This window comes from Coregonus lavaretus, assembly GCF_964263955.1.
Source record: "Coregonus lavaretus genome assembly, chromosome: 24".
Classification (NCBI taxonomy): Eukaryota; Metazoa; Chordata; class Actinopteri; order Salmoniformes; family Salmonidae; genus Coregonus; species Coregonus lavaretus.
This window is the reverse complement of record NC_140011.1, coordinates 11,710,690-11,781,449: the sequence shown is the minus strand read 5'-3', so window position 1 is coordinate 11,781,449 and position 70,760 is coordinate 11,710,690. Positions and strand designations below refer to the sequence as shown.

At 44.1% G+C, this 70,760-nt stretch overlaps 1 protein-coding gene across 1 annotated transcript; it reads left to right on the top strand.

The window, feature by feature from the left end:
* Window positions 1–10,324: 10,324 nt before the first annotated feature.
* LOC311099717 (tubulin polyglutamylase TTLL11-like) lies at window positions 10,325–56,247 on the top strand. Its single transcript, XM_084140455.1, has 10 exons — window positions 10,325–10,974; window positions 20,070–20,169; window positions 22,057–22,190; window positions 30,369–30,659; window positions 30,966–31,250; window positions 31,558–31,653; window positions 31,732–31,844; window positions 50,967–51,194; window positions 51,427–51,533; window positions 54,293–56,247. Exons 1-10 carry the CDS (start codon window positions 10,405–10,407, stop codon window positions 54,661–54,663), a joined length of 2,295 nt encoding a protein of 764 aa, XP_083996581.1. The 5' UTR covers window positions 10,325–10,404; the 3' UTR covers window positions 54,664–56,247.
* Window positions 56,248–70,760: the final 14,513 nt, after the last annotated feature.

Below are 70,760 nucleotides of genomic sequence, written 5' to 3'. Positions count from 1 at the left end.
GTACGCAGGAGAGTCGATCAGATACAACTGTATAGTCTCCTCATGACCCCCCTGCGCACACATCCGAAGTGGCGCTGTGATCTCCCTGATCAACCCCGACCCCAACGGGCGGCTGTCTAAGGCATGAACGGGAAAAGGTTGGTCAACAGGTAGGAGAGGGATCCCTAACTCAAAACAAAACTTATGATCAACAAAATTCCCAGCTGCGCCTGAATCTACTAGCGCCTTATGCTGGGAATGAGGTGCAACCTGTGGAAAACAAACAGGTATACAAAAGTGTGCAACAGAAAGCTCTGGGTAAGTGGGACGTCTACTCACCTGGGAGGCCCCCCCAGTGCGTGGCCTGTTGTTGTTACTCCCGGAGAACCCTCCCCAGCACCTGGCCGTAGTGTGCCCTCCACGACCGCACTTGGTGCAGGAGACAGGCCCCCTCGGGCTCTTCCTACTCCGTTCTCTAGCGCCGGCACCCCCGAGCTCCATAGGGCTCGGCTCGGAGGTGCCGGAGGGCGGAATGGACAAACTCCCCTCGGGACGTCCACGGGTGGCCAGCAGGGTGTCCAGACGGATGGACATATCGACCAACTGGTCGAAGGTAAGATGGGTATCCCTGCAGGCCAACTCACGTTGAACGTCCTCTCGTAGGCTACATCGAAAATGGTCGATGAGAGCCCGTTCATTCCACCCTGCATCCGCCGCTAGAGTCCGGTACTCTAGAGCGAACACCTGAGCGCTCCTCCTCCCCTGTCTCAAATGGACTAGACGCTCCCCCGCCGCTTTGCCCTCAGGTGGATGGTCGAACACGGCCTTGAAGCGGCGGGAGAACTCGGCGTAGGTAATGGTGTTGGCGTCCATCCTCCTCCACTCGGCGTTAGCCCACTCCAACGCCTTGCCCGTGAGACAGGAGATGAGGGCGGAAACGCTCTCGTATCCCGAGGGCACCGGGTGTACAGTGGCCAGGTAGAGCTCTACCTGCAGGAGGAACCCCTGACACCCGGCAGCTGTTCCGTCATACGCCCTCGGGAGCGAGAGCCGAATCCCCCTGGGTTCCGAACCTGGGACTGGTGGACCGACCGATGGGATGGACAGGGTAGGTGGAGGTGTGGGTACACTGCTGGCCTCCCATCGGTGCATGATGTTGATTACCTCCTGTAGAGCGGTCTCCAGGTGTCGGATCTGGTCCTCTTGCCCACGGAGATGCTCCTCGAGCGACACAGGCGTCACTGCCGATCCTGCTGATTCCATTATAATGGTGTGTGATTCTGTCAAGGCGTGCTGAAGGTGGGTGTGGTGTAGGAATCATGCGCAGGACACAGAGGCTCAGTCCAAAGGCTTTAGTGCAATAAATATATATCCAACAGAAGCCAAATAAGCCCGAAGGCAAAATGCACGACGCACACAGGCGACAAAACGAATGACGCACACACATGTGCAAACAACCCTCTCAAACACTGGAGGGAAAATGTAGCTCCAAAACACGAAACAGTAGTACAATCACACACAACGACAAGCACACACAACGAGAACTAAATAGGACACTAACGAGGACTAACAAGACACAGGTGTACAACTTCCAGACAAAACCAATCGAACATGAAACATAGATCGGTGGCAGCTAGTACTCCGGGGACGACGACCGCCGAAGCCTGCCTGAACCAGGAGGAGGAGCAGTCTCGGCCGAAACCGTGACATACATTTTTATGATGACTGAGTGAGTCTGATGAGGACACCAAAGGCACCTCATAGTGATATTGATCATGTATATTGTATTTTCATAATCATATTGAACATTTTGCATGTGTCCCTGAAATTGCTGTCCACCCTGTCATTATGGGGTAACTGCCCCTTTAAGAAACCCACTGATGTTTTCAGTGACATCACTACGAGCATTTTGTCTTTCTTCAATGAAGGCTGAAGCAGTGTCTAGTTGCAGAGTAAGTATTTACACTTATGTTTCATAATTTTCATCATATTATGTGTGTAGTTGGATGTTGTCAAGCTTAACATGTCCACTCTGTCATAGTGAAATATCAATTGATAGAAAAACCTATCAGAACTTTGAAATATATTTGTAAAACAGTACACAGTCAGCTTGCTAACTGTAGTATGTTGCTAAGTGAAGGTCCACCATGTGCTCATTAAATGCTAACATTAGCCAAAAATGTCCACCCTGTCATTGTCCACCCTGTCAGCAAGCCTTCCATGACAGGGTGGACATGGTTCATGACAGGAAGGACATGTGCATAGTTTAGGCCACATACTGATAATGTTACACATATTACAACAGCTATTACACACATTTTATAACAGTACATGCTATACGTAGTAAGAATGGACAATATGGACAATTTTTTTGGCGATATCGGTATCAGCAAACCTAGTTTGATAATGCAAGCCTAGTTTACCGGGACTGCCAATTAAAGTGTGTAAGGGAACATTTTGAATCGTCTTTTTCAAGGAATGAGATCAAAAGGAGCTGAGATAGCAAGGAGATATATCGGGAACGTCGTGATGCTGACCCAGACAGAAGAAGAAAGTACCTTGAGAAAGAAAGGGTCAAATGGAAAAAAGACAGAGAGACTGGAAAGAAGAAGGGTGTCAATGAGCTCAGTGAGAGAGAGAAGAGGGCAAAAATAAAGAAATGGAGAGAGGCAAAAAGTCAAGCCAGAGCCAGAAACAGGGCCAGTGCCATAAAAGGCACTATGAGAATCCACCAAGCTATCAGTCTGACACCCGGCCAAATGAAATACAGAGACATTTCATGTCTGTGTAAAAGGGAGGAAGGTGTTTTGGACTGCCCCTGCTTTAACCTTCAAGAGGTCACTCTAGCTAATGTTCCTGTTTCATCTGATAAGTCCCCAGCATGTGGAAAGACACCAGATAATCCTAGGAGACCAGAAATGATTGAGGTAAAGCACATTGGAGAGTGGTGCGTCGTTAATTATGACAATGAAGCATACCCAGGTATCATCATGGATGCAGAAGGGCACAGTGTGAAAGTTAAGTGTATGCAACGCCATGGCATAAACAAGTTCAAATGGCCAAGTCTTCGGGACGACATCTGTTGGTACCATGCCTGGCAGGTACTTTGCCTAATACCAGAACCACAGGCTCTGAACAAGCGCTCTGTACAGATTGAAGTGTCTGCATGGAAGTATGTGGAACAGCAACTGCAGAACTGAGCCATGTCTCTGCAGAAAGGGAGAGACTGTTTGAGATGCGTCCAAGTGATCTTTCTGTAATATTCTGTTTTTTCAAATCAACTGTTCTCCACTTAAAAAACATTTTTCTTCTTGTTCTACAGTTGAATGTTTGACTTTCACTGTGCAGAATGATGTACAGAGTTTAACGCTAGAAGGCCACAATAATGTCTCATTTTGGGCATCTTTATTCAGTGGCTGCATGCAGGTAGAGTGGATCAAAAACAGTCTGTTCAACTTGTAATTTCCCCCTACATGGGAAAAGGCATTTTTTACATAATTTTCTTGCATTGTTCCTTGAATTTATGAGGCCATTCAATGACATTTCACAACGTGTCCACTCTGTCATGCCCAGGGTCCACCCTGTCATGTCACTGTCCACCCTTTTATTTTCATGTTCTATGAAAATAAACAAATTATTTTCACAAGTTAGCAAAATATTTTGTGTGATTCCTTTATAAACAAATGAGGGCCAAATAGTATTGTTTGAAAGTTTGACCAGATATCTTTTTTGTTCGATTTTATTTAGAAAAGAAAGTGCAACTCTCGCAGATTTTATTGAGAAACAAATAGTTTGCCATAATTTCATTATTATCCAAATACTTTTCCCAATATATTGTTGAGAAAGTGACTAAATAGTTTTCTGAAAATGTACGTTTTATAATCACTATGTAATTACAATGTATTTATTCTGCTTTGAAATTGTCCATGACAGGGTGGACATATTTTGCTGTTTGCATGTAAATTGTCTGCTTGCAGTTAATTTATAAAAAGTGTGGGAGCTTGACCAATATGCATTTCTAACAGCATAACATATACTTAATACAATGAATATGAAGTTCAATGGAATATCTCAGCTTTTTTGGGGGAAAATGGGGAAGTCTCAAAGGCACCTTATGGTGATATTGACCCATTTAGTGCAATTGTACATAATGGATTGTATGCAAAAGGAATGACAAAGAAAAATCAAAGAAAATGTATGTGCAGGTGAGTTAAAAAGAGGGACTTTACATCAAATCTTCTCATAGTGCGAATATTAATGGTGATATGTGCAACACCATTTAACCCCCATGTTTTATTTAAATAATTAAAATAAGACAACTAGACTTAGCTTTAAAGTATTATTTACTAAAGAATTTCTAAATAAAACGGATTAAATGGATTCTAACACACTTGTGTGAAACCCTATGCCATAATGGTGGTCCTCTGTAGCTCAACTGGTAGAGCACGGCGCTTGTAACGCCAAGGTAGTGGGTTCGATCCCCGGGTTCGATCCCCGGGACCACCCATACACAAAAATGTATGCACGCATGACTGTAAGTCGCTTTGGATAAAAGCGTCTGCTAAATGGCATATTATAATCTTCTACACTTTTCTAAAAACAACATTTCATGAAAAAAAAAAAGTGTAAGCTGTAGCCATATATTTCCCTTTATAGTTTATTCGCCTAAGCATGACCTTCATCCACATACCATTTTTTTTCTCCAAGCTTTTTTGTGTCAGCAATTAGACATTGTTCTTAGGGGGGACTAGTTACCCCCTAGAACCCTAAGTTGCTGCCAAAGGCAAGCAATGAAAATATATGAAAAAGGCTCCAGTTTTTCATCCAGAATAACTGCAGTGAACTGCACTCTAACTGCAGTTACACTGCAAAATTACTGCAGTAAAAAAATATATATATTTTGGACGCAGTATTTGCTGCATACTGCAGTTATACTGCACTCTTTTTTCGTAAGGGTGGGCACAATACAGGTACTTGTGCAACCTTCACAACCACTAATACTTCACCTCACCTGCCGAGTGTTGTTAGAAATTCAATATTGGCAACATATTTGACTACAACAAAAAATCGGAGTAGGAGTAGATAAGCTTACCTAAAATAGAGCAAGCACGTCCTCTGTTGGAGATACAAAGAACTACAGCACTGCCAGTTTGTCCACTGTTTTGTCCATCGAAGTTTTCCGTCAGTTGCGTTGTCAAGGGGATCAAAACACAGGTGCTGTCCACGGTACAGCAAAATTACATTACCGTTCTCCTAGCAGTGGGATATTATGCTGGCAGCACGATCCCGCGTTTTAAAAAATAAGAGTCCCCTGCAAAGACATGCTAAACTTTGGGAATGTCGATATTTTTTTTTTGCACTCTATTGCAGTACAACTGTCTTTCACAGCATTGCAACCACCATTGAAAATATTTATGGATAATTTGATGTACTTTTATTTTTTATATTGTGTTATTTATAACAGCATTTATTTAGAAGGTTTACACACCAATACTGGTATGTTAAAAGCTATTCTGTAGGCTATATTTAAAGAAATACACTTTTAATAAAATACAAATACACTATATATACAAAAGTATGTGGACACCCATTCAAATAAGTGGATTCGGCTATTTCAGCCACACCTGTTGCTGACAAGTGTATAAAATCGAGCACACAGCCATGCAATCGCCATAGACTAACATTGGCAGTAGAAGGGCCTTACTGAAGAGCTCACCATCATAGGATGCCACCTTTCCAACAAGTCAGTTAGTCAAATTTCTGCCCTGCTAGAGCTGCCTCAGTCAACTGTAAGTGCTGTTATTGTGAAGTGGAAACGTCTAGGAGCAACAACTGCTCATCTGCGAAGTGGTAGGCCACACAAGCTCACAGAACAGGACCACCGAGTGCTGGATCGTGTCTGTCCTTGGTTACAGCAATCACTACCGAGTTCCAAACTGCCTCTGGAAACAACATCAGCACAAGAACTGTTAGTTGGGAGCTTCATTAAATGGGTTTCTGTCACGTCTACTCTTGCTCCCTCCCTCCGGCGTTCGACGTCGCCGGTCTGCTAACCACTGGTCCTGGCAACCCAGCATTATGCACACCTGGCAACCTTCATTACGCACACCTGTGCCTCATTAGGCACACCTGGACTTCATAATTTCCCTGATTACTCCCCCTTTATCTAGCACTCCGTTGTTGCCACCCATTAGGTAGTATTGTTTCTGTTTTCATGTTCAGATGCTACTCCTGTTTTTGTATTAGCTCATTCCTATTAAACTCACCGACTGCACCTGCTTCCTGACTCTCTGCGTCTTCGTTACAGAATACTACCTCACAGAATGGAAGCAGCAGCCAACTGAGACATCTCCCAGATGGTCGGCGAACAGGGAAACCTACTTCTCCAACCCCACGACCAGCTGGCACAACTGGGGATGGCTATGGATGAGGTCCTCCACGTTCTTCAACGTGTAGATCTTCCTCAAGGAGCGTTGGCACTCCCATAGCCTCTCTCCCTCCTTTGTTGACCGATCTGAGTCAGAGCCTGAACCCATGGAGTTAGGGGCCACATGCCTCCCCTCGGCTGAGCGACGCCGTCGGAGACAGCTGGGGCTCTGTCCCTATTGTGGTCAGGAGGGGCACCAGCTTCAACGGTGTCCGCTATGTCCCAATCCGGGATCCACTAGAGCAGAGGGACGGCCCTGTGATCATCCATCTCCTGAGTATTCCATCATCACTCTCCACCAAACCCTTTTTAGTACTGATTTCACTAGCCGGCTGTCCCTTGTGGTGTTTCAACAGCTCTAGTGGATTCCGGTGCCGCAGGGAATTTTGTTGACCAGGCCCTTGACGTCGCCCGCTATGTCAACTCCTGCTCCGTATGTGCTCAAACCAAGGCTCCCCGGCACGCTCCAGCAGGGTAACTCCTTCCCATGCCTCAGTGGCCTTTGTCCCAACTATCTATAGATTTTGTTACTGATCTTCCCTTGTCTGATCGTTTCACCACTGTTATGGTTGTTGTGGACAGATTCTCAAAATCCTACCGTTTTATCCATCTCTCTTGTCTCCCTACCACTCTTCAGGTCGCTGAGGTACTGTTCCAGCAGGTCTTCCGGCACTATGGCCTTCCGGAGGACATCGTCTCCGACCGTGGTCCCCAGTTCACGTAGCGAGTATGGAGAGCCTTCATCGAGAAGCTGGGGGTCACGGTCAGCCTCACATCCGGGTACTGGCCTCAGTCCACGGGCAAGTGGAGAGGACCAACCAGGAGCTTGGGAGGTTCCTGAGGAGTTACTAAGGACCAGAAGAGGGAGTGGGCCTGGTTTCTTCCCTGGGCAGAGTACGCCCAGAACTCACTTCGTCACTCCTCCACCGGGTTGTCTCCCTTCCAGTGTGTCCTGGGGTACCAGCCTACTCCCGCTCCCTCCCTCCGGCGCTCAACGTCGCTGGTCTGCTAACCACCGGTCCTGGCAACCCAGCATTATGCACACCTGGCAACCTTCATTATGCACACCTGCGCCTCATCATTAGGCACACCTGGACTCCATCACTTCCCTGATTATTCCCCCTTTATCTAGCACTATGTTGTTGTCACCATTAGGTAGTATTGTTTCTGTTTTCATGTTCAGACGCTTCTCCTGTTTTTGTATTCACTCTATGTTCGTTCCTATTAAACTCACCAACTGCACCTGCTTCCTGACTCCCTGCATCTTCGTTAAAGTTTCCATGATCGAGCAGCCGCACACAAGCCTAAGATAACCATGCGCAATGCCAAGCGTTGGCTGGAGTGGTGTATAGCTCACCGCCATTGGACTCTGGAGCAGTGGAAACACGTTCTCTCGAGTGATGAACCACGCTTCACCATCTGGCAGTCTGACGGACAAATCTGGGTTTGGCGGATGCCAGGAGACCGCTACCTGCCCCAATGCATAGTGCCAACTGTAAAGTTTGATGGCGGCGGAATAATGGTCTGGGGCTGTTTTTCATGATTCTGGCTAGGCCCCTTAGTTGCAGTGATGGGAAATGTTAATGCTACAGCATACAATGACATTCTAGACGATTCTGTGCATCCAATTTTGTGGCAACAGTTTGGGGAAGGCCCTTTCCTGTTTCAGCATGAAAATGCCCCCGTGCGCAAAGCGAGGTCCATACAGAAATGGTTTGTCGAGATCGGTGTGAAAGAACTTGACTGGCCTGCACAGAGCCCTGACCTCAACCACATTGAACACCTTTGGGATGAATTGGAACGCCAACTGCGAGCCAGGCCTAATTGCCCAACATCAGTGCCTGACCTCACTCTTGTGGCTAAATGGAAGAAAGTCCCTGCGGTAATGTTCCAACATCTAGTGGAAAGCCTTCCCAGAAGAGGGGGGGACCAACTCCATATTAATGCCCATGATTTTGGAATGAGATGTTCGACGAGCAGGTGTCCACATGCTTTGGGTCATGTAGTGTATATGTATTTGGAATTACTCAATAGAGTCTGCAAAATTTAAATTGTTCTCTTGTACTGACCAATGAGTTTAATACAGAGTGCTGATTTATTTTCTCCATTCACTGCAATGCAATACACTGTATATAAATTACATATTGGCTCATAGAGAAAAATCTATTCTATGTGCCGACATAAAAGTGAGGTTGGGAATACTCTGTGTCTGTAGAATCTATATATGGTGTTATTTCTTGGGGGACTGAGGTCTAAATACCCAGCAGCACTTTCTACTCCACCCACTCCATTCACTGCAATGCAATGGGCCTACACAACACTCTTAGAAAAAAGGTGCTATCTAGAACCTAAAAGGGTTCTTCAGCTGTCCCCAGGTAGAACCCTTTTTGGTTCCAGGTAAAACCCTTTTGGGTCCATCTAAAACCCTTTCCACAGAGGGTTCTACCTGGAACCAAAAAGGGATATCTTATGAGGACAATCGAATAACCCTTTTTTCTTCGTTTGTAGGCCTTTAAATTACATATTGGCTTATAGAGAAAAAAACTATTCTACATACCGAGGTAAAAGTGGGATTGGGAATACTCTGTAGGGTCTGTAGAATCTATATAGGGTGTTATTTTTGGGGGGACTGTGGTCTAAATTCCCAGCAGCACTTCCTACTATGCAATTTTTAGGCCTATAGTGTATTGCATTGTAGTGAATGTATTGGGTGCAGTAGAAAGTGCTGCTGGGTATTTATACCACAGTCCCCCAAGATATAACACCGTATATATATTCTACAGACCCTGCTGAGTAATCCCAACCCCACTTTTATTTCGGCACATACAATATTTGTTTCTCTATAAGCCAATATGTAATTTATATGCCTATAGTGTATTGCATTGCAGTGAATGTAGTGGGTGGAATAGAAAGTGCTGTTGGGTATTTAGAACACAGTCCCCCAAGAAATACCATATATAGATTCTACAGACCCTACTGAGTATACCCAACCCAACTTTTCCCTTAGCACATAGAATAGTTTTTTCTCTACAGACCAATATTGTGAACATACCAGTCTGAACATTGTATTGTTCGATAGTGGTTATTTTTTTGGGGGAAGCATATATATTTTTGTATTGTTTCCATAAATTCATTATGCTTATAAGCACAATACAAATGGACATTGGTTAAAAGGTAATATATTTTGAATGAGTTATTCACATTTGCAATGTTTTGAAATGCGAGCTTTTATTTTGAAAAGGCCTCTTTACCATACAAAGTGACGTCATCATCTGTGCTGCCGGCCTTGCAGAATTCTTGTCAAAATGACTCTTCCACGGACCGGGGCACAGTGATAGCTAGGTGGGGGCACATCTGCTGCACGACAGTCTTGTCCCGATGACGTTGGCCGCTGATCTGACGATATTCACTTGCTAGCTATGCGTTTAAAAGGTAACGCGATACAATCTGTAGATTAAATAGCGAAATTCTATTCTATGGATGACACAAAATACAATTTATTTATTGTTCTTCGCTATAGGTGCTAGCTAGCAGTGGGAGGCTGTCAAGCCAGCAATGTCAACCGGTGTTAGTTAGCCTGCTAGCCCTGCACTTTACTGTACTCAGCCACAGTGATTGAATAATGATAACATTTGCTTTCCGGGGATGAAACAAAGTGTCTAGCTAGCTAACGTTGGCTATATCTTGTGGGAAGATTTTGGCCAAACCTCACATACAATAGCCTATCACATACAATAGCCTAGTTTAAAGCCTACTAGTAGCTAGCTAACTGGTAATGATGACAGCTGACATGGGCTTCGTCCATGGGCCGTTTCACTGAATCGTCTAGCTGAACTGTCGGCACTGTTGTAACGTTAGGCAAGCTGGTCCACGAGTGGTTACATTGTAGCTAGCGTGTGACTGGATAGCTATGCAAAATTCTGTTTATAACTGGCTGTCACATTATTTTCGGGCTGTGCGTTATTGCCGAGCCCTGCCTTGTGGTATTGATTCGTATAATGAGTGATCATTATGTAAAAGTGAAGGTTCAACTCGAACAAATGAAATCATCAGGCGAGGTTGTGGAGAAGGAGGAGGCAGATATTATCGAGGATGAGGTGCCGGTGGCATCCCCGCCCGCATCTGTCTCCCCAATCCCGGCTAGTGGTACTCCCGTAGCCCAAAGGGAAACATCCAAGACCTCTGTCACTTGCAGGAATCGGAGTAAAAGTAGGAGCAAACTAGGCAAAGATGAAAAGAACACCTGCGCAAAGCAGGAGTCAGACCCAGCACTGCAAGGGACTATAGTAGCTTCCAATGCCAATTCGGGGAAACCCATGAATCGAATAGACAATGACCGGCAGATGCTTCAAATCAAAGGGACTGGGAAGATTCTGCAGGGGGAGACTGAAGCGAATGGTAACACTGTTCCCATCCAACCGCCAAAAGACATCAAAGTAAGCCCACACAACAAAGAGGATGCAAACAAAGTTGCAAAGAGGAGGAAGCCAGTCACCGTGGACACGTTAAAAGCCAAAACCTCTTTGGAGGCACTGAAGCTCAGCATCAGGCAGCTCAAATGGAAAGAGGTATGTCCTTGTTTCATTGATTCATATTTATTGACAAAATGTAGGCTATAGATAGATAGTCAACATTGTTTCTATGCTGAAGTTAAGGAGTTCAGTAGCCTCAGGGCCTGACCTTGCCATTCCACTGCCCTAGTCAAGACTAAAAAATGTGGCCCCGCAAAACTAGTATAGTCCCAGTAAGCAAAATTACATTGATTTTCCAGATGTTGAATTTAGGTTCTATTTAGGTTCTGAATGAAAGGTGAAAAGATGTATTTTCCCCTACGTTTTAAATACATATTTTCCAGGACGTTGAAAAGGCATCTTTTCCGGACGTTGAAAAATGTATATTTTCCAGAAGTTGAAACCAGGTAAATTTTCGGTTCTGAATGAAAGTTGAAAATACTTATTTTCCGGATGTTGAAAATACGTATTTTCCGGACTTTGAAAATATGTATTTTCCGGATGTTGAAATCATGCTCATTTCTGGTTCTGAATGGAAGTTGAAAATACCTAATTTATAAACTCAGCAAAAAAAGAAACGTCCCTTTTTCAGGACCCTGTCTTTCAAAGATAATTTGTGAATATCCAAATAACTTCACAAATCTTCATTGTAAAGGGTTTAAACACTGTTTCCCATGCTTGTTCATTTAACCATAAACAATTAATGAACATCCACCTGTGGAACGGTCGTTAAGACACTAACAGCTTACAGACGGTAGGCAATTAAGGTCACAGTTATGAAAACTTAGGGCACTAAAGAGGCCTTTCTACTGACTCTGAAAAACACCAAAAGAAAGATGCCCAGGGTCCCTGCTCATCTGTGTGAACGTGCCTTAGGCATACTGCAAGGAGGCATGAGGACTGCAGATGTGGCCAGGGCAATACATTGAAATGTCCGCACTGTGAGATGCCTAAGACAGCGCTACAGGGAGACAGGACGGACAGCTGATCGTCCTCGCAGTGGCATACCACGTGTAACAACACCTGCACAGGATCGGTACATCCGAACATTACACCTGCGGGACAGGTACAGGATGGCAACAACAACTGCCCGAGTTACACCAGGAACACACAATCCCTCCATCAGTGCTCAGACTGTCCGCAATAGGCAGAGAGAGGCTGGACTGAGGGCTTGTAGGCCTGTTGTAAGGCAGGTCCTCACCAGACATCACCGGTAACAACGTCGCCTATGGGCACAAACCCACCGTCGCTGGACCAGACAGGACTGGCAAAAAATGCACTTCACTGACGAGTCGCGGTTTTGTCTCACCAGGGGTGATGGTCGGATTCGTGTTTATCGTCTAAGGAATGAGCGTTACACCGAGGCCTGTACACTGGAGCGGGATCGATTTGGAGGTGGAGGGTCCGTCATGGTCTGGGGCAGTGTGTCACAGCATCATCGGACTGAGCTTGTTGTCATTGCAGGCCATCTCAACGCTGTGCGTTACAGGGAAGACATCCTCCTCCCTCATGTGGTACCCTTCCTGCAGGCTCATCCTGACATGACCCTCCAGCATGACAATGCCACCAGCCATACTGGAATGTCAGTGTTCTGCCATGGCCAGTGAAGAGCCCGGATCTCAATCCCATTGAGCACATCTGGGACCTGTTGGATCGGAGGGTGAGGGCTAGGGCCATTCCCTCCAGAAATGTCTGGGAACTTGCAGGTGCCTTGGTGGAAGAGTGGGGTAACATCTCACAGCAAGACCTGGCAAATATGGTGCACTCCATGAGGAGGAGATGCACTGCAGTACTTAATGCAGCTGGTGGCCACACCAGATACTGACTGTTACTTTTGATTTTGACCCCAACTTTGTTCAGGGACACATTATTCAATTTCTGTTGTCTGTGGAACTTGTTCAGTTTATGTCTCAGTTGTTGAATCTTTTTATGTTCATACAAATATTTACACATGTTAAGTTTGCTGAAAGTAAACGCAGTTGACAGTGAGAGGACATTTCTTTTTTTGCTTAGTTTAGATGTCTATGTTTGGGCCAAATCAAGGCTGGTCCAGACCGGACAAAATCTTAACCAATTATAGACATCTATGATTGGTTCAGATTTGGTCCGGACCATAAACCAATGTCAGTCGATGTGGAAATCAAGGCCGGTCCGGACTGCACCAAAAAAAGCTGTCCAAAAGGCGTTGGCGTCAGCCCGTGCTTACTGAGGTGTTGCCTGAAACTGAATTTTATGAATGCCCATCTATGTGGTAAGCCTACAGTTTGTAATACACCAAAAAAAGACATCTGGACAGGACCAAAAAAAACCATATAAAAGACGTTGGCTCGTTTACTGGGGTGTAGCCTACCATGTCAGCCCTCAATGGAATTTTATGAATGCCCATCACAGGAGGCTGGTGGCACCTTAATTGGGGAGGATGGGCTCGTAGTAATGGCTGGAGCGGCATAAGTGGAATGGTATCAAATACATCAAACACATGGTTTCCATTTGCTCCGTCCTCCCCTCAGCAGCCTCCACTGATGCCCATCCATGTGGTTGGCCCACCATTTGTAAAACAGGCTGTTGCATTGGCTTTATTAGTCCTGATTCCTGTGAATAATCAATTTGGGTATTTAAGCTCTGAATATCAGCTACCCAACTTTATCAGGAGTTATCGTGAGCCTATTTGCAATGCGTTTACACAGCAGGAAATGCAGAAAAAAAATGGCTTGTCAAAAAAAAAAAAAAATCAGCTTGTCAAAAATGGACGCATACAAACTTGAAACCACTGATCATGACAATGGGGTGAAACTCCTGGACAACAGTTGTGATTGTCCATTCCATATTGTTCATTTTACTTTGACCTGTCCTGTTTTTAGGATATGTTGTTTGTTAACATGACAGCACATTCTTTATTTGATTGGGTGCCATTTAGGTTAGGCTATTTGATCTGTGAAACCTGCATGATGTAAAAAGTGTCCGTCTCATTACATTGTCCTACATTGTATTATCTCCAGCCTGTAGGCTACAGAAAAGGCCACATACTCTTTCTTCCATATCCTATATCTGCCACATCAGTTATGTTAGATTTATTTTTTGACAGAACGTTGGTGGAGTGCCACAGCGATGCGTCTCTCCAACAGCACCCTGGAGAGGCGCACTGGGAATGGACAAGCAAAATATTTTGACAAAGTGGCCACTGCTTATTAGAGGGCAGCATCAACACTCACCTAAAAAGCCCTTATGCCGCTGCTTGAGAGAAATTGTCGTTGTTTTGGGGCAGAATTATGTGAGGTTTTATGTGTTGTTGTTGGAGGTGCATGTTGGTCAGTTTAGCTCAGAAAATGCCGCCCTCGTCAATCTGCAGCCATAGGCGGACGACTTATCCTGCCTAATGAGCGGGCCGGCCGTGAGTATCCTACATCTATCAGGGGTGCACAACTCCAGTTTACTGTAAGACTGACACTTATTCCTCTTATGTAATGATAAAAACATCAAATTACTATAACAACTATATAAATGAACAACAATGTTGTTATAACAGGTATAGGAGCTACCACTATACACCCCATTTAATCTTTGTTGCATCAACAGTGTTAATCTGTTTTAATCTTTTTTCCCTCAAGGGCTTGATAAAGAATAGCATAGTAGGCCTTAAATGTTAAGGTGTTGATTGACAGTGTCCTACAACACATTGATGAGGGGACACGATCTCTGTTAACCCTTTCACTCCAACCTGACGGCAACAAATCCAGTATACGGTTACACAGCCTGCACCTGGGTATGTGGTGTCTGAAAGTTGTCATTAATGGAAAGGAATTTCTTTAATACATTTATGAGATGGCTAATTGATACGGGTCCCCTCACGTCGCCAGGTGAGCGCCATCTGTTTGGCCCTACAGGCGTTGAATGTGACGCAATTAATACCTGCCATCGGCCGTTATCAACAATGTGGTTCATTATACATGAGGAGCAGTGGAGTTTGAAGCTAACGGACAGTGAGAGGTAAACAACTCTCTTTACTACCACCATGGATGACCATCATGCCTTGAAACGTAATCCCTTCCATGTCCGCCTCAGCAGATCCGATCTGGTTTCAAAACTTTGTAGACTGAGGCCCTATACGTTACACTTTGTCCTGACAGATGCACCTTTAACATAGTCAAGGGCGTAACTGATCCCCTGTTGGTCTGAAAAGAGCTTTGAGGCGTGCAGTGCTGAGGTGTAGTGAGTGATTTCTCATGAAACTAGAACGGAACAATACTGTGATTTTGGGGGGATTTTCACACATTTCTATCCGTATTAGGGTCCTTTGGAGGAAGGATTGTTGACATACACTACCATTCAAAGTTTGGGGTCACTTAGAAATGTCCTTGTTTTCGAAAGAAAAGCAAATTTTTTTTGGCCATTTAAAATAACATCAAATTGATCAGAAATACAGTGTAGACATTGTTAATGTTGTAAATGGCTATTGTAGCTGGAAACGGCAGATTTTTTTAAATGGAATATCTACATAGGCGTACAGAGGCCCATTTATCAGCAACCATCAGTCCTGTGTTCCAATGGCACGTTGTGTTTGCTAATCCAAGTTTATCATTTTAAAAGGCCAGTCTGAGATATGGCTTTTTCTTTGCAACTCTGCCTAGAAGGTCAGCATCCCGTAGTCGCCTCTTCACTGTTGACGTTGAGACTGGTGTTTTGCGGGTACTATTTAATGAAGCTGCCAGTTGAGGACCTGTGAGGCATCTGTTTCTCAAACTAGACACTCTAATGTATTTGTCCTCTTGCTCAGTTGTGCACCGGGGCCTCCCACTCTTCTTTCTATTCTGGTTAGAGCCAGTTTGTGCTGTTCTGTGAAGGGAGTAGTACACAGCGTTGTACGAGATCTTCAGTTTCTTGGCAATTTCTTGCATGGAATAGCCTTAATTTCTCAGAACAAGAATAGACCGACGAGTTTCAGAAGAACGTTCTTTGTTTCTAGCCATTTTGAGCCTGTAATTGAACCCACAATTGCTGATGCTCCAGATACTCAACTAGTTTCAAGAATGCCAGTTTTATTGCTTCTTTAATCAGCACAACAGTTTTCAGCTGTGCTAACATAATTGCAAAAGGGTTTTCTAATGATAAATTAGCCTTTTAAAATGATAAACTTGGATTAGCAAACACAACGTGCCATTGGAACACAGGACTAATGGTTGCTGATAATGTGCCTTTGTATGCCTATGTAGATATTCCATTAAAGATCAGCCGTTTCCAGCTACAATAGCCATTTACAACATTAACAATGTCTACACTGTATTTATGATCAATTTGATGTTATTTTAATGGCAAAAAAATTGCTTTTCTTTCGAAAACAAGGACATTTCTAAGTGACCCCAAACTTTACAGACCCCAAACGGTAGTGTATATCTTATATTTGTAATAACATAATTGACATAATTCATTTAAATTGGAATATTTGTGACATTTTGGTGTTACCCAGGCCTCCTTTAAAACTCTATAATGTTTCATCTGTAGGTGCTAAAAAGCTCAAGTTGGTGTCATATGAAGCTTTACTGCTTGCTCTGTAATATGAGTGGTATTTTGATTTCAATAACAATTTTCTTACATTAATTTATGATTATTGAAATATATAAACATGAATATAGAAAATATGTACTTTTTTTATTAGGCCCATTTTTATTTATTTATTGTTGAACATAATAATAGTCTACGAGTATATCAAAGTTCCAGAGTAGGATCTGTCCTAGATTTAAAGTTATGGACCATTTTCTATTGAGAAATTGGCAGAGTAGGCAATGTATCACAGCCCTCCTTTTTGCTTGTGTCATTTCACATCCTGCAAATCACCAGCAGAGGGCGACCATTTTGAATCCATTTTCACATTCACTCTGTTGGTAACGCTTACAAATTGGATCATAACTCTAAAACTAGCAGATCCCACTCTGGAACTTTTATATGCCCATAGAGTATATTATGTTAAACATCATATAGATAAATTAGCCACATTTTTAAAATATTTAAAATATTCATGTTTATATTTTTCTATATTTATATAAGAAATGTGTTATTGAAATCAAAATGCTAGTCATATTACAGAGCAAGTGGTAAAGCTTTATATGACACAACCTTTGCATTGTAGCACCAAGAGATTAAACATGATAAAGTCTTAAAGGAGGCCTGGGTAAGGCCAAAATGTCATAAATTATTTCTCAATTAAGCTTTAAGATACAAATGTCAAATATATGTCAACAATCCTTCCTCCAAAAGACCGTTCTATGGATTACATTTTGTGAAAATCCCCCAAATCATGGTCTTTGTTTCTTTTAGTTTCGTAAGGAATCACACTAGTGTAAGTAAGTCCATTGACCTAAGTATATTAAGGCACACCCATCTTTCAGTGGTAGGAGATAGGCCTAATATTCAACTTAACATACTTGACCCTAGTAGGCTATAGCCTGGTGTATGGAGAAGAGGAACTTGAGAGATTGATTTTCTAATGTAATTTATTATCTGAATAGGTCTTTGAAGATGTTGACCCATATGAAAACTCAGAGAGCAGTTCCTCCCTCTATATTCAATTACAATAATTACATTACAATAATGACAAAAATTGCAACTAATTCCCCCACTCCTTCCTACGGCAGGAAGCAGGTCTAGTGAGTTGATTCCAGAGCTATGGCTCTGGTTCTCAACTCAGTTTTTCACTGATAACCAGTAGGGGACATGCAGTTTTGAGTTTTGCCAGTAGCCAAACATGACATTGGGTGTGCTTGCTGTGCATTGCCTCGATGAATACTGCACTGATGTGGGCTAGGCCTATAGACAAGATGCACAGTGGGAGAATCACATTTTTCCCTCTAAGCCTAAATGTATTGACCACTCCGCACTCTACGGTTGTTATTGATCCATGCTTTACTGTTGATGACCCAGCCTACTGTCATCTGCCATTAGACGTTACCCTCATTCGCTCACTACACTATGATGAGGACGGACACTATTTAGTGTTATTCCACAGATGTAGGCTAGTCTTGTGTAGAGAAGCCTCAGCCTACATGGGAGACACTGTCTAAAGCCTGACATAAGGGCTCTGCTATAGGTGAACAAGCCCTCTGTATCATTGACTGTCACTAGGGGCATTTGTTAATTAGGTTCTAGGACTATAATAGGCACTAGGTAGAGTCCTAATCATGGTTTACTCACTGAGTTAGTGTAGCCTATAAGGCATGGCCATAATGTGTCAGTAAACTAGGCCTAACATCCTGGCCGCTGTGGAACCGGGTGGTTTTGACGGCACAGCACTTTTGAAGCCCCAGAGGCATCTGCCTCCTGACTTTCAGCATATGGCCTTCTGTTAACGGTGGGAAATGATTAGAGGTAATCTCTGATAATCCAACATGATTATATTCCCCTCTCAGGGAGCTGCACAGGGAAGAGTCAGATTGAGAGAGAGGGAGTCAAACTCTCATGTGAAATAGGGAGGATAATGTCTGTTTAATTTGGATCTGACAGATTACCTTTCTGTTTTCCACTACTTGCCAAGTGAGGTTTATAAAAAAGACAGTAGGCTGTCATCATTGACCTTTATGGATGGCACTTGGCATATGCGGCCATGTATAGTATTGTTGACATGGATAGCTTGTCTAACAACTCCAACTTTAGTATGATGTGAAAGAATAGGCAGGCAGTGGGTTGACAGGCAGAGTACAGATCTTGTTGTAAAATTGTTACATGCCCGCTGCCAGGCAACCTTACCAGGCTGGATCAGGAGGAATGATCAGGCTTGCCAGGACAAGTCTCTGCTAATTCATGCCAACGTCTCTCGGCCAATTCTGATTGAATGTTAAGGAGATGAGCTAATATCCTCTTCTGAACTGTGGGATGGAGCCAGAAGAACTAGAATTGTTCATTATTCACTCAATCACGCAATGTCCACAAGTGCCTCTTTGTGTGCCTGTGTGTGTGCGCGCGCACGTGTGTTAGATGAAGTTCTGGAATGCACTCACAGATGGGGCTATTCCCGTCTCTCTTCCCCTCCTCCACTAGATACTGCCCAAATGAATGTGACCCAATTAGCTGATAAGATTAAGGGGTGGTTAAACATTGAAATCTATGAGATTGTATTTATAGCAGGCTTTGACTGTCATGCAAGTTTTCTCTCTCACACTCTTTCTTTATTTATTCAGTTTCTCACGGGATGGTCCTACACCTCCCCTGTCATGTAGCTCCCCATACAGAAAAAACGAAATGATTTAACATGTGGAAAATCACGATTTCACATGTGAAAACATGTTTTGTGTTATCACATGTTGCTTTACATGTTGTCACATGTTATCACATTAACTTCACATAAGATCACGTGTTCACATCTGAAATTCATGGAGTTTTTCTTCAAGGGTCGCCTTGGGCCTATTCACTGAGGTGGCAATGACACCGTTTAGAATGTTGCAGATAGAAATACAATGTGTGGAGTTGTGAGATTCCCTAATTGACCCTTCATAAAGGTAGATTCAAGACAATAACCTTCATTTCTGTCTGATGTGATGGAAAGTATGTTACCACCGCTGGTGACACCATGGGTTTCTGAGCGGGTCATGGTGTGTGAAGGGTTAGCAGGAAGATGTCAGAGTTCCAGGGAAGGCCCCAGCAGGCGGTTGTTGTAATCCTGTGAGAATATCATGTCCGTCCCCTGCCAGGGCTCCTCCTAACCATAGACTTACAGTATATGATTAGCTAACACAGGACTGCAGTCTCATTCACATTACCCACTGGGAGGTAAGCTCTGCCTCCTAGTGTCACTGGAAGGGCCACCCGCACACCCTGGCCTGAAATAACTTCTCTATTCGTGACAAGCAAATGGCCTCGTTAGTGGATGGAAGAATCCTTCATATTAATATAACAAAACCACAATACTGAGTAAAAGATGGTGCAACATGCGAAATTCCACCTGCACAAACCTATCCTATCAGTCTTTGAGCATGTATTTTTGTGTGTGCCAGTGTTTCATTCAACACCCCAACCCGATACTTGATATCCAATCTTTCTTGCGTTGGTTGGAATTGTGAGAATACCTCAACACTAACCCTTCATAGATCTCAATCATCAGAACCCCATCCTCAAACATCTCTCTCTCTCTCTCTCTCTCTCTCTCTCTCTCTCTCCTTTTACAGTTCCCTATGGGCAGGCGGTCTGCCTGTGACATCTACTGGCATGGAGTCTCTTTCCATGACAATGACAACATCATCTCTGGACAGGTCAACAAGTTCCCAGGTACATTGATCCCCTCTATTCATGGAAAGAATCTATGGGAGACGCTGGACACCATTTTGTATGTTGTCACAGTGTTTCGCATAGATGATTTTCCAGTTTCCCAAATCAACATCCACAGCCTCTTTAACAAAAAATGTATTAGCCAGTCCTACCCCCTATATAATGTTATAGTGGGAAACACTGTTGCCAAGCAGGTTTTTGGCATGTATCCTGTTATGTGAGCCTTGCTAAGCCCAGCTTTGTTAATGCCTTGTCATGCCAAGGTAATAAACCCAGCATTACTGATTATCGTATTAAGAGTGAGGAGGATTATTATATTGTGTGAGGAGCTGTAGCATGCTACACCCGACCATCACCCCATATATACTGCTCATCACTCACCCCATAACACGCAGAACTACATGAGGGTGGGTTACCAAACCACCTGTCTGTTTCTCACGTGTATGCTCTAGCTCCACTCATCATTGGCCTGTGTCACGCCATGCTACACCCATTGACTGGGTACAGAGCCAAGGTCTTCTGTGCTCCACAACACAGTGTTAGCCCTCTGAACTTAAACCTACACTCTTAGAAAGAAAGGTACTATATAGAACCAAAAAGGGTACTTTGGCTGTCCCCATAGGAGAAACCTTTGAAGAACCCTTTTTGGTTCCAGGTACCTATTCAAGTTAGTGGATTCGGCTATATCAGCCACACCTGTTGCTGACAGATGTATAAAATCGAGCACACAGCAATGCAATCTCCATAGACAAACATTGGCAATAGAATGGCCTTACTGAAGAGCTCAGTGACTTCCAACGTGGCACTGTCATAGGATGCCACCTTTCCAACAAGTCAGTTTGTCAAATATCTGCCCTGCTAGAGCTGCCCCAATCAACTGTAAGTGCTGTTATTGTGAAGTGGAAACGTCTAGGAGCAACAACGGCTCAGCTGCGAAGTGGTAGGCCACACAAGCTCACAGAACAGGACCACCGAGTGCCGAAGCACGTAGCGCGTAAAAATTGTCTGTCCTCGGTTGCAACACTCACTACTGAGTTCCAAACTGCCTCTGGAAGCAACGTCAGCACAAGAACTGTTAGTCGGGAACTTCATAACATTTGTTTCAATGGCCGTGCAGCCGCAAACAAGCCGAAGATCACCATGCACAATGCCAAGCGTCGGCTGGAGTGGTGTAAAGCTCACCGCCGTTGGACTCTGGAGCAGTGGAAACGCATTCTCTGGAGTGATAAATCACGCTTCACCATCAGGCAGTCCGACGGACGAATCTGGGTTTGGCGAATGCCAGGAGAATTCTACCTGTCCCAATGCATAGTGCCAACTGTAAAGTTTGGTGGAGGAGGAATAATGGTCTGGGGCTGCTTTTCATGGTTCTGGCTAGGTCCCTTAGTTCCAGTGAAGGGAAATCTTAACACTACAACATACAATGACATTCTAGACGATTCTGTGCTTCCTACTTTGTGGCAACAGTTTGGGGAAGGCCCTTTCCTGTTTCAGCATGAAAATGCCCCCGTTCACAAAGCACGGTCCATACAGAAATGGTTTGTCGAGATCAGTGTGGAAGAACTTGACTGGCCTGCACAGAGCCCTGACCTCAACCCCATCGAACACATTTGGGATGAATTGGAATGCTGACTGAGAGCCAGGCCTAATCGCCCAACATCAGTGCCTGACCTCATTAATGCTATTGTGGCTGAATGGAAGCAAGTCATAGCAGCAATGTTCCAACATCTAGTGGAAAGCCTTCCCAGAAGAGTGGAGGCTGTTATAGCAGCCCATGATTTTGGAATGAGATGTTCGACGAGCAGGTGTCCCAGATACTTTTGGTCATGTAGTGTACCTTTTTTAAATGGCCTCTGTCTGTCTGTCCGTCTGTAAATTGTTCTGTAGGTATGATTGAGATGCTGAGGAAGATCAACCTGACCCGAGCTGTGAGGACCATGCAGGAGCTGTTCCCTGAGGAGTACAACTTCTACCCCCGCTCCTGGATCCTGCCCGAGGAGTACCAGCTCTTCTCCGCACAGGTACAGTACACAGCCAAGGATACAGGACAATAATTGGGCAAAAAATCAGAATTGGGCTGCCTGTGTAAGTGCCTCTCTCCCCACCTCTGTTTTCAGCTGCACTCAGCTGGCAAAGTTAGTGTGACAAAATGTTGCTGTTTTAAAGCACATTTTCTGCAATTCTACACATTTTGACATGGGAAATATCCAGTGGGGAAAAAAAGTATTTAGTCAGCCACCAATTGTGCAAGTTCTCCCACTTAAAAAGATGAGAGAGGCCTATAATTTTCATCATAGGTACACGTCAACTATGACAGACAAATTGAGGAAAAAAATTCCAGAAAATGACATTGTAGGATTTTTAATGAATTTATTTGCAAATTATGGTGGAAAATAAGTATTTGGTCACCTACAAACAAGTAAGATTTCTGGCCCCCACAGACCTGTAACTTATTCTTTAAGAGGCTCCTCTGTCCTCCACTCGTTACCTGTATTAATGGCACCTGTTTGAACTTGTTATCAGTATAAAAGACACCTGTCCACAACCTCAAACAGTCACACTCCAAACTCCACTATGGCCAAGACCAAAGAACTGTCAAAGGACACCAGAAACAAAATTGTAGACCTGCACCAGGCTGGGAAGACTGAATCTGCAATAGGTAAGCAGCTTGGTTTGAAGAAATCAACTGTGGGAGCAATTATTAGGAAATGGAAGACATACAAGACCACTGATAATCTCCCTCGATCTGGGGCTCCACGCAAGATCTCACCCCGTGGGGTCAAAATGATCACAAGAACGGTGAGCAAAAATCCCAGAACCACACGGGGGGACCTAGTGAATGACCTGCAGAGAGCTGGGACCAAAGTAACAAAGCCTACCATCAGTAACACACTACGCAGCCAGGGACTCAAATCCTGCAGTGCCAGACGTGTCCCCCTGCTTAAGCCAGTACATGTCCAGGCCCGTCTGAAGCTTGCTAGAGTGCATTTGGATGATCCAGAAGAGGATTGGGAGAATGTCATATGGTCAGATGAAACCAAAATATAACTTTTTGGTAAAAACTCAACTCGTCGTGTTTGGAGGACAAAGAATGCTGAGTTGCATCCAAAGAACACCATACCTACTGTGAAGTATGGGGGTGGAAACATCATGCTTTGGGGCTGTTTTTCTGCAAAGGGACCAGGACGACTGATCTGTGTAAAGGAAAGAATGAATGGGGCCATGTATCGTGAGATTTTGAGTGAAAACCTCCTTCCATCAGCAAGGGCATTGAAGATGAAACGTGGCTGGGTCTTTCAGCATGACAATGATCCCAAACACACCGCCCGGGCAACGAAGGAGTGGCTTCGTAAGAAGCATTTCAAGGTCCTGGAGTGGCCTAGCCAGTCTCCAGATCTCAACCCCATAGAAAATCTTTGGAGGGAGTTGAAAGTCCGTGTTGCCCAGCGACAGCCCCAAAACATCACTGCTCTAGAGGAGATCTGCATGGAGGAATGGGCCAAAATACCAGCAACAGTGTGTGATAACCTTGTGAAGACTTACAGAAAACGTTTGACCTGTGTCATTGCCAACAAAGGGTATATAACAAAGTATTGAGAAACTTTTGTTATTGAACAAATACTTATTTTCCACCATAATTTGCAAATAAATTCATTAAAAATCCTACAATGTCATTTTCTGTATTTTTTTTCCTCAATTTGTCTGTCATAGTTGACGTGTACCTATGATGAAAATTATAGGCCTCTCTCATCTTTTTAAGTGGGAGAACTTGCACAATTGGTGGCTGACTAAATACTTTTTTTCCCCACTGTATATATACACAGTGGGGGGAAAAAAGTATTTAGTCAGCCACCAATTGTGCAAGTTCTCCCACTTAAAAAGATGAGAGAGGCCTGTAATTTTCATCATAGGTACACGTCAACTATGACAGACAAATTGAGAAGTAAAAAATCCAGAAAATCACATTGTAGGATTTTTTATGAATTTTTTTGCAAATTATGGTGGAAAATAAGTATTTGGTCACCTACAATCAATCAAGATTTCTGGCTCTCACAGACCTGTAACTTATTCTTTAAGAGGCTCCTCTGTCCTCCACTCGTTACCTGTATTAATGGCACCTGTTTGAACTTGTTATCAGTATAAAAGACACCTGTCCACAACCTCAAACAGTCACACTCCAAACTCCACTATGGCCAAGACCAAAGACCTGTCAAAGGACACCAGAAACGAAATTGTAGACCTGCACCAGGCTGGGAAGACTGAATCTGCAATAGGTAAGCAGCTTGGTTTGAAGAAATCAACTGTGGGAGTAATTATTAGGAAATGGAAGACATACAAGACCACTGATAATCTCCCTCGATCTGGGGCTCCACGCAAGATCTCACCCCGTGGGGTCAAAATGATCACAAGAACGGTGAGCAAAAATCCCAGAACCACACTGGGGGACCTAGTGAATGACCTGCAGAGAGCTGGGACCAAAGTAACAAAGCCTACCATCAGTAACACACTACGCCGCCAGGGACTCAAATCCTGCAGTGCCAGACGTGTCCCCCTGCTTAAGCCAGTACATGTCCAGGCCCGTCTGAAGTTTGCTAGAGTGCATTTGGATGATCCAGAAGAGGATTGGGAGAATGTCATATGGTCAGATGAAACCAAAATAGAACTTTTTGGTAAAAACTCAACTCGTCGTGTTTGGAGGACAAAGAATGCTGAGTTGCATCCAAAGAACACCATACCTAATGCGAAGCATGGGGGTGGAAACATCATGCTTTGGGGCTGTTTTTCTGCAAAGGGACCAGGATGACTGATCCGTGTAAAGGAAAGAATGAATGGGGCCATGTATCATGAGATTTTGAGTGAAAACCTCCTTCCATCAGCAAGGGCATTGAAGATGAAACGTGGCTGGGTCTTTCAGCATGACAATGATCCCAAACACACCGCCCGGGCAACGAAGGAGTGGCTTCGTAAGAAGCATTTCAAGGTCCTGGAGTGGCCTAGCCAGTCTCCAGATCTCAACCCCATAGAAAATCTTTGGAGGGAGTTGAAAGTCTGTGTTGCCCAGTGACAGCCCCAAAACATCACTGCTCTAGAGGAGATCTGCATGGAGGAATGGGCCAAAATACCAGCAACAGTGTGTGAAAACCTTGTGAAGACTTACAGAAAACGTTTGACCTGTGTCATTGCCAACAAAGGGTATATAACAAAGTATTGAGAATCTTTTGTTATTGACCAAATACTTATTTTCCACCATCATTTGCAAATAAATTCATAAAAAATCCTACAATGTGATTTTCTGGATTTTTCTTTCACATTTTTTCTGTCATAGTTGACGTGTACCTATGATGAAAATTACAGGCCTCTCTCATCTTTTTAAGTGGGAGAACTTGCACAATTGGTGGCTGACTAAATACTTTTTTCCCCCACTGTATATACAGTGAGGGAAAAAAGTATTTGATCCCCTGCTGATTTTGTACGTTTGCCCACTGACAAAGAAATTATCAGTCTTATAATTTTTAATGGTAGGTTTATTAGAACAGTGAGAGACAGAATAACAACAACAAAATCCAGAAAAACACATGTCAAAAATGTTATACATTGATTTGCATTTTAATGAGGGAAATAAGTATTTGACCCCCTCTCAATCAGAAAGATTTCTGGCTCCCAGGTGTCTTTTATACAGGTAACGGGAGTGCTCCTAATCTCAGTTTGTTACCTGTATAAAAGACACCTGTCCACAGAAGCAATCAATCAATCAGATTCCAAACTCTCCACCATGGCCAAGACCAAAGAGCTCTCCAAGGATGTCAGGGACAAGATTGTAGACCTACACAAGGCTGGAATGGGCTACAAGACCATCACCAAGCAGCTTGGTGAGAAGGTGACAACAGTTGGTGTGATTATTCGCAAATTGAAGAAACACAAAATAACTGTCACTCCCTCGGCCTGGGGCTCCATGCAAGATCTCACCTCGTGGAGTTGCAATGATCATGAGAACGGTGAGGAATCAGCCCAGAACTACACGGGAGGATCTTGTCAATGATCTCAAGGCAGCTGGGACCATAGTCACCAAGAAAACAATTGGTAACACACTACGCCGTGAAGGACTGAAATCCTGCAGCGCCCGCAAGGTTCCCCTGTTCAAGAAAGCACATATACAGGCCCATCTGAAGTTTGCCAATGAACATCTGAATGATTCAGAGGAGAACTGGGTGAAAGTGTTGTGGTCAGATGAGACCAAAATCGAGCTCTTTGGCATCAACTCAACACGCTGTGTTTGGAGGAGGAGGAATGCTGCCTATGACCCCAAGAACACCATCCCCACCGTCAAACATGGAGGTGGAAACATTATGCTTTGGGGGTGTTTTTCTGCTAAGGGGACAGGACAACTTCACCGCATCAAAGGGACGATGGACGGGGCCATGTACCGTCAAATCTTGGGTGAGAACCTCCTTCCCTCAGCCAGGGCATTGAAAATGGGTCGTGGATGGGTATTCCAGCATGACAATGACCCAAAACACACGGCCAAGGCAACAAAGGAGTGGCTCAAGAAGAAGCACATTAAGGTCTTGTAGTGGCCTAGCCAGTCTCCAGACCTTAATACCATATAACATCTGTGGAGGGAGCTGAAGGTTCGAGTTGCCAAACGTCAGGCTCGAAACCTTAATGACTTGGAGAAGGTCTGCAAAGAGGAGTGTGACAAAATCCCTCCTGAGATGTGTGCAAACCTGGTGGCCAACTGCAAGAAACTTCTGACCTCTATGATTGCCAACAAGGGTTTTGCCACCTAGTACTAAGTCATGTTTTGCAGAGAGGTGAAATACTTATTTCCCTCATTAAAATGCAAATCAATTTACAAAATTTTTAACATGCGTTTTTCTAGATTTTTTTGTTGTTATTCTGTCTCTCACTGTTCAAATAAACCTACCATTAAAATTATAGACTGATCATTTCTTTGTCAGTGGGCAAACGTACAAAATCAGCAGGGGATCAAATACTTTTTTCCCTCACTGTGTGTGTGTGTGTATATATATATATATATATATATATATATATATATATATATATATATATATATATATATATATATATATATATATATATATATATATATATATATATATATAGCATTATTATTTCTGCAGACTTTATATCTGCTTTCAGTAGTTTAAGTTTACACTGAAAACATTTTACCATCCCGAAAATTATATATAAAAACATACAGTACAATCCTCAGTGGACAGTTTATTAGGTACACCACCCATTCACGGAAATTGTTTGCTCCTACAGACAGTGGCCGTGGCTTGTTATATAAAGCAGGCAGACAGGCATCGAGGCATTTAGTTACTGTTCGATTGAACGTTAGAATGGGCCAAACGAGTGACCTTAGCGACTTTGAGCATGGTATGATTGTCTGTGCCAGGCGTGCCGGTTCCAGTATCTCAGTCAATGTTTTCCTGGCACACATTAGGTTCCCTAACAAAATGTCCCCAGTTGGTCAAACTGGTCCCCACAAGAATAGTTAAACATGTCCACACACACACACACACACACACACACACACACACACACACACACACACTCTCACTTCTGGGGTAATTGGCAGGGACAGTGGATCTGTTCTGAGCGTACTCAGTGCTAAGCAGTTTAGCACAGCGAGAGTCAGCAGCAGCTGCTAATAGTGAATGACATGCTCTCTAACAGCCTGTGACACACCCTGGTCACTACCATACCACAGGATACCACACACGCATACTGTACCACAGGATACCACACACGCATACTCTACCACAGCGCCAGCTGGGTTAAACACACACACATACTCTCACGCGCACACACATACAGCCACCCTTGTTGAACCCGCAGCGTTGGCACCAATGACTGTATATACGAATGGAGAAAGCCATTGATTACGTGACACCATTCATTCCTATGTGAAGACTCAATAGCGCAGTGAAGCCAAATGAAGTCGATTTAGATGGCGTCTTATGGAGACATAACATGCGCAGTTTCAGCTACTCCAGGAAGTGATGTTGCAGGCTAGCTCAGTGCTGCCCCCTCTCATTGAGTAACTCAAGTTGAAGGCCGACCGGGGTACTGCAGGCTTCCATTAGCAACTTATTTTGTGTAGTAGAAGCAATTATTGGTACCATGATTTGTCTTTGTTTTCTATTTACACAAAGATTGACCACGAAGATCGCTATTTTTCCATTCACTTTAATGGGGATCCTGTTTTCTACTTACAATGCCTGCAGTACCTTGGTCGACCTTGAACTTCCGTGGCTTCAATGAGAGAGGGCAGTCGTTCTCCCCTTGTTGGCACGCAGGATTATTTAGAGCTAATACGTGTTAATGGTGTTTGACCTTCAGAGGTCACGGTGACTTTGAGAGGGCGTGTCCTCAGACAGCCTCCCTGCCTGGCATAGGGATGGATGGTGGACGGGTCATTCAACTGGCTTTGTGAATGAACTGACATCATTGAAAAGGGCACGATGGAAAAAGATACAGCTCAGCTAGTCAAACAGAGGGGGGCACTAGAGTCCCTTTTTAAAAGGCTCTGAATCTTAACCACAGATGGTCTACAGCAGGGCTCGCCAACCCTGTTCCTGGAGAGCTACCGTCGTGTAGGTTTTCGCTCCAACCCTAATCTTGCACACCTGATTCTAATAATTAGCTGGTTGATAAGATTGAATCAGGTTAGTTACAACTGGGGTTGGATTGAAAACCTATAGGACGGTAGCGCTCCAGGAACAGGGTTGGAGAGCCCTGGACTACAGGCATAGACTAAACCTGATGGAGCTGTGCCATAGGATACTATCAAAGCTAAGGGCGATAAGTCTTAACATTGAAGTTAATCTGAATTACTTTATACTTTAATCAAGGTAGGTCACGATAAGGAATGAGAGTGTGTATGTAGTTAATATTAATTAATCCCAACCTAGGAAATTGCTCTAGATATATATATATATATATATATATATATATATATATATATATATATATATATATATATATATATATATATATATAAGCCCTGAGAGCTCAATATCTGGACTTTGGATGTGGCGTCTGAATGGTGCAAAATACTCTAGGTAGCAGTGAAGAGACACTGATTGAGAGAGTGAACATTTGAAATGCCCATACAGACATTAGCAGTAATGTTTTTCAGAGAGACACGGACAGGATAATGTCCTCAGCTAAAGATGCAATCATGCAAAGGCAAAGGCAAAGCCGATAGCTACATGATCAAATCAAATCAAATTTTATTGGTCACATGCGCCGAATACAACCGGTGCAGACATTACAGTGAAATGCTTACTTACAGCCCTTAACCAACAGTGCATTTATTTTTAACAAAAAAAATAAAAATAAAACAACAACAAAAAAAGTGTTGAGAAAATAAAGAGCAGAAGTAAAATAAAGTGACAGTAGGGAGGCTATATATACAGGGGGGTACCGTTGCAGAGTCAATGTGCGGGGGCACCGGCTAGTTGAGGTAATATGTACATGTGGGTAGAGTTAAAGTGACTATGCATAAATAATTAACAGAGTAGCAGCAGCGTAAAAAGGATGGGGTGGGGGGGGTGTTGAGAAGTCTTTTGGACCTAGACTTGGCACTCCGGTACCGCTTGCCGTGCGGTAGCAGAGAGAACAGTCTATGACTAGGGTGGCTGGAGTCTTTGACAATTTTGAGGGCCTTCCTCTGACACCGCCTGGTATAGAGGTCCTGGATGGCAGGAAGCTTGGCCCCAGTGATGTACTGGGCCGTACGCACTACCCTCTGTAGTGCCTTGCGGTCGGAGGCCAAGCAGTTGCCATACCAGGCGGTGATGCAACCAGTCAGGATGCTCTCGATGGTGCAGCTGTATAATTTTTTGAGGATCTGAGGATATTGATATTAATTGATATTGCTCTGCTTATATCACTCAACTTTGGTGAGCTTAAGTCACATTAGGGGATAACAGGTAGTTTGCTACCACCATATTGCAGCACTAAATGTACTGTGATTTGCAGCAGAGGGGCTCCTTTACAATCCAGCTGATTTGGACTCTTTGCCATTGATGAGAATTGGTTTGAAGTTTAAAGTGCAAAAATATTTGGCATCAAATCAGATGACCTGTGCTTGATTGACCTTAACATCTGCACCCATTTAGACTCATGGATGGTCAATGTTTATTTCTGAGTGTTGCTGTCTGTCTCAGATCAGTCTGGCCAAGGACAGTGATGCGTCCCTGAAGCCCACCTTCATCATCAAGCCGGATGGAGGGTCCCAGGGGGACGGCATCTACCTCATCCGTGACCCCAGCGACCTCCGCGTCATAGCGGGGTCGCATACCAAGCAGTCCGTGGTCCAGGAATACATCCACAAGCCCCTGCTCATCGACAAGCTCAAGTTCGACATCCGTCTCTACGTACTGGTCAAGTCCCTGGAGCCTCTGGAGATCTATATCGCTAAAGAGGGGCTGTCGCGTTTCTGCACCGAGCCATACCAGGTAAGAACATGCATAAGGACTTTATAACATGTTCATAACCCATTCATAACCCATTCTGCACCGAGCCATACCAGGTATAAACGGTAGGAACACTTTATCTGAAGAGTACCTACATAAGGACTTCATAACACATACATACCGCATTCATAAGCAGTACATAAGATATTTTATCTTCCATTCGGCATAAAAGCATACTACTAGCATTTAAACATTGACTTTCTTCATGTTTAAACAGTAGACATGTTTCTATGTTTTAAATATAGAATTCTAAAATCTGTTTCTCCCATCTCCCTGCCACCCCACTAGGAGCCTAGTCAGAAGAACCTGAGCCATGTGTTCATGCACCTGACCAACTACTCCCTCAACGTCCAGAGCGGGAACTTCGTCCACTCAGACAGCCTGTCGTCGGGCAGCAAGCGCACCTTCTCCAGCGTGCTCTACCGCCTGGCCTCTAAGGGAGTGGACATCAAGAAGGTGTGGTCAGACATCATCTCTCTGGTCATCAAGACGGTCATCGCCCTGGTCCCTGAGCTCAAGGTCTACTACCAGGCCGACATACCGTCCGGCAAACCAGGACCCACCTGTTTCCAGGTACGGAGTAGGGACAGGAGAGAGTGTCGTGTGGAGTGTGTGTGATTCAGTTGGTTGTCATGGGAATGTAATAAATGAAAGAGGTTTTACAATCTAATATAACAATCTTCAGTTGTATTAAGGTGATAGACCCTGAATCCATTAGTCGATAGCCTTGAGCTCAGACAGAGTTATCGAAAACTACACTAATGTGGTTGATATTTAAATGTGTTCTTAGGTACTAGATGTATTTTAGGGAAAGTGTGACGGAGTGTTAGATGTGGTGTTTTGCAATACGTAATGACCATCTCTACCGTGTGTGTGTCAGATCTTGGGATTTGACATCCTACTGATGAAGAACCTAAAGCCAGTTTTACTGGAGGTCAACGCCAACCCCAGTATGAGAATAGAACACGAGCAGGAGGTGAGTAGGCCCATCATCACCACAGCCATGCGCTGCAGTGTTAATGCCTCATGTTGTGTTTGTGTGTGTGTTTTTCAGGTATCCCCGGGGGTGTTTGAATACGTCACCAGCCCAGTAGATGAGGAGGTGAAGGTGGGAGTCATTAGAGACACACTACGTCTCATGGACCCCGCTCAAAAGAAATCACCAACGTGAGTCTACCACACACACACACACACACACACACACACACACACACACACACACACACACACACACACGTGGACATGAAGCTAGGGTTAGGGTTATGGGTAAGGCTAGGGTTTGGATTGAACTGGAATGTGGACATGAAGTTAGGGTTCAGGGCTCTACGATATTACAGTGTTAGGCTTTCACAATGCAATTCAAGGAAACCGATCGTAATTCTGATGCGCATAGAAAGGAATCATGAGTGCATTCAAGTGCGTGTGTCTGTTCAGAACATCCCAGGGTAGCCTAGCGGTTAAGAGCATTGGGCCAGTAACCGAAAGGTCGCTGGTTCGAATCCCTGAGCTGACTAGGTGAAATATCTGTCTGTGCCATTGAGCAAAAGCACTTAACCCTAATTGCTCCTGTAAATCGCTCTGGATAAGAGCGTCTGCTAAATGACTAAAATGGAACTGTACATCAAGCATAGTGATCATAAATGTTGACACTATATTTGTTTTATGCTGTGGAAATGTGAAGTGCACGTTTGGACTCACGGGTGTTGCTTGTATGATATCAAAGCAGTATTTATTATAATCCTCAACGTCTTATTTTTCCTCTTCATTTACAGAATTTCCCTCACTCAGACAACAAAAACATTGAAATATTTGCCCAAGTTCAGAACGGCTGTCAGTCAAAACCCATACAGCACTGTGAAGCGCAGAGCCAGAGCTCTGACGTCTTGCGTAGCATGTTAATGTACAGCCACTGTGTTCCAATTTAGGTATTTATCAGTGACCAAATCTGCCATTTTCAACCTCTATACAGGTACGAGTGTAAAAGGCTACAAAGCTTTAGGATATATTTGAGCAATGTAAGGCATTACTCTATTCTTTAGAATTGCATTGCATTTATTTTTGTTTCCAAAGTAGGCCTGTCATTGAAATATTTGTTTTACATTTCAAAATAGGACGTTGCCCCTTTTTAAGACAGACCTTTCGAAAGAGATATCATATGTCTACAGTAGGCTAGCCAAGACGAATGCTAGGTGTCTTTTTGTAGACTTTCATCAGTAGGCAGTAGACCATTTTTTTCAAGTGACAAGTAAGACAACTGAGATGGTAGCCTATGATTTAAAAAAGTAAGCTATTTCATCTAACATATTCAGGAAATGCATGATTTGATATTTTGATGTGCAACCTGTCAAATTACCAGAATTATCGCATTTATTTTTGTGCATATTGGGCTAGGCTATATTATTCACCACCTGAGGAAGTGGGAACTCAAAACACTTAGCTAGATTGCTAACTCTAAATATGATATTATTGCTAGATAGCCATGTAGGCTAATTGATTAATCTATCAGTAAATGTAATGTCCTACAAAAACTTTCCAGCGCTAGGCTACTTGAGGTAGGCCCATTCACCGCAAGCGGCGCGCTCCGCTTGGCTCCGCGTGGGCATCAGAACCATATACTACATAGCCTAGTTTCAAGTTGTATTAGTCTTATATACAGGATACAATGCTTTCTTGTAGGTTCCTTCTCGACGATGCAACAACAATAAGAAAAATAAATCATCATCAGCAGATGTCACAAAGTGCTATACAGAAACCCAGCCTAAAACCCCAAACAGCAAGCAATGCAGATGTAGAAGCACGGTGGCTAGGAAAAACTCCCTAGAAAGGCACGAACCTAGGAAGAAACCTAGAAAGGAACCAGGCTCTGAGGGGTGGCCAGTCCTCTTCTGGCTGTTCCGGGTGGAAATTATAAGTGTACATGGCCATTTAAGGTCAAATTGTTCTTCAAGATGTTCAAACGTTCATAGATGACCAGCAGGGTCAAATATTAATCACAGTGGTTGTAGAGGGTGCAACAGGTCAGCACCTCAGGAGTAAATGTCAGTTGGCTTTTCATAGCCGAGCATTCAGAGGTCGAGACAGCAGGTGCGGTAGAAAGAGAGAGTCGAAAACAGCAGGTCCGGGACAAGGTAGCACGTCCGGTGAACAGGTCAGGGTTCCCTAGCCGCAGGCAGAACAGTTGAAACTGGAGCAGCAGAACGACCAGGTGGACTGGGGACAGCCAGGAGTCATCAGTAGAATATATAATAAACATTTTAGCATAAGTACAATACAGTAAGGCACAGTTTATAGTATAATATTTACATGTGCTTTGGGGAAGGGGGGATTGGGGTGCATGTGTTTTAAATTGTGCAGTTTTTAGCAATCATAATAAGAGTCTGGTTGTGATGTTTGTGTGTGTATGTAGCATGAATCTATGTGAGTGTTTGTGTGTGTATGTCTGTGTGGCTGCACGCGTGAGTGCATGTGTGCTAACGTGTGTAGAATCAAAGCAGGTGGTCAGTCCAGTCAAGTCTTCGACAGTCTGATGGCTTGTAGATAGAAACAGTCTCTGAGCCTGTTGGTATCAGACCTCATGCTCCGATACTGTCTGGCCGACGGTAAGGGAGTGAACAGCTCTTGGCTGGGGCGTGTGGGGTCCTTGAAGATGCTGCCTTAGGAAGTAGAGGCGCTGTTGCACCTGCTTGACAAGAGTGGTGGTGGTGTTGGTCCATGTCAAGTCCTCAGTGATGTGGACGCCGAGGAAATTAAAACTGCTGACCCTCTCTACTGCAGTCCCATTGATGTGGATTGGGGGCATGTTCTCTCCCCTGCTTCCTGAAGTCAACAATCAACTCATTTGTTTTGCTGACGTTGAGGGAGAGGTTGTTGTCCTGTCATCACAATGCCTGTTGACTTACCTCCTCCCTATAGGCTGACTCGTCGTTGTTGGTTATCAGGCTACTCTCGAAGCACTTCATGATGACCGGGATGAGTGCGAAGGGGCGATAGTCATGTCACCTTGTTTGTCTTGGGCACTGGGACGACGGTGGTCTCCTTGAAGCAGGTGGGGACTACAGCCTGGGACAGGGACAGGTTGAAGATGTCCGAGAAGAAGCCTACTCTGAATATAAAGTGGTGCTATGAACTCAATATTGAGAGGTGAGAAGTCAATGATATACTCACAGAAAGCTGTGACTCTCCTCTCTGTAACTAGAACAACAGTAGTTGCTTTGAAAACTGTATACTTCCTGCAATTGCATGTTGAGCAACGGTCATATGGTTGTGCTTATTAGAATGCACCTCTCTCCTCCGTGAGAGTGGCTCGCTCACACAGCAGCCAACAGCAAAACGGGGACAGGCAGATACTTTCATATGGTTTGTTTTTGGTCAGTTGCAGATTTCTGTTTGAATAAATCATGATAATAAAAAAATAAAAGCACATTGTGAGCATTGTGACCAGCTACATTGTTTTCACTGGCACCCTAGCGACCAATCAAAAAAGTATTGTCGCACTGCCAAGTCAATTGGTCGCAAATGCAAGTGTTTTGTGCCCTGGGGTTAGGGTTGTGGTTGTGTTTGAGGCTAGGGTTAGGGTTGAACCAGGATGTGGATACAAAGCTAGTGTTAGGGGGGTTGTTGAGGGTTAGGGTTGAACTGAGATGTGGATGAAGCTAGGGTTAGGGTTGTGGTTGAGGGTTAGGGTTGAACTGAGATGTGGATGAAGCTAGGGTTGTGGTTGAGGTTATGGTTAGGGTGAAGCTGCATCATTAGCTACATTACCATAGATGGAGTCAGCGACCCAATCCTATCCCTCTCTACCTCCCTCCATCTCAACTGGGTTCATCCTCAGTGTGTGTGTGTGTGTGCCGATATTAGCCAGTCCGTGTGTGTGTGTGTCTGGGCTCTAGGCTGGACCTGGGGATTGCTGATAGAGGAAAGTCTGTCTCTCTCTCCGTCTGGTCTCTCTGGCCAGCCAGCTTTAGAAACGTCCCAGTGAGCAGCTCTCCATAAGCCCGTTAAAGGGAAACATTCAATTCCTGCCCAGCCGTGATGAAATTTCACACATGACTGTGCAGTGTGTGTGTGTGTGTGTGTGTGTGTGTCTGTGCCGGGTGTATGTGTGTGTGTGTGTGTGTGTGTGTGTGTCTGGCAGCCCATGGGGTGGCCATCACTAACCTCCCCTTACCTCCCCTTACTGCTATACCGTTGAGACTTACCGTAATGAAACTGTATATTTCCTCTTCATCTGTCAGTCTCTCTCTCTCTCTCTCTCTCTCTCTCTCTCTCTCTCTCTCTCTCTCTCTCTCTCTCTCTCTCTCTCTCTCTCTGTGTGTCTCTGCTCTTTCTATTATTTTCATCCTCTGGCTTTCTGCCTTGATCTATCCCTGTACTCTCGTTCTCTCGCTCGCCCTTCCTTGGTTATCAAGACATGGCTACCACAGTCCGAATGATCTCTCTCTATAAGATGATCTTCCATATCTCCAATGATCAGTCAGTGAGAGGAATATCTGCTGGGGGATAATGCCCTTTCAGCTATTACCATATTCATGACCAGGACCATATTGATATAAGCCTGTATAATATCTATAATCCTAGATCATCCTCACTGCATACCTCTCGCTCATTATACAACGGGTGGGTCTAATCCTGGATGCTGATTGGTTAAAAGCGCATTCCAGCCGGTGTCTATTCCACAAGTTACCACCGGCTAAATCTATGACGTTAAAATGCCTATTTACTCTGTTCCATCTGACTGTGCAATCCACGGTCTCATCAGCTCAGCCAGGCACTTTATATACTAGATCTACACTGTAAAAAGCATCTAGACATTGTCTCCCATTTTCTTTTCGACTAGCATTTGGTTTTCAACAGCAGAGATTTGTAATAATCTTGCTGTCTGTCTCCAACATTTGCAACATTGTTTCAGTATTGACATTCGATCTCCAGCTGTCCCATAGTAATGAACGTGTCGGGATGAGACAGACAGGCTGGCAGCTTTTCTCAGCCAGTCGAAATCATGAATCTGCATCATTTTTATGGATATACATGAAGAAATATCAATAGAAAAACACAAAATGCAGCTAGTTTGCTTTCATTCCAGCTTCAGTTTGAAGTGATTGCGTTAGCTGTGTAGTTGGCTATCTCTTTTGGACAGCGGCCTGGCGAGAGAGCAAGTGTTCTGTGCCAGGCGTAATCGTGCATCATTATCTCATTGTTATGGATGTTCCCCCAAAAATCACTAGAAAACAGCTTAAACTAACGTAAATGCAGCTACTTTGCTGTTATTCTGGCTGCACTGTTTGACATGATTGTGTTAGCCAATTTAAGTTGGCTAGCTATAGCAAGCAAGAGATAAGAATGTTGCCAGCCATCATGGCAACCGAACCGATAGAACAAACGACCAGCCGGCTTGGGCAGCAACCCTAGATTTGTGTCGGGACTATATCTTTTGGAAGGATGAAATAGAATTAGTAAATTCATTAAAATAACGTTTTGAATGAAAATATGTCGATAATTATTTGAATATGTTGGTAACCCGTTTTATAGAAGTGAGTGATTCGTACATCACAGCTGAATATGGCAGTATTTTCATATTTATATGAGTGATTCATACTTTCTGTGACATTGTTAGTTACCATAACTGAAAATAAACTGAACAGTTCAGTGATTTCTGTATTCTTTTACTCAACGAGGTGTAATGCCGTAGTTAAAAGTACTGCCATAGATATCATGTATGACATCATTGACACCAATGACAACCAATGACATTGGTTCCTACTACCAGGACAGCTGTGGACTCAGCTGTGTTTTGGCCTTCTGAAGGCTTGATTCAGTTGTCATGGCGTTTGGCATTGGTATTCCCTTGTCATCATTTCTGCCTTAGCCCACCTGTTTTCTATATCAGATGACAGGAGTATTGAGTTGCTTTTAAACCGTCAACTGTTTCTGACAGTCTTCTAGCCCACAATTCTGTTTTGATTTAGCGTTTCAGTCAGCTGAAATCTGCTGAAACTAATAATTAGTAGAAAATGACACAACAAACAGATTGTTTTTGCTTCGGTTCTCTTTATGTATTCTGCTGAGACACACGCGCACCCACACACAGTACACACTCCCCCTGCTTACTGTCAGGCGGGAACAAAAATGTGAGTGTTTGTGTCAGGCAGGTGAGGCGGTGATTGCGTGGAGATGTGTTGTCATCTGTGCAGATGGAGTGTGACAGAGTCCGATGACTGCCTGTAGTGGAAAACGCTAATTATCCCCAGCTAGCTAGCGCTAATGCTTATTAATTTAGCCATTAGATTTGATGTGTTGCTTAAACACACAATCAGTGCAGCGCCGAGCGATACAGCAAACAAAATGAGAAGACGTTAATCAGGTCTTCTTTTTTATGAGTTACTGTGTGTGTGTGTGTGTGTGTGTGTGTGTGTCCTGAGCTGTGTTTATCAACTCTATGCCTATCAAACAAAAACCCATCATTAAGAAACTATGTGGCGCAGCTATGGCAACAGCCAGCCAAAAACTCACTGATGATGGCTTCATCTGATAAATGCTAAACTAGCCGCGCTGACAAGCTCTCTCCCCCCTTCCTCCCCCTACATACCTTCCACAGCAGCCAAACACGTCTGATTTCCAGTAATGATCTGCTAAATTAAAATAAATGAAGCGTAAAAATAGACGGGAGACATTTTGATTCGGGAATCATCGCGGGAACAAGTGAACAAACGAATGCAGGGAGGCCAGGGGAGATCAAAGTGTGAGGTCACATCTATGTGTCAAACCCACCCTGAAGGTGGTTCTGAGGCCAGGGCCCGTATCCACAAAGCATCTAAGTGCTGACCCGGGATCTGTCCATATAATATTATTCATTATGATCTGAAAGGCAAAATTGATTCTAGATCAAATGCACCAATTTGTAAGTGGCTCTGGATAAGAGCGTCTGCTAAATGAAGTAGATGTAGATGTAGATCAGCACTCCTTCTCTGAGACGCCTAGATCTTACTACCAACCATCCATAGCTGCTGGTACTGTTCTCTGTACTGTTCTTCTCTCCACTCTCTGCTCTCTACTTCTCTACTCTCTCTCCCAGGGGATGTAGTGTGCTCAAAACAGAACAGGCAATAATAATGTTAACAGGAAAGCAATAACAACTCGAACAACCAGTTTTCCCTGGTTTCACTGGGATTGGAATGGATACACTTCTGTTTTCCTCGTCCTTGCTCTGGTTGGGCATTAATGATTAAGAACGGCTCACTCTCTCAGCCTACCTCTTATTATCCAACGTTACTGTTCCAGAATGCATTTAAAACGCTGATCAGGGAGTCTTAACTCTAGGAAAACAAAATATTCCAGCATCATTTGGGGAACTAAGACATTGCTCACTCAGCAGATGGTACAGGTACATCCGTAACCAAACGTACCAGGGTGGATTATAACAACAGGCAGATTTAGATGCTGTAGAAAGGTAGCATTTAGAAAAGGTAGGATGTAGAAAAGGTAGGACATAGAAAGGTAGGACATAGAAAGGTAGGATGTAGAAAAGGTAGGACATAGAAAGGTAGGAGGTAGAAAAGGTAGGATTTAGAAAAGGTAGGGCAAGGAAAGGTAGGAGGTAAAAGTAGGACGTAGAAATGTAGGATGTAGAAAGGTAGGATGTAGTTATTCAGGTAGAATAGAGACATACATTATATGTACAAAAGTATGTGGACACCCCTTCAAATGAGTGGATTGGGCTATTTCAGCCACACCCGTTGCTGACAGGTGTATAAAATCGAGCACACAGCCATGCAATCTCCATAGACAAACATTGGCAGTAGAATGGCCTTACTGAAGAGCTCCGTGACTTTCAACGTGGCACCGTCATAGGATGCCACCTTTCCAACAAGTCAGTTTGTCAAATTTCTGCCCTGCTAGAGCTGCCTCGGTCAACTGTAAGTGCTGTTATTGTGAAGTGGAAATGTCTAGGAGCAACAACGGCTCAGTCACGAAGTGGTAGGCCACACAAGCTCACAGAACTGGACCGCCGAGTGCTGAAGCGCATGAATATCATCTGTCCTCTGCTGCAACACTCACTACCGAGTTCCAAACTGCCTCTGGAAGCAACGTCAGCACAAGAACTGTTCGTGAGGAACTTCATGAAATGGGTTTCCATGGCCAAGCAGCCGCACACAAGCCAAAGATCACCATGTGCAATGCCAACCATCGGCTGGAGTGGTGTAAAGCTCGCTGCCTTTGGACTCTGGAGCAGTGGAAACGCGTTCTCTGGAGTGATGAATCACGATTCACCATCTGGCAGTCCGACGGACTAATCTGGGTTTGGCGGATGCCAGGAGAACGCTACTTGCCCCATTGCATAGTGCCAACTGTAAGGTTTGGTGGTGGAAGAATAATGGTCTGGGGCTGTTTTTTCATGGTTTGGGCTAGGCCCCTTAGTTCCAGTGAAGAGAAATCTTAACGCTACAGCATACAATGACATTCTAGACGATTCTGTGCTTCCAACTTTGTGGCAACAGTTTGGGGAAGTCCCTTGCTTATTTCAGCATGACAATGCCCCCGTGCACAAAGTGAGTTCCATACAGAAATAGTTTGTCGAGATCGGTGTGGAAGAACTTGACTGGCCTGCACAGAGCCCTGACCTCAACCCCATCGAACACCAGTGGTTTAAAGTACTTAAGTAAAAATACTTGAAAGGACTACTTAAGTAGTTTTTTCGGGTATCTGTACTTTACTATTTATATTTTTGACTACTTTTACTTCACTACATTCCTAAAGAAAAGTATGTACTTTTTACTCCATACATTTTCCCTGACACCCAAAAGTACTCGTTACAGGAAAATGGTCTAATTCACACACTTATCAAGAGAACATCCCTGGTCATTCCTACTGCCTCTGATCTGGCAGACTCACTAAACACATGCTTCGTTTGTAAATAATGATTGAGTGTGCCCCTGGCTATCCATAAATAAAAAAAACAAGTAAATGGTGCCGTATAAGGAATTTGAAATTATTTATACTTTTACTTTTGATACTTAACTATATTTTAGCAATTACATTTACTTATGATACTTAAGTATATTTAAAACTAACTACTTTTAGACGTTTACTCAAGTAGGACTTTACTGAGTGACTTTCACTTTTACTTGAGTAATTTTCTATGAAGGTATCTTTACTTATAATCAAGTATGACAATTGGGTACTTTTTCCACCACTGTCGGACACCTTTGGGATGAATTGGAACGCCGACTGCGAGCCAGTCCTAATCGCCCAACATCAGTGCCCAAGTTCACTAATGCTCTTGTGGCTGAATGGAAGCAAGTTCCAACATCTAGTGGAAAGCCTTCCCAGAAGAGTGGAGGCTGTTATAGCAGCAAAGGGGGGGGCAACTCCATATTAATGCCCACGATTATGTAATGAGATGTTTGACGAGCAGGTGTCCACATACTTTGGTCATGTAGTGTATCTGAATCTCAAATGAATAGGATGTCTGTTTTTGAGATGGAAGGAGCGAGGAACCAAGTGACCGTTGCAAACAAAATATAGAGGCAAATTAAAAGTTAGAAATAGAGAGAGGGAAAGACATTGGTGAGGTTTGTCAGGAGGGAGTGAGAGAGGGTGCGAAACAGCCAGGATGAATAATGACGGTACGACCGACACCCAGAGAGAGGTAGAATGGAGAGGTTTGATGGTATCACTAACACACTCAGACATGCAGCACTCTCACCTAGCACATTAATCCTTCAGCACAGACTGTATTACGCTGAGCTGAGGTGTGTGTCGCGGTGAGCTACTGCATGTGTCATGAGTCGGAACGAGATGTGTGTGTGTGTGTGTGGTGGAGAATGGAACACAAACATTAGTTCACACACACATGCCTCCTCCCATCCCAACCTACAGGAAGCTTTATCTGACTCTAAAACCCACTTCACTCACCAGCACGGGGGCGACCAGGGCTACGTGTGTTCCCCTATCCTCATCACGCTGTATACAAACAACTGCATCAGCAGGCACCCCGACAACTACGTGGTTAAGTTCTCGGACGACACCGCTGTCCTCGTGCTCTTAAACAAAGGCTCTGACACCAACGGCCACAGGGCAGAGATCAAAGGATTCGTCAGATGGTGTGATGAACATCACCTACAACTGAATGTGAAAAAATCCCCAGAGGAGATGATCCTTAACCCTAAGTCCATTGGGGACCACAGCCCCATAGTGGTGCACAGAGAGAACGTTGAGCAGGTGAACTCTGACATGTACCTGGGGGTCCACATTGACATTGGGCTGTGCTGGCGCACCGTTGTGGAGAGCGTGTGCTCACGCATCCAGCAGCGCTTGCACTTCCTGCGTCAACTTCGGGTCTATGGAGTCAACCAGAAGATCATGCTCCTCTTCTACGTATCCACCATTGAGTTAATCCTACGCTACGGCATTATTACATGGTTTGGTAACCTGACAGTGCAGCTCAAAGCCCAAATCTTGAGATTGACCAAGACAGCAGGGAAGATTATAGGCATGACGCTTTCCTCCTCTCTCCAATACATTTTTGAGGAGACCATTATCAGAAAGGTCATATGGGACCCCATACATGCACTGAACACAGAGTTCCAGCCATCGAGGAGGTGTTATAGGGTGCCTATATGCAGGCTAAACAGATATAAACATTTGTTTTTACCCCTGTCAATAAAACCACTTGACAGCAGGGGAGAAATCGAGACAGACGAGGGAGTCGGCAATGACGGACTGGAGCCTGTAGGCCTTCATCATGTGGATCTGCCACCTAGTCACAGCCTTGCCTGACATGAACTTATTAATTTTTTGTGTTGGTGTGGAGGGGGGTGTATGATGGGGTGTTATCCTCAATTGATTTTATGTATTTGTGTATTTACACTACCGGTCAAAAGTTTTAGAACACCTACTCATTCAAGGGTTTTTCTTTATTTTTACTATTTTCTACATTGTAGAATAATAATGAAGACATCAAAACTATGTAATAACACATATGGTATCATGTATGCACTCACTAACTGTAAGTCGCTCTGGGTAAGAGCGTCTGCTAAATTACTAAGATGGAAGATGGATGTAGTAACCAAAAAAGTGTTAAACAAATCAAAATATATTTTAGATTTGAGATTCTTCAAATAGCCACCCTTTGCCTTGATGACAGCTTTGCACACTCTTGGCACTCTCTCAACCAGCTTCATGAGGTAGTCACCTGGAATGCATTTCAATTAACAGGTGTGCCTTCTTAAAAGTTAATTTGTGGAATTTCTTTCCTCCTAAATGCGTTTGAGCCAATCAGTTGTGTTGTGACAAGGTAGGGGGGTATACAGAAGATAGCCCTATTTGGTCAAATACTTTTAAAAATATATTTTGATTTGTTTAACACTTTTTTGGTTACTACATGATTCCATATGTGTTATTTCATAGTTTTGATGTATTCACTATTATTCTACAATGTAGAAAATAGTTTTTAAAAAATAAAGAAAACCCTTTGAATGAGTAGGTGTTCTAAATATTTTGACCGGTAGTGTATGTGGGAGCAGCAGCATTCTCTATTGTCCAAGGGGACAATAAAGTATATTGTATATGTTCTGGCCATTCCCCTAATTTCGAGGACCATTTGTAGGGTTTCCTATGTATTTGCTCTGGTTCTGTTTGGATCTGCTCTAGTTTTCTTGTTGCCGGGCTGATTGATCCCATTAAAGATTCAGATGCCATTCACTCAGTTTCCCTTTCCCCATAATACATGAAGCAAACTGCCCACTGATGGGCAGAAATACCACCTTTGTGGAGCTGGGCGACAGGAGCCTTTTCTCTAATTGTAAAACTCCTGGAAAAGTTGAGGCTGAGCCAACTGGCAGAAGACCCATAGTAAGGAAGACTGTCTTTCATCAAGCCAAACCTAGATTACACTGACTGCCTAGTGACAAATTCACACGATCCTGCATCCTCACTCTTTTTCCCAACACTCCTATTCAACTTCAATAGGATGCTTCAGCCTAAATCTGCATTTCATCTTTTAAATCCACCTTTTCCCACCCAGTGAAGGCTCCGATTCAGACAAGGAGAAAATCGGTCCGCTGCACAACAGAGTTGTTTATCGTGATCAATGCTATTTTCTCCTCTCTGTATTCATGTTGGTTAGTGGAGGGTGAATATTCAAGAAGTTGCTGTGAGAAAGCAGAAAGTAGAATATAGATTATTTTAGGTCCTTAGCTGGCTACGGTTGGCTTGGCAGGGAGTGTTTTGGAAACGCTAGCTGCTGGTTAAACCCTTTCTGCAGTGTGACAGCAGGTTTAAGAGTTATGTGGCCACTCTGCTACCACCACAGCAATGTCAGAGGAGAGGATGGAGCGGGAGAGATGTGGGAGGGAGAAAGGGATTTGGGAAGGCTAGGGAGAGCGAGATGGAGTGGATGACAGGAGAGTGGATGGATAAAGGGGTGGGAATGAGGTTGTTTCTTCCCAGTCATTGATTAGCTGTAGTTCAGCTCTGGGAGGGCTTAGTGGTTACCCTTTCCAAAGGACAGACCTCTCTCTCTCCTCTCTCTCTCTCGCTCTCGCTCGCTCAAATTTAATTTGCTTTATTGGCATAACGTAACAATGTACATATTGCCAAAGCTTACTTTGGATATTTACAATATTAACATAATTACAATAATAATAATAATCTAAATTGTCAATGGGACAACAATAACCAAGGGTCAAAATAACCATTGAACAATAACAATATAGAGGACATGTGCAGGTTGGTTGGTCTGTCAGACACTGTCCCTCATCTTATGGCAGGCAGCAATGTAGTGCGCTGCCAACCCACAGCTCTCTGTGTCCTCCCCCAACAGGACGGATAGCCTATTCTCATCAGAGAGGTCTTGGAAACCTGGAAAAATGGTTTCAAATTTGGGGAAATGACACTAATTGTTTAATCTTTTTTACATTTTTTCAGGAAATGCAGCTCTGTTTCAGGTTCTGCTGTGGTGCAGTGGTTGCACAGCCTTTCCTCTACAGGGAGCCAGGTTTTCCTGTGTCTACCCTTCTCAATGGCAAGGTTGTGCTCACTGAGCCTGTACTTTGTCAAGGTTTTTCTAAGGTTTTGATCAGTAACCATGGTCAAATAGTTAGCCACGGTTTACTGTTGATTTAGGGCCAGATAGCACTGCATTTTACTTTGTGCTTGTGTTTCCCAATAAGCAATGTAGTTTTGTTTTGACTGTGTTGTAATTTGGTTTATTCTGATTGATTGGATGTTCTGGTCCTGAGGCTTCAGTGTGTTAGTAGAATAGGATTGTGAACTCAGCCCCAGGACCAGCTGGATGAGGGGACTCTTTTCTTTGCTCAGCTCTTGGCATTGCAGGGCTCGGTAATGATATGAGAGGGGGTCACTGTATTTTAGATGTTTCCAAAACTTAATTGGTATTTTTTTAGTTTTTATTATTAGTGGAAATTGGCCTAATTCTGCCCTGCATGCATTGTTTGTAGTTTTCCTCTGGACATGTAGGAGAATCTTACAGAACTCTGCATGCAAGGTTTCAATGGGGTGTTTGTCCCATTTGGTGAAATCTTGTTTTGCAAGTGGACCCCACACCTCACTGCCATAAAGTGCAATTGGTTCAATGACACATTCAGTTAGTTTAGCCCAATTTTAATAGGTATATCAAATTGAATTTGTTTTTTAATGGCGTAGAATGCCCTGCGTACTTTCTCTCTCAGTTCATTCACTACATCATTAAGGTGTCCAGTCGAGCTTATATTTAAACCTAAGTAATTGTAGTGTGTGCAGTACTCTATATATTTTGTACCAATTGAGAACTTTGGTCTAATTCCCTGAGATCTTAATCTTCTCTGGAAAATCATTATTTTAATATTTTTGTGGCCAGTTTTGGCAGTACTGCTCTAGCAGGTCCAGGCTCTGCTATAGGCCATGTGCTGTGGGTGACAGCAGGCACAGGTCATCTGCGAAGAGCAGGCATTTAACCTCTGAATTGTGGAGACTAACACCAGGGGCTGAGGATTTTTCTAGAATAGTGGCCAATTCGTTGATGTAAATATTGAAGAGTGCAGGGCTCAGATTGCAACCCTGGCAAAGGCCCCGCCCCTGGTTAAAGAATTCTGTTATTTTCTTGCCGATTTTGATGCTGCACGTATTGCCAGTATATATTGATTTAATTATGTCATATGTTTTACCCCCTACACCATTTTCAATAACTTTGTAGAACAGTCCTGTATGCCAAATATAATCAAATGCTTTTTGGAAGTCGATAAAGCAAGCGTACATTTTGGTATTAGTTTGGTGGACATGTTTATCTATCAGGGTGTGTAGGGTGTAAATATGATCGGTTGTGCGACATTTTGGTATAAATCCAATTAGGCTTTTACTCAATGTGATCAGACAGAGGTGTTAGTGGCTTGACGGTGAATGAGCTGAGAGAGAAAGGGTCAATGTCTGTAATCATATAGTCTACTGTGCTGTGGCCAAGAGGTGAGCAATAGGTGAATCTCCCCAGAGTCCCCCCGTAACCTACCATTGAGAAAGTACAAACCCAGGCTTCGATAGAGCTGCAACATATCCCTTCCGTTTTTGTTGATGGTGCTGTCACTGTTGTTTCTATGGGGGAGATTAAGACAGTTAGAAACAGTATGGCCTGTAATAAAGCTGTCCCTTTGTGTGGTCGTTAGATCAGGTAGTGTTCCTGTGCGCGCATTTGTGTCCCTGGGCCTGGAAATGGCACGTCTCTTCCTCAAGGGTAGGGATATATATTGCGCAAAGGAACAAACATCTTTCTGTCAGTACAAGTTCTTTTTTCAGTTTAAACCAAATGTGGTATTTACCAATTTTGAGGGGATCAATTACATTTTGTAGATGGATTTGTACCAAATGATCAATCCTCCAGAGTCTCTGCCTCTATTGACAGAGCTGTGTTTCTGTGACGGCACAATTACCTCTCTGTAGCCTGTGGGACAGTGAGTGTCAATGTCTGCCTTACACCATGTCTCTTGCAGAATGATGACGTCAACATCTTTTGAAGATTTTTTTTAAAACTCCAGTGCTAAACTCTTCAGTCCAAAGGTTGATGAGTTTAGGCCCTGAATGTTCCACATGGTAACTGACAGTGATTTCATGTTGCAAAAAGAAAGAACAGCACTGTCAAAAATACAGTAACTACTAAGTTGTTAAGAGTGAGAAACAGGATAACAGCAAACATTTGTTCTGTTTATATATAATATATATATACACACAGTACCAGTCAAGTTTGGACACACCTACTCATTCAAGGTTTTTCTTTATTTTTACTATTTTTTACATTGTAGAATAATAGTGAAGACATCAAAACTATGAAATAACACATATGGAATCATGCAAATAGCCACCCTTCGCCTTGATGACAGCTTTGCACACTCTTGGCATTCTCTCAACCAGCTTCATGAGGTAGTCACCTGGAATGCATTTCAATTAAAAGGTGTGCCTTCTTAAAAGTTAATTTGTGGAATTTCTTTCCTTATTAATGCGTTTGAGACAATCAGTTGTGTTGTGACAAGGTAGGAGGGGTATACAGAAGATAGCCCTATTTGGTAAAAGACCAAGTCCATATTATGGCAAGAACAGCTCAAATAAGCAAAGAGAAACGACAGTCCATCATTACTTTAAGAGATGAAGGTCAGTCAATACGGAACATTTCAAGAACTTTGAAGGTTTCTTCAAGTGCAGTCGCAAAAAACCATCAAGCACTATGATGAAACTGGCTCTCATGAGGACCGCCACAGGAATGGAAGACCCAGAGTTACCTCTGCTGCAGAGGATAAGTTCATTTGAGTTACCAGCCTCAGAAATTGCAGCCCAAATAAATGCTTCACAGAGTTAAAGTCACAGACACATCTCAACATCAACTGTTCAGAGGGGACTGTGTGAATCAGGCCTTCATGGTCGAATTGCTGCAAAGAAACCACTACTATAGGACACCAATAAGAAGAAGAGACCTGCTTGGGCCAAGAAACACGAGCAATGGACATTAGACCGTTGGAAATGTGTACTTTGGTCTGGAGTCCAAATTGCAGATTTTTGCATTTCCCACCGTAAAGCATGGAGGAGGTGGTGTTATGGTGTGGGGGTGCTTTGCTGGTGACACTGTCTGTGATTAATTTAGAATTCAAGGCACACTTAACCAGCATGTCTACCACAGCATTCTGCAGCGATACGCCATCCCATCTAGTTTGGGGTTAGTGGGACTATCATTTGTTTTTCAACAGGACAATGACCCAGCACACCTCCAGGCTGTGTAAGGGCTATTTTACCAAGAAGGAGAGTGATGGAGTGCTGCATCAGATGACCTGGCCTCCACAATCCCCCGACCTCAACCCAATTGAGATGGTTTGGGATGAGTCGGACGGCAGAGTGAAGGAAAAGCAGCCAACAAGTGCTCAGCATATGTGGGAACTCCTTCAAGACTGATGGAAAAGCATTCCAGGTGAAGCTGGTTGAGAGAATGCCAAGATTGTGCAAAGCTGTCGTCAAGGCAAAGGGTGGCTATTTGAAGAATCTCAAATATAAAATATATTTTGGTTTGTTTAACACTTTTTTGGTTACGACATTATTCCATATGTGTTATTTCATAGTTTTGATGTCTTCACTATTATTCTACAATGGAGAAAATTCTAAAAATAAAGAAAAACCCTTGAATGAGTGCGTGTCCAAACTTTTGACTGGTACTGTGTGTGTGTATATATATATTCCTATTCATTGAACAAGTAAACTTTTTTAGTACAATGTGTGCGTGTGCGAATTTAGTGCAGATGTATTGGAGGAGCTGTTTAATCTCACTCAATCCTACAGGGTCCTCCTGTCCTCTGAGGACCTCCGCGTAGCTGCGCTGGTCCTGCTGCTGGGCCCTGTGGAGTGGAGGGAGGCCAGGTCTGGGCCGGGGGGCTTCCTCTCTGATAATTGATTTGTGTTTGAGAGAGGTTGTAGAGGGCAGATCGGTCATGTTGTTTTCTGGGCCTGTCGAATAGTAAAGTTATATAATTATCGGTATAGCTCTCTTTCGCTCTCTGCTTTTCACGTCTGCAGCATTTGTAAGCTCACAGGGACAGAATGTCTTATTCTCTGCCTTATTCTGCCGTCTGTCATTCATCAAAGCATGGTACACAATACATAAAGGTCAAATAGAATGGGTAACGTCAAATAGAAAGGTATTCCTAGAGAACTGTCTTGAGACAGAATGGGTTCAAACTGAGTCTGACATAAAAACATGACAGTTAATCTGAGTGAGCAGAGGGATGAGGTGTTTCTCTCTCGCTCTCTCTCTCCATTCTTTTTCTAAGTCATGAATGTCAAGTGCTATCTATTCTCCTGAGCAGCAGCAGGCCACTCAGAGCTCAACACTAATTGTTCTCCAATCTGCCACTACAGCTCTGCTCAACACTACTGAATATCCTCCACAGCCAACACTATCTGAGTGTTTATGAATGGCTCACATAGGGGAGCTTGAGGGATTTATGTGTGTGTGTGTGTCCTGTCTCCTTCCAGCATGTGTGAATGCATTAACCAACTCTTAGTTCTTAACCAGGGCAGCCCAAAACTCCTAATTACCTAGCATAGCTAGCACTGAACAACCTACCGCTGTCTTTCTGAACTTCCTTCTTTTAAGTTCTTACACCGCTTCTAAAAGGGTGAGATGGGTTCGCCCCTCTGCTGGAACACGTGGGTGATTTGTTCCACTTCAACTGAAGGAGCAGAACAGCAATATGTTATTTTTGTTTTTAAAAACATTACAGTTTTTCCCCACTGTGCTGCTGATTTGTAGAATTCGGTATCCTGTAGAGATGAAGGTGAGGTAATATGCAGGGAGAGTTCGGGTTGGATAGGAGAGAAAGAGGAGAGAGGGTTGGAGATTGCTTTGTAAGCTCAAATGTTTTGTTCTTGGGAAGTCGTACTCTGCTCTCCTGTTTTCAATTGTGTTTGTGACTGGTTTTCCAGATTGGCTTTACTTTTCTGTTGACGTTGTCCTTTGTTCATTAAACACAAGCGTACTTCAGCATATTCAGGCGTTGTATAGGAGAGGAATAAAGATCTAACCTACAGCAAGTTAAACCAGAGTGCTGAGAGTGCTACCTCATTTGTCCTCTGTGTGCTTGCGTGCGGGTTCCTTCACCTGTATGTGTGTGTGTGTGTGTGTGTGTGTGTGTTTGTGCGCGCTCTTTCACCTGTGTGTGCTGCGGGCCGTGCGTGCATTATCATAATGATTGGCACAGTGGGCCAATGGTGGTAAACCCCTGCTCCCTCTCTGAGGACATGAGAGCACCTCTAGAAGGATGGTGGGATGAACTCTTGCGCTCTGTCCTCTCTGGCCCTCTCTCTCCTCCCCTCGGCCCCCTCTTCCTCCCCTGCCTCGAGGACTAATTGAAAGTAAGGCGTGTGCCCTGCATCACATTAACATAATTCAGAAATAATTGCTTTTGAACCTTAAGAATGTTATGTTGTTCCCCCTCTCTCCCCTTCTCTCTCCTCCTCTCCCTGGGTCTCCTAAGACAGGCCTTGACGTCTGGCTAAGGCCCAGGAACAGAGAGGAGAGCTTAACATCTTCCTCTCTTCACCACATAGTTTCTGTCTTGTTTGTAGTCCGTCTGGTTGCTGGCCTTTGCGACGTGTGTGTGTGTGTGTGTGTGTGTGTGTGTGGGCCAGCCATGAGTAGATGAGTGTGTTATCTGCTCCAGTGAAGAGCCACAGCACAGTGCTTGTATAGACCGATGATTTCATCTCCCGGCAGAGCTGTAGAAGGGCAGAGCGCAGTGAAACCTTCCATCCATATATCCTTACCTTCTGTCCTCTTCCTCCTCCTTCACCCCCTCCTTTTCCTCCTGCTCCACTGTCCTCCTCCTCCTCCCCTCTCTCTCTCCCGCCATCCTCCTCCTCCTCCTCTCCAGTATACCAGCTGACTCATTAGGCTGGCCTTATGCTCCTATGTCCAGAAGGACTATAGAGGCCATTACTCAGCCCTGCTGCCTGGGCACATAGGGTCACACACAGACACAGCACCAGTGTCACTATAGACGTCTACACAAGATGGATACCGCTCTTATTCACTCATAGATCACCTCCTATCAACACACAATTCCCCTAAATAACCGCTCTCTCGCGCTCTCGTGCTCTCGCTCTCTCTCTCTCTCTCTCTCTCGCTCTCTCATTCTCTCAATCTATCTATGTCTTCTCTCTCTCACACACACACACACACACACACACACACATCTGATCTCTGTAGAATAGGTGAGTGTAGTGGATACATAGACTTCCCATCAATAACCCTCCCCCCCCCCCCAGGTCCTACCCAGAGCACCAGCAGGAGGAGATGTTGGGGTCACCAGTGAGGGGGCCTGGGGAGGAGGGGCGTGTCCTGCCCTCTATGTGTCTGAAGCAGGTGTTCCCTAAGTACACCAAGCAATTCAGCTACCTGCGGACCGTGGAGCGCATCACTGCCCTCTTCCTGCGCTTCCTTGGGGTCAAGGGCAACATGCGCCTGGGGCCCACTGGCTTCAGAACCTTCATCAGGTACTAGTTCAGAGTCAGAGAGCTTACATTGGTATGCGCGTGTGTGTATCTGTCTTTTAAGTGTGCTTATTGTCAATTCGTTCCTTAGCATGGTGCTTTTTAATAAGTAACCTATTTTGTCAGTTGTATCAAGCAATTCAGCTTCTTGGCTGCCAATTGTGCGTTGTGCTTTTTTATAGTCAATGAAACCATAGGCTACATAAAACCTTTATATCCATCTGTCTGTGTGTAGGAACTGTAAACTGAGCAACAGTCACTTCTCCATGGCGACTGTGGATATCCTCTACATTGACATCACACGACGCTGGGCCGGCATGCTGCCTGACTCCAGAGAAGCAGGTAATCCTCCAGCCAGTCACCTCTCACACAGTCCACCAATCACTAGTCACCTCTCACACAGCCCACCAATCACCAGTCACCTTTCACACAGCCCACCAGTAACAACAAAACATAATTGTGTTAGCCCGCTGAAGTAAATATTAAGCATTCGTTCGGTGAGCTAATGCTAGTCTTCAGGTCTCCGGCAGAACTAGCTGTGACCTTTAGAATTGGCCAGGTTTTATTTTTGACTCTAACTGTTCATGGAATCCCCTCTCACATCATTGAAATGAGCTCACAGCGTAGAGTGACAACATTTGTGAGAGTATCCACTATGAATAATTCACCAGCTTCCACCTGAAAATATGCAGAGGGGGCAGGAGGATGAGGAAGAGGAAGCAGCGGGAGGAAGAGAGGGGTGCAGCGGGTACGATTGATTGAATGCTGTTCCAGGGTTTCCTCTTGTGGGGCTCGGCTGGCATGGAGGGACTGTTTTTAGCGGTGCGCAACTCGAGGAGTTGTGAGCTGAATATTTGGTTCCAGCCCAAAATCGGGGTGAGAATTTGGTCATTACCCCTACGGGTAATAGGAAAACAGAGCCAATCTCTCTCTGATGATTGGGTCGCAGTGTTGGGGAGGGTGGAGTGTAGGTATGGGTAGGGATAAGGCAAGTATTTTATTATTAATAATAAAGGTTTGTGTTTTGGGAAGAGAAGCGCTGACTCAGGACTTTAGCTGAATGCTAAAAGCCCCTTATCACCTCAGAAGAAAGTCTCTCTCTCTCTCTCTCTCTCTCTCTCTCTCTCTCTCTCTCTCTCTCTCTCTCTCTCTCTTTACTTTGTGACTTTATAGGAAAATAACTCTCTCCCTCCCTTTAATCCTTGTTTTTCACTTTCTTCACGCTTTTCACCCCCTCATCCTAATGTTTTATTGAGAACCACAGCAAAGTTTGATGAAACTTGGTGTAAATAGCAGAGTAAAAGCTAGAATAAATGGTGTGCAAAGTGCAAGTACTGTATATTAAAGAGATGTAGTGTACCTATCTGGATGGTGTGTGTCTGGGTGGGTGCTGGTTGTTTAAGTTTAGGACAGTCATCGCTCCTGTGTGTATTGGTTAGGTTGATTTAGGTTGATTTATGAGTTTGACATCTTGATGTGGAAACCTAGAGAGTAGTCTATGAACTGACTACTCTTTAACAAGTTCCACTGAAATATGTACAAAAAACGTTTACTTAAAGAGCAGTGCAGATGCAAAGTGTGGTAACAGAATGACGGTTTGTGCTGTATGTTCTGTCATTCTGTTACCAAACTTTGAAAATGTTCACTGGACTTTGTTAAAAGTAGTCCTTGTGCATAGAGTTATGTGGTTTGTTTAACTTTGCAATCATTGCTTTTTGTTTGACATACATTTTAAAGTGAAAATCTGAGTCACAGCATAGTTCTGTTACCGTGGAATTGCCCTGTGGTTTGTTATTACACTGAACAAAAATATAAACACAACATGTTAAGTGTTGGTCCCATGTTTCACGAGCTGAAATAAAAGTTCCTTGAAATGTTCCATACGCACAAAAAGCTAATTTCTCTTGAATTTTGCGCACACATTTGTTTACATCCCTGTTAGTGAGCATTTCTCTTTTGCCAAGATAATCCATCCACCTGACAGGTGTGGCATATCAAAAAGCTGATTAAACAGCATGATCATTACACAGGTGCACCTTGTGCTGGGGACAATAAAAGGCCACTCTAAAATGTGCAGTTTTGTCACACAACGGAATGCCACAGATGTCTAAAGTTTTGAGGGAGCGTGCAATTGGCATGCTGACTGCAGGAATGTCCACCAGAGCCGTTGCCAGAGAACTGAATGTTCATTTATCTGCTATAAGCCGCCTCCAACGTTGTTTTAGAGAATTTGGCAGTATGTTCAACCGGCCTCACAACCGCAGACCACGTGTATGGCGTCGTGTGGGTGAGCGGCGGTTTGCTGACGTCAACGTTGTGAACAGAGTGCCCCATGGTGGTGGTGGGGTTATGGTATAGGCAGGCATAAGCTACGGACAACGAACACAATTACATTTTATCGATGGCAATTTGAATGCACAGAGATACCGTGACGAGATCCTGAGGCCCATTGTCGTGCCATTCATCCACCGCCATCACCTCCTGTTTCAGAATGATAATGCACGGCCCCATGTCACAAGGATCTGTACACAATTCCTGGAAGCTGAAAATTGCCCAATTCTTCCATGGCCTGCATACTCACCAGACATGTTTGACATAATCTGGATCGACGTGTACGACAGTATGTTCCAGTTCCCGCCAATATACAGCAACTTCGCATTGCCATTGAAGAGGAGTGGGACAACATTCCACAGGCCTGTTCAACTCTATGCGAAGGAGATGTGTCGTGCTGCATGAGGCAAATGGTCACACCAGATACTGACTGGTTTTCTGATCCACGCCCCTACATTTTTTTAAAGGTATCTGTGACGAACAGATGCATATCTTTATTCCCAGTCATGTGAAATCCATAGATTAGGGCCTAATGAATTTATTTCAATTGAATGATTTCCTTATATAGAAATCGTTTTATATTTTTGTATAGTTAATCAATATTGGAGAGTGACTCACTCAAGGATCAGTGAGAATCATTTTGATTCATGGCAAATACTCTCTCTCTCTTCCACCTCCCTGTTTCCTCCCTTTCCTGCTCTCCGCTCACCCTTCCCCCTCTCTCTTTCTCCCTCTCCACCACATCTCTTCTATTCGTCTCCTCCTCTCAGGGATGGGTCTGCAGGCATTTGTGGAGGCCTTCTTCTACCTGGCCCAGCGCAGGTTTAAGTCTCTTCCCCTGAGGGAGCAGGTGGTGTCCCTGCTGGAGGTGTGTGAGGCTCAGCTGGACAACCAGGGAAAAGGGGATCTTGGAGGAGCTCTACCCGAGGACAGCACCTCTTCCACCAGGCGCTCTGTAAGCTGCAGCAGGACCCAGCCAGGCAGGTCTCACCACCCCCACCATACGTCGACCTCCACCCCAGGCCAGGCCCTGTCGGCCCCCCAGCTCTGCTCCCCGGCCACCCCGCGCAGGGCCTCGTCCCAAGATTACAGGCTGCATCAGAGACTACGGCCCACACACAAGGGCAATGTAGAGAACTGACCTTACTAGAGGCTAAGGAGCTATACTCCTACACACACTCCTAACAGAGGAACACAAAGACTGGCTCAAATTCCCCCAGGGGGTCCTGTCGAGAGAAGAGACACAGATTGTTGGGAGCTGACCTCAGAGGCTCACCTCCATGAGGCCTGTTCTGTAATTCATAAATTTTCCTTAAGAAGAGGAGGGAGTCCACAGGGGGGTTGAGGAAGTGGGAGAACAAGGGATGGAGGTATGGAGGGAGTGTATTTCCTCCGGTTGGAGTGTGTGTGTGTGTGTGTGTGTGTCAAGACAGGCCACTCAGGTCCAGAGGGGGAGATGGATGGTTGTAAGGCCCTGCTTGAGATGCACTTATTGATTTAATAACTTCAGGGTAGGTTGTGTCTCGTTTAAGCCCTGTCGAGCAACCCACTGGGCAATCACACACACACACACACACAAACACACACACACACACACGCTCTCTCTTCAGGGAAATCTGTACACATACTGCAGTTTTACACACAGTGTATGTTGCGTGTATGGATCTGAGCATTTGCACGATAGCTTTAGAACCTATAACATTTGCACAGATGTGAGTGTATGTGCACGTGTGTGTGTGTGTGCGCGTTTGCATGCATGTGTGTGTTTGTGTATTTGAGATAACGGCCATATAATGGCCAGTGGTACTGCCATTCGGCTGTTCCTGCTCACAGAACCAATCAGTGATGAGATGTCTCATCATTGTACCAAAGGGAAAAAGCCATCCTCCCAGACAGTTCTGCCCAATCACAAATCATCCCTTAGCCCAACAGTACCCCCTATGCACTGAAGGAGATCTGAGAAGATTGGATGGTATATAAGCAATATGGAAACAAACTCCACCCAGCCTATCTGAAGACAAAAGTGAAGTAAATAGTTAGTAATTCATTAATAGCCAATACCTATCATATCCTCTCAGATCTCCACAAGTGCGTAGGTTGTAGGGGCTATGGTTTGATTTAGGACTGGGCATTTCATAACAGCAGCTACTCCAATAACATAGCAGCCTTAGACAAACAGCAGTGAGAGAGAGAGAGATGGTTACTCAAAATGGCTGCCACATACCCAATATGAGCACATCTCCTTTGCTTTGACACCCTATACCCTTCATAGTACACTACATGGGGAATAGGGAGTTATTTGAGACAGAACCAGGGCTGTACCAGGAGAATTCTGTCATTCAACACTGCTTGTTTACAAATACTGTGTCATCCGTATCCATAGGAATGTTTTAATTGTATTTGATTTTGTTGTTCATTTTTCTCCACATAATTTATTCACGTCAGTGTCACCTATAGACAGTTGCTGCTTGCAGGAGAATGAAACTAAACACTAAAGCTATCATCTTGGTTCCTTCAGTACCATATGGGCTGTTGTTTGTTCACAAGACCATAACTACTGTAATGTATGTTCTTAATTAAGACTATAGACGTTTGCTCCATCATCTAATACTGTACTCCACCACAGCATCTGAGAATATAGATACTCAACCATAACCTCCATTGGGATGTACTGTAAGTCTGTTCATAGCACTGCAATACAGAATAAAGGACTGCATTTAAACCAGTTGAAAACAGTTTGTCTTGGTCTCTATGAATTAATACTTACATTTACATTTTAGTCATTTAGCAGACGCTCTTATCCAGAGCGACTTACAGTTAGTGAGTACATACATTTTTTTTTCACAATCTCCTAACTCCCAATAGGTTTTGAATGTGCAATGCATACACATATTTTCCTGTGCCAGTGTGGATGAAGGTGTGTGTGCATGCCTGTTTGTCATTGTGGTCTGGATGTGTGTGTTTGTGTGCTCTGTCCTTTCCCCCACCTGTGAGTGATGTTGTCTTTGTCACAGCATCTGTCTGTGTGTGTGTGTGTGTAAGGCAGCCATACCCATCACTCTTGACCCAGGCTGATGGATTAGCAGGTGCTAAGTGGGGAATTCCGATCCGAGTTAATTGTGCGTAAAATGGAACTTACTTCCATTTCTATGTACTTTTCTCTCTACACGTATTCTGACCTTGAATTTAAGTATGAGAACAGCGTGCTATTCACCTGCTATTCGTTTGGGGTGGAGATTTAAGAAATGAATGTGTGGCGGAGGTGTGTAAAGGCGCCGAATTCACATCTTGACGTCATTCCCACCACCTTTACGCGCGATGGGCAACCAGTCGGTTCCAAGTGGAACAACATCTACTTTCTTTTTTTCCCGATAGAAATAACACCATTCTCCATGCACTGTCATTTACGAATTGATAAGAGCTATTGATAATAGCTGGTGTTGGTGAACTAAATTATATGGAGAGGGAGTACAAACCAACGACGCTAGACAGAGAGGAATTTGCTTAAGCAAAAGGCAGTTTATTAAACACAGAGATATCTTGTACTGTTTAGTTAACATGCATGGACCTAATCATATGTCACTCTAATAGTGTCAGCTGAGAAGGATGTTTAAACAGAGTTTACAGCATTACTTTATACAATGTAACATAAAGGGAGGGATTCTTCTCCTAGTCCCTCGATTGGTTCCAGAGGCGTAGGAGGCGGGTCTGCTCTGTCCAGAGTAGAAGCCCCATTGGTGCACGGCAGAGTCCTCTGCCCTTGGCACCCGACCAGTAGAAGGGGAGTTGAGAATGAGTGTGCGTGCAAATGAAAGGTTTGTGTGTCAAAGAACTCGTGAGAAGGAACTGGTGATTGGGGCCTTGAGGCGTGGGTGTCGTCCTGTTATTGCACTCCTGCAAGACTAGGCCATCTGGTGACAAGATATGGTGTTCTCCTCTGTCCTTTGTTCTCTGACCTGGAACAGCATTTATTGAAAACAAGCTCCTAACACAAATGGGTCTTGCACAACATTTTAGTCAGACCAATCTATAACAAATTATATTTACTACGACACTGGTAAATGAGTAAGCTTTTTGGATAAGGGGATTGTAAATATAAATGACAATTGTTTTAGATTTATTTCACCTTATGATCGCTGAAGACAAATGTGAAACCGTAATATGGTAGCAAACCGAAGCATATCAACATATCACTTTTTCCACAGTGACTTTTATGAAATGCTGGCCTTATAGGCCTAACCTTGCAGGGATTACATTTGGAGACCCAAGCTATATGCTTCTGTAGCCATGCGCAAATGAATGACAGTATAGCGACAAACCTACCGAGTTGATTTGATTTATGATTTCTAGAATGTTTTAATTATATGCCCGGACTTTTCACTGCATTTGTTTTACAATTTGTATCATGTTAAATGTTAGCCACTATCGGTAGCCACTGTCAGTTATACCCACATAGCCTACATTTATAACTGTCATTTTAATGTTAATTTCCTTACATTTAGCGTCATTCCATTCCATTATTTTACCTCTATTTCCTCTTTCACATTCATGTGGTTAGGCTAACGTATTACAAGTTGTGTAATAATGTAGCCTGTTTGAATTATTATGGAACACTCGTTTAAACCTGGAGCCTGGCACGGTTCATGACGGTTCACGACGACTGGACCGTTGTCATCAAAGTTCCATAATTAGTGAGAATTATTAGTTGATTTATAGTACTACTGTTCAACCCCTATTGTACACTTTTCTCACCTTCCAATATTTAATTGATTGAACATTATTGAATATGGCAATTTTCTGGATGAATCAAACAACAATTTTTTTATTCGCCAATATATTTTGTGCATAAAAGCTCTCCAAAACATTTGTTTTATTCATAGATGTTTTCCTAACCCTAAATAATATACATTTTTTAATCTGCTGAAAATGAGACTAATATGCATGTATTTACATGTATTTCTTTAATTGATCCCTAATATTCTGAATGGTTCTCTCCATATTCTTGTGAGTCTGTCAAAAATTCTAATTAAAGGTACACCAAATGTAAAGGAATTGCTTTAGATAAATGTACTGAAAATCCTATTGAATGAAAACTCAGCAAGAAAATCTGTTGACAAGCAAGTTTTCAGTGGTTTAATTAAATGTATTCAGCACACTCAAGGGAACCACGACTGCAAAGCCTGTTAAGCACCTACATAAGGTAAGTCTGAATACCAACTACTGAGCAGCGTGTATGAAAGGCATACATTTCCTAAGTCTGAATCGGGCCTTAAGTGAGCCTCACGAGAGCAATTAAAGACATCTCTGTGAAATAAGCATGACGAGGAGGCATTATTAATGAGGTCCGTTCCCTACCCACTGACTTCTCCCTCCCCGCTAGCTCCCTGCTCCCTGCTGCTGGGCCTGAGTCAATGGAAATGCATACATGAATTAAATCAATTCAAAACCAACAGCCTTGGAAGTGTATGTGGACAGACAAGGCGTTATATGTTATAGGATGATGGTAATGCTCTGTTTTGCATCATTCTGGGCTGCCTGTGTCTAATCTGTGGTCCACAGCAGTGACTTGTGGTGAGGTCAATGGCTGAGTAGGCACTGGTTATGATCAAAACCAGATTTAAGGCTCTATTCAATCTGTATTGCAGAAGTGTTACAGATTGCACAATATAAATGCAAAGGTGTAATTTCCGATTAAGCCGACATACTGTATGCAGCTTTTACCGTGAATGCAGTCTCCGCTAACGTGGAAACATTACCTTTAAATTTCAATCCCTCTGTAACACTGAACTTCCGCGATACGGATTGAATCGAGCCCTTAGTCACAAATAAACATTGATAAGGCCCAAGTTAACTATACAACAGATAGCGCTAACAACCAGAGTGACATAGGCTATTAACCGAAATTGACAAAAATGTTCACCAAATGTAAATACCAATGTAGCCAAGATAAAAATAAATAAAAAAGAGCCTCCAATGGCAGCATATTTCATATCATCTGACAAAATGACAAACTGCTCAACTGAGCTCAGCCATAGACCGATGTAGCATCCACAGTTACAACCAATAGGTGGCACTAAAAGAGCAATATATGGACACATTTTATCTGAATAGTTTGCAACGCAAACGCCATAGCCTTCCACAATGGATTTACAATTCTTCCAATGCACCGCCGGGACACGCACGCACGCACGCACGCACATAATGATATGATTATGTGAAATATTATTACACACAAATATATAATAAATAAGGTTCTAACGGAATTTCCATATCAACAATCGAAATGACTGAAAAATGCAGTTCAAAATGTCAGTGTCTCATAAAAAAATTCTAGCTTGATAAATAAAATGCATCAAAAGGATTCTGTCTATTCTCATGTTTATTCAACAGGAGACTAACCTGCAAATTGCAAAAGAAAATGCATTTAGGCCTAACTTTACTTGTAAATTAAGTCCATTAGTCTGTCCTTCAGGGTGAACCTCTCATGACAGCGTTGTATGGCCAAGGATGACAAAATGATCAAACCTGGCTTTCATTTGAACACTGATATTGTCCAAAATGTTGTAAAACATTCCTCTCATCTCTGATCGGCTGTCTGCTCCGGGTTGCTTTGTCTGTCAGGCAGAGTGTGGTGCATTTCTCCTCAAACCGATCATAGAAAGTGTACAACTCTTGTCTCCGGGCATCCACAACTTTCATCGTGTCGCTGATACGTTCACAGCAGAACCCCATGTCCATTATTTTATTCTGCAGAACATGAAAGAGTGCATCAGTTTCGCTGAAAATCTCCCCATAGACCATCAGCAGAAACCGGTTGAGGCCTTTGACAGCCAGGTATCATATCCAGAGGCCTTGGGCAGTGTGTCCAGACACGGCGCCAGGATAAAGTGACTAAGGGGGCAGTTGACATTAATGCTGAATGTAGCTTATTCATGCAAAACTAAAATACTGAATAGTTTGGCCGACACAACTGCGAATGCGAATGAATGAATGCGAACAGAACAAAACATCGGTAGACCTACTATAGGCCTATAAACCAAATATGACACAATCTATATTTAGGCTAGTTACATTAACAGTAAACAAATGCTGTAAACAAAAGGCAAATGCAAATAACCAAAACATAGCCTGCTACAGCCTACTACAATGAGATTACATTTACATTTACGTCATTTAGCAGACGCTCTTATCCAGAGCGACTTACAAATTGGTGCATTCACCTTATGATAGCCAGTGGGACAACCACTTTACAATTTTATGCAGCCATGCACAGCTGTTTTGCCAAATAAATAGGCCTATAGGCCCGCTTCAAACATTGAAAATTGTGCCGCTCATTAGTTCAACAACACGTTGCGATATGGCACAATACACTTCTGTGGCTCAACCCACCCATGTAATCAATTAAGCAATGCCGGCCTACCATTGCTGTATCACTTGCTTTGAGACAGTTCGAAGCAGAGTTTAGTTTGTCTTACAAAGATCTTAATGGTTTCATGATTTTCCAATATGTACAGTTCCATTTACAATCACGAAAAGCAATAGGCTACCAAGAAAACCATATAAATAAAATGTAGTCTATCTGTTTCTATGATCAAACATACCGATATGCAGCTATACCCAGTGGCATTGGAATTATATTGAATTCTGCTTATATCACGCTATACCACAACAAACATAAAACTTCAAATGCTGAGACCATTGAGTGCTTTTGACCAAGAAGTGACAGGTTGGCACGAAATCTCTGTTGTGCTCTATCAGCACAATGGACAGCGCCCTACACACTAAGCAAGGCCGTTTTGGCAATGAAAACATAGGCTTGCCAAATAAGTATTTTCTATTCTATACCCTAGATTTTTGCTGAAAATGACACCACTGGCTATACCACCATGATTTTGATCAAAACCAACCAGCTAGATTGTTTCTTAGCTTATCAGAAGAGTTTCAGCCTCCTTGATGCTCTGTTGAACTTCCGGAGAAATCGAGCATTCCATTCTCGCCGAAATCTTCTTGTAAGATCCCCCTCAAATCCCAGTTGGATTAGTTGAGCTTTCCTTGGAAGATTTGTTCTTGCCAGCTGCCTATCATTAACAAGTGTTGACACCTCAGTCCCATAGCACTTCGAACTTGTTTTTCTTTCCACAGTGCAGTGCATTTCAAACGCTCCTTGGTTGATGCATGCCTAGCGAATCATTTGGTTCTATCAATAGCATGCTTCCAGTTAGAATACCCGCCTTGGGTGAAGGCCCTGTTTTCATTAGGATTCTAGGCTAACCTGGGCTGGCTCCTCTGTTCCAAGATCGCCAGGAACAGTTGGAGGTGGAGGGGGCTGTGGAGCCATTATCCTGGAGCCACTTTTGGAAGGGGGGGGGGGGGGGGGGGTAAGCTCTTCACGCTGAGCTAGCTGGAGCTCGGCAGCATCATTGCTGCTGGGCTTGGCGGCGGCCTTGTGGTTTGATTACTGAGATCCATTGTGGTAGTGGCAGATTAGCTGGTTAGAGTTTTTAACCTATTTAGCTCTAATGCCTTTTATAGCTAGCTAAGAAGCTAACTAAACTCTGTAGTGGTGGGGCGTGAGGCAGAGTTGAGTGAAGCAGCTTCAACTCTAAACTTGACCCCATCCTTAGAAATCAAAATCACAGGCGGACGCGTATCACGTTATTCATGTTGCCTACCACAGATGAGCAGCGGTTTTTCACCTAACTGCCCAGTGGGTTTCCATTGCCTCCTTACACACACACACTCCGCGGGGCACTCTGTCTATGGTGCTGATACAGCGCAGCAGAGATACAGATTTTGCGCCAACCTGTCACTCAATCATTTTAATTTTTTTGCTATTTTTTATATAGGGACATAAAACTAAAACTGAGGTGGCATAAGTTTCAACTGAGGGGGCCAATCGACCTTTTGCCACCTCGTGGAGCCGGGCCCGAGTGTGTCCTTGTCCTGATGATTTTCTGTCCCTTCCTGAAGGTCAGGAAGCGCAGGTGTTGGTCTTATAAGTTCAGAGAGGAAAATGTTGTATAATGCAGTATAATGTCCGTTTGTCAGGTTGTTTTTCCTAGCTAGCTACTGAAGCTTCCTTCTGTTCAAAGGATGTGAGCGCCAAATTATGTAGACAAGCCCAAAATGTGCAGAGTTTACCCCAGGCTTACCCACACAACTTATTTAGGCAATACGCATGCGTATAGTATGAAATAGGCTCAATGCAACGAATGAAGCTAGGCAAAGCAGCTGAGCCTGTCCATTAAGAGTGACTGTAGTCGTCAACGATTTGAATGAATTTGAATGGATGGGATGGAAGGTATACGTACCCTGGTGCCTTTCCAGCAGTTTTGATGCAGTTTTAGCAGTTTTAGATTTTGAGCATAAAAACCACCAGACTCATTGAGAAAAATAATTAGATAGCCAAAAAAAAAGACCATTCTTTATATAATAAAACATTTTAGTAGGCTTTTTTTTTGTAGATTATCAAATCAAATTAAACTTGATTGCTCACAAACACATATTTAGCAGATGTTATTGTGGGTGTAGCGAAATGCTTGTGTTCCTAGCTCCAACAGTGCAGTAGTATCTAACAATTCACAACAATACACACAAATCTCAAAGTAAAATAATGGAATTAAGAAATATATGCTACCCTCCAGTCCCTCGACTTCTTGGCGCTGACGGAAACATGGATTACCACTGAAAACACTGCTACTCCTACTGCTCTCTCCTCGTCTGACCATGTGTTCTCGCATACCCCGAGAGCATCTGGTCAGCGGGGTGGTGGCACAGGAATCCTCATCTCTCCCAAATGGACATTCTCAATTTTTCCCCTGACCCATCTGTCTATCTCCTCATTTGAATTCCATGCTGTCACAGTCACTAGCCCATTTAAGCTTAATATCCTTGTCATCTATCGCCCTCCAGGTTCCCTTGGAGAGTTCATCAATGAGCTTGACGCCTTGAAAAGTTCATTTCCTGAGGATGGCTCACCCCTCACAGTCCTGGGGGACTTCAACCTCCCTACGTCTACCTTTGACTCATTTCTCTCTGCCTCCTTCTTTCCACTCCTCTCCTCTTTTGACCTCACCCTCTCACCATCCCCCCCTACTCACAAGGCAGGCAATACGCTTGACCTCATCTTTACTAGATGCTGTTCTTCTACTAATCTCACTGCAACTCCCCTCCATGTCTCCGACCACTACTTTGTATCCTTTTCTCTCTCGCTCTCCTCCAACACTACTCACTCTGCCCCTACTCAGATGGTAATGCGCCGTCGCAACCTTTGCTCTCTCTCTCCCGCTACTCTCTCCTCTTCCATCCTATCATCTCTTCCCTCTGCTCAATCCTTCTCCCTCCAATCTCCTGATTTTGCATCCTCAACCCTCCTCTCCTCCCTTTCTGCATCCTTTGACTCTCTATGTCCCCTATCCTCCCGGCCGGCTCGGTCCTCCCCTCCAGCTCCGTGGCTTGATGACTCATTGCGAGCTCACAGAACAGGGCTCCGGGCAGCCGAGCGGAAATGGAGGAAAACTAGACTCCCTGCGGACCTGGCATCTTTTCACTCCCTCCTCTCTACATTTTCTTCATCTGTTTCTGCTGCTAAGGCCACTTTCTACCACTCTAAATTCCAAGCATCTGCCTCTAACCCTAGGAAGCTCTTTGCCTCCCTGCTGAATCCTCCAGAATGACCTTCTTGATCCAAACCAGTCAGGTTTGCATCACCTACCTGACTGGTCGCTCCTACCACGTGCTCTCACCACTGGTGTTCCCCAGGGCTCAGTTCTAGGCCCTCTCCTATTCTCGCTATACACCAAGTCACTTGGCTCTGTCATATCCTCACATGGCCTCTCCTATCATTGCTACGCAGACGACACACAACTAATCTTCTCCTTTCCCCCTTCTGATAACCAGGTGGCGAATCGCATCTCTGCATGTCTGGCAGACATATCAGTATGGATGACGGATCACCACCTCAAGCTGAACCATGGCAAGACGGAGCTGCTCTTCCTCCCGGGGAAGGACTGCCCGTTCCATGATCTCGCCATCACGGTTGACAACTCCGTTGTGTCCTCCTCCCAGAGTGCGAAGAGCCTTGGCGTGACCCTGGACAACACCCTGTCGTTCTCCGCTAACATCAAGGCGGTGACCCGATCCTGTAGGTTCATGCTCTACAACATTCGGAGAGTACGACCCTGCCTTACACAGGAAGCGGCACAGGTCCTAATCCAGGCACTTGTCATCTCCCGTCTGGATTACTGCAACTCGCTGTTGGCTGGGCTCCCTGCCTGTGCCATTAAACCCCTACAACTCATCCAGAATGCCGCAGCCCGTCTGGTGTTCAACCTTCCCAAGTTCTCTCACGTCACCCCGCTCCTCCGCACACTACACTGGCTTCCAGTTGAAGCTCGCATCTGCTACAAGACCATGGTGCCTGCCTACGGAGCTGTGAGGGGAACGGCACCTCCGTACCTTCAGGCTCTGATCAGTCCCTACACCCAAACGAGGGCATTGCGTTCATCCACCTCTGGCCTGCTGGCTCCCCTACCTCTGCTGAAGCACAGTTCCCGCTCAGCCCAGTCAAAACTGTTCGCTGCTCTGGCACCCCAATGGTGGAACAAGCTCCCTCACGACGCCAGGACAGCGGAGTCACTCACCACCTTCCGGAGACATTTGAAACCCCACCTCTTTAAGGAACACCTGGGATAGGATAAAGTAATCCTTCTACCCCCCCCTTACCCCCCCTCACCCCCCCCCCCCCCCCATTAAAAAAAAAAAATAATAATAATAATTTTACAAAAATAAAAATATATATAGAATTGTAAAGTGGTTATCCCACTGGCTATAAGGTGAATGCACCAATTTGTAAGTCGCTATGGATAAGAGCGTCTGCTAAATTACGTAAATGTAAATATAAATATTAGGATGAGCAATGTCAGAGTGGCATTGACTAGAATACAATAGAATCCAGTATATACAGTGCATTCGGAAAGTATTCAGACCCCTTGACTTCTGCCACATTTTGTTATGTTACAGCCTTATTCTAAAATGTTCCTCATCAATCTACACACAATACCCCATAATGACAAAGCGAAAACAGGTTTTTAGACATTTTTGCAAATGTATTCAAAATAAAAAACACCTTATTTATATAAGTATTCAGACCTTTTGCTATGAGACTCGAAATTGAGCTCAGGTGCATCCTGTTTCCATTGACCATCCTTGAGATGTTTCTACAACTTGATTGGAGTCCACCTGTGGTCAATTCAATTGATTTGACATGATTTGGAAAGGCACACACCTGTGTATATAAGGTCCCACAGTTGACAGTGCATGTCAGAGCCAAAACCAAGCCATGAGGTCGAAGGGATTGTTTGTAGAGCTCCGAGACAGGATTGTGTCGATGCACAGATCTGGGGAAGGGTACCAACAAATGTCTGTAGCATTGAAGGTCCCCAAGAACACAGTGGCCTCCATCATTCTTAAATGGAAGAAGTTTGGAGCCACCAAGACTCTTCCTAGAGCTGGACGCCTGGCCAAACTGAGCAATCAGGGAGGTGACCAAGAACCCGATGGTCACTTTGACAGAGCTCCAGAGTTCCTATGTGGAGATGGGAGAATCTTCCAGAAGGAGAACCATCTCTACAGCACTCCACCAATCAAGCCTTTATGGTAGAGTGGCCAGATGGAAGCCACTCCTCAGTAAAAGGCAAATGACAGCCCGCCATGAAAAACAAGATTCTCTGGTCTGATGAAACCAAGATTGAACTTGTTGGCCTGAATGCCAAGCGTCACGTCTGGAGGAAACCTGGCACCATCCCTACGGTGAAGCATGGTGGTGGCAGCATCATGCTGTGGGGATGTTTTTCAGCGTCAGGGACTGGGAGACTAGTCAAGATCGAGGGAAAGATGAACGGAGCAAAGTACAGAGGGATCCTTGATGAAAACCTGCTCCAGAGCGCTCAGGACCTCAGACTGGGGCGAAGATTCACCTTTCAACAGGACAACGACCCTAAGCACACAGCCAAGACAATGCAGGAGTGGCTTCGGGATAAGTTTCTGAATGTCCTTGAGTGGCCCAGCCAGACTTGAACCCGATCGAACATCTCTGGCGAGACCTGAAAATAGCTGTGCAGCGACGCTCCCCATCCAACCTGACAGAGCTTGAGAGGATCTGCAGAGAAGAATGGGAGAAACTCCCTAAATACAGATGTGCCAAGCTTGTAGTGTCATACCCAAGAAGACTCTAGGCTGTAATCACTGCCAAAGGTGCTTCAACAAAGTACTGAGTAAAGGGTCTGAATACTTATGTAAATGTAATATTTAATTTTTTGTGTTTTTTTTGTGCAAAGATTTCTAGCAACCTGTTTTTGCTTTGTCATTATGGGGTATTGTGTGTAGATTGATGTTAAAAAAAAAAATCAGTTTTAGAATAAGGCTGTAACATAACAAAATGTGGAAAAAGTCAGGGGGTCTGAATACTTTCGAATGAAATGAGTAAAACAATATGTAAACATTATTAAGGTGACCAGTGTTCCATTATTAAAGTGACCAGTGATTCCATGTCTATGGACATAGGGCAGCAGCCTCTAAGGTGCAGGGTTTTGTGTCCGGGAGGTAGCCGGCTAGTGACAGTGACTAAGTTCAGGGCAGGGTACTGGGTGGAGGCCAGCTAGTGATGGCTATTTAACAGTCTGATGGCCTTGAGATAGAGGCTGTTTATCAGTCTCTCTGTCCCAGCTTTGATGCACCTGTACTGACCTCGCCTTCTGGATGTTAGCGGGGTGAACAGGCCGTGGCTTGGGTGATTGATGTCCTTGATAATCTTTTTGGCCTTCCTGTGACATCGGGTGCTGTAGGTGTCCTGGAGGGCAGGCAGTGTGCCCCCGGTGATGCGTTGGACAGGCCGCACCACCCTCTGGAGTGCCCTGTGGTTGCGGGTGGTGCAGTTGCCGTACCAGGTGGTGATACAGCCCGACAGGATACTCTCAATGGTGCATTTGTAAAAGTTTGTGAGGGTCTTAGGGGCCAAGATACATTTCTTCAGCCTCCAGAGGTTGAACAGGCGCTGTTGCGCCTTCTTCACCACATTGTCTGTGTGGGCGGACCATTTCAGATTGTCAGTGATGTGTATGCCGAGGAACTTGAAGCTTTTCACCTTCTCCACTGCGGTCTCATCGATGTGGATGGTGGCGTGCTCCCTCTGCTGTCTCCTGAAATCCACGATCAGCTCCGTCATTTGTTGATGTTGAGGGAGAGGTTATTTTCCTGGCACCACTCCGCCAGGGCCTTCACCTCCTCCCTGTAGGCTGTCTCGTCATTGTTGGTAATCAGGCCTACTACATTTGTGTCATCTGCAAACTTGATGATTGAGTTGGAGGCGTGCGTGGCCAGGCATGTCATTGTTGAACAGGGAGTACAGGAGGGGGCTGAGGGCGCACCCTTGTGGGGCCCCTGTGTTGAGGATCAGTGTAGTGCAGGTGTTGTTTCCTACCTTCACCACCTGGGGGCGGCCTGTCAGGGAGTCCAGGACCCAGTTGCACAGGGCGGGGTTCCGACCCAGGGCCCCGAGCTTAATGATGAGCTTGGGGCGGTATGCAAATTGAAGTGGGTGTTAGGTAAGCTGGAGGTGATATCCTTAACTAGCCTCTCAAAGCACTTCATGAGGACAGAAGTGAGTGCTACGGGGCGATAGTCATTTAGTTCAGTTACCTTTGCTTTCTTGGGTACAGGAACAATGGTAGACATCTTGAAGCAAGTGGGGACAGCAGACTGGGATAGGGAGAGATTGAATATGTCCATAAACACTCATGTGTTTTGGAGCATTTTCCCTCTTTCCTGCGCTGGTCTGCGCATGCTCTGAGGACGTGGCTAGGGTTGCTGTCTGGGCCAGCAGCCTTACGAGGGTTAACACGCTTAAATGTCGGCCAAAGAGAACGAGTGCCCACAGTCCTCGGGAGCGGTCCTCGTTGGTGGCACTGTGCTATCCTCAAAAAGAGCGAAGAAGGTGTTTAGCTTGTCTGGGAGCAAGACGTCGGTGTCCATGACGTGGCTGGTTTTCCCTTTGTAATCCGTGATTGTCTGGAGTCCCTGCCACATACGTCTTGTGTCTGAGCCATTGAATTGCGACTCCACTTTGTCTCTGCACTGACGTTTTGCCTGTTTGATTGCCTTACGGAGAGCATAACTGCACTGTTTGTATTCAACCATATGTGACTAGTTTCAGCAAACTAGGCATATGTCGCGTGTCACTACTTCACAGGAGAGCCATTTGAACATAGAAATACCTTCTGGAACATGTGAACTTTCATGTGCCTTAATATCAAACATCTGTAAATACAAATAAAATTGTTAAATTATGAGTCTAGTTGGTTTAGCCACCGAAAAAGACAGCAACCTCCCTGTTAGCCATGATTGGATGAGAAATGATGAGTGGGCTGGTCATGCCGAGAGATGAGTTCGGATTGGTCTACCATGTAGCATGCTTCTGTCTATAACATGAGCTGGTCAGTATGTGTACAGTGCCTTGCAAAAGTATTCATCCCCCTTGGTGGTTTTCTTATTTTGTTGCATTACAACCTGTAATTTAAATGGATTTTTATTTGGATTTCATGTAATGGACATACACAAAATAGTCCAAATTGGTGAAGTGAAATTACAAAAATAACTTGTTTCAAAGAATTCTAAAAAATAAATAACGGAAAAGTGGTGCGTGCATATGTATTCACCCCCTTTGCTATGAAGCCCCTAAATAAGATCTGGTGCAACCAATTACCTTCAGAAGTCACATAATTAGTCAAATAAAGTCCACCTGTGTGCAATCAAAGTGTCACATGATCTGTCACATGATCTCAGTATATATACACCTGTTCTGAAAGGCCCCAGAGTCTGCAACACCACTAAGCAAGGGGCACCACCAAGCAAGCGGCACCATGAAGACCAAGGAGCTCTCCAAACAGGTCAGGGATAAAGTTGTGGAGAAGTAAAGATCAGGGTTGGGTTATAAAACAATATCAGAAACTTTGAACATACCACGGAGCACCATTAAATCCATTATTAAAAAATGGAAAGAATATGGCACCACAACAAACCTGCCAAGAGAGGGCCGCCCACCAAAACTCATGGACCAGGCAAGGAGAGCATTAATCAGAGAGGCAACAACGAGACCAAAGATAACCCTGAAGGAGCTGCAAAGCTCCACAGCGGAGATTGGAGTATCTGTCCATAGGACCAGTTTAAGCCGTACACTCCACAGAGCTGGGCTTTACGGAAGAGTGGCCAGAAAAAAGCCATTGCTTAAAGAAAAATTGTTTGGTGTTCGCCAAAAGGCATGTGGGAGACTCCCCAAACATATGTTAGAAGGTACTCTGGTCAGATGAGACTAAAATTGAGCTTTTTGGCCATCAAGGAAAAAGTTATGTCTGGCGCAAACCCAACATCTCTCATCACCCCGAGAACACCATCCCCACAGTGAAGCGTGGTGGCAGCATCATGCTGTGGGGATGTTTTTCATCAGAAGGGACTGGGAAACTGGTCAGAATTGAAGGAATGATGGATGGCACTAAATACTGGGAAATTCTTGAGAGAAATATGTTTCAGTCTTCCAGAGATTTGAGACTGGGACGGAGGTTCACCTTCCAGCAGGACAATGACCCTAAGCATACTGCTAAAGCAACACTTGAGTGGTTTAAGGGGAAACATTTAAATGTCTTGGAATGGCCTAGTCAAAGCCCAGACCTCAATCCAATTGAGAATCTGTGGTATGACTTAAAGATTGCTGTACACCAGCGGAACCCAGCCACCTTGAAGGAGCTGGAGCAGTTTTGCCTTGATGAATGGCAAAAATCCCAGTGGCTAGATGTGCCAAGCTTACAGAGACATACCCCAAGAGACTTGCAGCTGTAATTGCTGCAAAAGGTGGCTCTACAAAGTATTGACTTTGGAGGGGTGAATAGTTATGCACGCTCAAGTGGTCTGTTTTTTTGTCTTATTTCTTATTTGTTTCACCCCAAAAAATATTTTGCATCTTCAAAGTGGTAGGCATGTTGTGTAAATCAAATGATACAACCCCCCCCAAAAATCCATTTTAATTCCAGGTTGTAAGGCAACAAAATAGGAAAAATGCCAAGGGGGTTGAATACTTTCGCAAGCCACTGTATGTCGGCGCCATCTTATAGTCTTATCACAGAGTTAGCGCTGCCTACCTTGCCTACCCTGACTGCACATCATTGCATGTCACTGGCCCACAGGGCA

Excerpts from the sequence above, each read along its gene's own strand:
- LOC311099717 (XM_084140455.1), top strand. The coding sequence starts at position 10,405 with ATGAGTGATCATTATGTAAAAGTGAAGGTTCAACTCGAACAAATGAAA. Across the intron at positions 10,975-20,069 it reads GGCAGCTCAAATGGAAAGAG|TTCCCTATGGGCAGGCGGTC; the intron begins GTATGTCCTTGT and ends CTCCTTTTACAG. Across the intron at positions 31,845-50,966 it reads GCTCAAAAGAAATCACCAAC|GTCCTACCCAGAGCACCAGC; the intron begins GTGAGTCTACCA and ends CCCCCCCCCCAG.